The 72,089-nt window shown below is 35.3% G+C and overlaps 4 protein-coding genes across 9 annotated transcripts; 3 read left to right on the top strand and 1 right to left on the bottom strand.

Annotated features, from left to right (window-relative positions):
- The first annotated feature begins 29,603 nt into the window (after positions 1–29,603).
- LOC127125500 (probable inactive leucine-rich repeat receptor-like protein kinase At3g03770) lies at positions 29,604–33,433 on the top strand. Its single transcript, XM_051054289.1, has 7 exons — positions 29,604–29,919; positions 30,301–31,726; positions 31,827–31,963; positions 32,094–32,334; positions 32,428–32,641; positions 32,716–32,824; positions 32,927–33,433. Exons 2-7 carry the CDS (start codon positions 30,370–30,372, stop codon positions 33,200–33,202), a joined length of 2,334 nt encoding a protein of 777 aa, XP_050910246.1. The 5' UTR covers positions 29,604–29,919; positions 30,301–30,369; the 3' UTR covers positions 33,203–33,433.
- Positions 33,434–34,247: 814 nt separating this feature from the next.
- LOC127125490 (LOB domain-containing protein 20) lies at positions 34,248–35,983 on the top strand. The gene is made up of 2 exons (XM_051054279.1): positions 34,248–34,879; positions 35,369–35,983. Exons 1-2 carry the CDS (start codon positions 34,505–34,507, stop codon positions 35,666–35,668), a joined length of 675 nt encoding a protein of 224 aa, XP_050910236.1. The 5' UTR covers positions 34,248–34,504; the 3' UTR covers positions 35,669–35,983.
- Positions 35,885–38,661, bottom strand: LOC127125476 (histone-lysine N-methyltransferase SUVR3). Of its 2 annotated transcripts, none has more exons than XM_051054263.1 (2): positions 37,856–38,661; positions 35,885–36,641 (listed from the first exon to the last, which is right to left on the bottom strand). In XM_051054263.1, exons 1-2 carry the CDS (start codon positions 38,526–38,528, stop codon positions 36,253–36,255), a joined length of 1,062 nt encoding a protein of 353 aa, XP_050910220.1. In that variant the 5' UTR covers positions 38,529–38,661; the 3' UTR covers positions 35,885–36,252. The 2 variants fall into 2 exon arrangements, with proteins under 2 accessions (XP_050910220.1, XP_050910226.1); XM_051054269.1 differs by having other exon boundaries at positions 36,454–36,959.
- Positions 38,662–48,537: 9,876 nt separating this feature from the next.
- LOC127125449 (cationic amino acid transporter 2, vacuolar) lies at positions 48,538–69,858 on the top strand. 5 transcript variants are annotated; one of them, XM_051054228.1, is made up of 15 exons: positions 48,538–49,242; positions 64,935–65,117; positions 65,572–65,773; positions 66,532–66,616; positions 66,835–66,975; positions 67,137–67,255; positions 67,332–67,428; positions 67,959–68,131; positions 68,230–68,296; positions 68,423–68,581; positions 68,670–68,916; positions 69,059–69,164; positions 69,280–69,392; positions 69,472–69,547; positions 69,697–69,858. In XM_051054228.1, the coding sequence occupies exons 2-15, from the start codon at positions 65,108–65,110 to the stop codon at positions 69,824–69,826; spliced, it is 1,725 nt and encodes a 574-aa protein (XP_050910185.1). In that variant the 5' UTR covers positions 48,538–49,242; positions 64,935–65,107; the 3' UTR covers positions 69,827–69,858. The 5 variants fall into 5 exon arrangements, with proteins under 5 accessions (XP_050910185.1, XP_050910192.1, XP_050910209.1 ...); XM_051054235.1 differs by lacking the exon at positions 64,935–65,117 and having other exon boundaries at positions 48,539–49,242; XM_051054219.1 differs by lacking the exon at positions 48,538–49,242 and having other exon boundaries at positions 64,597–65,117.
- The last annotated feature ends 2,231 nt before the right edge of the window (positions 69,859–72,089 follow it).

The raw sequence follows: 72,089 nt of genomic DNA, 5'->3' as shown, positions 1-72,089 counted from the left end.
CCGGAGAAAAGAGTTCATTATGCAGACTGAAACTGCCACAAATGCAACTCTACCGAGAAATCCAACTGAGGGAGATGAAGGAATCTGGTGATCCAACACCAAGTACCAAACTCACCAAGGAAATCACACCTGCTGAGGAGCAAAGATCACACAAGTAGAATCTACCACACAAACAACTCTACTGGGGATTAGATATGCCAGGAAACAGCAATATCTCCGCAGGGGATATCATCATCATAGATAAGATCCAACACCAACAACGCCGCTGGGGATCTATCTGAGGAAGATAACATCATCAGGCATAAGATCCAACACACCAACAACTCCGCTGGGGATCTATCTGAGGAAGATAACATCATCAGGGATAAGATTCAACACACCAACAACTCCGTTGGGGATGAACTATCACAAATAACAATCATCACACCAATAACTCTACTGGGGATGAACTATCCGAGGAAGTGAAGGACTACTGGGGATCAACCACCAAATACCGAACCTTCCAAAGAAAACACTTCTACTGAGGAGGGAAGACCACTGCTCTGCTGAAGAGAGGGGAGGTGAAAAAACCTCAACAAGCACTTTGATGGGGAGAAAACCCACAGCACAATATTCTGGAGAAAGAGGATACAGTCATGCCAAGAATATGAACAAATGTCTTACCCTGTTGGAAATCATGCCACCCTTGGGAGAGCACTGAGAATTCCTTAAGTATCCTTTCATCATTGTGAATGTTCACTTTGTTTAAAAACAATTTGTGAAAAATTTATTTGTTTAAAACAATGACATTTTATCAATTAAAACATGCAAAACATTTGTTGAAGAGAAACAAATAAGAGTGCAAATAATTGGATAAAAGCTCAAATTTATTTGATGGAATGGTAGCCTGCAAATGGCAAGACTCCATAGATCTTTTACAAATTTGAAATTGGTGATATATATTGGAAAAGGGCTACATTGAACATAATGACCATTTCTCCACCAATTCCGAGTTCGATGTATTCGAAGCTTCAGTTGACGACGAATGAACAAGAATCTCTGATGAAATGACAGTTGTAGAACACAGCCTTGTCGGGATGCATTTACTTGCCAAATCCCTAATTTTTCCCTAGATTGCCCCAGGATGAGGTACTCAATCTAGCGGGATGCAAATCATCATTTTTTTTTCATGTCTCTAACTTTTACCTGGATCGTCCTTTCAAGTTTTCAATCCACCGAGACGCTCATTTTTGCCTAAGCTGCCCTTTCGGGTTTTCAACTTAGCAAGTTATTCTGTTTTTATTTTTAGGCGAAGTATTTCTTGACTGCATCTGAATTCACAGGACGAGTGAAATCCTCCCCATCCATAGTTGTAAGCATCAAAGCACCGCCTGAAAAGGCTCTCTTAACAGCATATGGACCTTCATAGTTTGGAGTCCACTTGCCCCTGGAATCGGGCGCGAAAGACAAGACTTTCTTGAGCACAAGGTCACCTTCTCGGAACACACGAGGCTTAACCTTCTTATCAAAAGCTTTCTTCATTCTCTGCTGATATAACTAACCATGGCACATGGCAGTCAATCTCTTCTCTTCAATTAAATTCAGCTGGTCATAACGACTCTGAATCCATTCAGCATCAGTCAACTTGGCCTCCATCAAGACTCTCATTGATGGGATCTCCACCTCTACTGGGAGTACGGCCTCCATGCCATAAACAAGAGAGAAAGGGGTTGCCCCTGTTGAAGTGCGGACAGATGTACGATATCCATGCAAAGCAAATGGCAGCATCTCATGCCAATCTTTGTACGTGACAACCATCTTCTAGATAATCTTCTTGATATTCTTATTAGCAGCTTCAACGGCCCCATTCATCTTGGGTCTGTAAGGAGAAGAATTATGGTGTGCAATCTTGAACTCATTACACAGCTCTTCCATCATCTTATTATTCAGATTAGATCCATTATCAGTAATGATCTTATCTGGCACACCATAACGGCATATGAGTTGATTCTTGATAAACTTCACAACCACCTGCCTGGTCACGCTTGCATATGACGCGGCTTCAACCCACTTGGTGAAGTAATCAATTGCTACGAGAATAAACCTGTGTCCATTGGACGCTTTCGGCTCAATCATGCCAATCATATCAATTCCCCACATGGAGAAAGGCCATGGTGATGAAATCACATTCAGAAGTGTCAGAGGAATATGAATCTTATCCGCATAAATCTGACACTTATGGCATTTCTTCACATATTTGCAGCAGTCAGACTCCATTGTCAGCCAATAGTAGCCTGCTCTCAACATCTTTCTAGCCATGGCATGTCCATTGGAATGAGTACCAAATGAACCCTCATGGACCTCAGTCATCAACAGGTCTGCTTCGTGTCTATCCACGCATCTGAGCAGAACCATGTCAAAATTTCTCTTGTAAAGCACTTCGCCATTGAGGTATAAACTACCTGACAACCTCCTCAAAGTCCTCTTATCTTTCACAGATGCCCCAGGCGGGTAAACCTGGTTCTGGAGGAAACACTTGATGTCATAATACCACGGCTTATCATCTTTCGCTTCTTCAACTGCAAATACATGAGCTGGTCTATCCAAGCGCATCACAGTGATATTGGGAACTTCATTCCAATATTTAACCACAATCATCGAGGCAAGTGTAGCAAGAGCATCCGCCATCCGATTATCTTCTCGAGGAATATGGTGGAAGTCAACTTCAGTAAAGAACGTTGAAATCCTCCTCGCATAATCTCTATATGGAATGAGACCAGGCTGATTCGTTTCCCGTTCACCCTTGATCTGATTGACAACGAGGGCCGAATCACCATAAACATCAAGATGCTTGATCCTTAGATCAATGCATTCTTCCAATCTCATAATACAGGCCTCATACTCAGCCATATTATTCGTGCATTTGAAAGTTAGCCTTGCTGTAAAAGGAATATGTGTGCCCTGAGGAGTAATAATCACTGCCCCAATACCATTTCCATACTGATTTACAGCGCCATCAAATACCATACTCCATCTGGAACCAGGCTCTGGCCCTTCATCGAGTGTAGGCTCATCACAATCTTTCATTTTCAAATACAGAATCTCCTCATCTGGGAAGTCGTACTGAACTGACTGATGATCCTCAATAGGCTGATGTGCCAAATGGTCAGCCAAGATACTACCTTTAATAGCCTTCTGAGCTCGATACTCAATATCATACTCAGATAACAACATCTGCCAACGGGCAATCCTCCCGGTTAAAGCATGCTTCTCAAAGATGTACTTGATTGGATCCATTCTGGATATCAACCAAGTTGTATGATTTATCATATACTGGCGTAAACGCTTAGCAGCCCAAGCCAAAGCACAGCATGTCTTCTCAAGCATTGAGTATCGAGACTCACAATCAGTGAACTTCTTACTCAGGTAGTAAATAGCATATTCTTTCTTTCCTGATTCGTCTTGCTGACCAAGGACACAACCCATCGAGTCTTCAAGAACTGTCAGATACATGATCAAAGGTCTTCCTTCTACAGGCGGAGACAGAATCGGAGGTTCAGACAGATACTCCTTGATATTATCGAACGCTTTCTGGCAATCCTCGGTCCAATCATGAGATTGATCTTTCCGGAGGAGCTTGAATATCGGCACACATGTGGCAGTCATGTGGGATATGAATCTGGAAATATAATTCAAGCGGCCAAGAAAACCTCGGACTTGCTTCTCAGTTTTGGGCGCAGGCATCTCTTGTATTACTTTGACCTTTGCAGGATCAACCTCAATACCTCTTTCGCTGACAATAAAGCCCAATAACTTGCCAGAACGGACTCCAAATGTACACTTGTTGGGATTCAGACGAAGCCTAAAACTTCCTCAGACGCTGAAAAAGCTTCACCAAGTGCTCTACATGTTCAACTTCCGTTCTTGACTTAGCAATCATATCATCAACATAGACCTCTATCTCCTTGTGCATCATATCATGAAACAAGGTAGTCATAGCTCGTTGATATGTGGCTCCGGCGTTCTTCAAACCGAAGGGCATCACTCGATAACAGAATGTTCCCCAAGGTGTGATGAATGTTGTCTTCTCCACATCCTCGGGTGCCATCTTAATCTGGTTATATCCGGAAAATCCGTCCATAAACGAGAAGAATTTGAATTTAGTTGTATTTTCTACCAACATATCAATATGTGGTAGAGGGAAATCATCTTTCGGACTAGCTTTATTCAAATCTCTATAATCCACACACATACAGACTTTTCCGTCTTTCATAGGCACGGGCACAATATTGGCCACCCATTGAGGATATGTAGAAGTCACCAGAAACCCCGCATCAATTTGCTTCTGAACTTCCTCTTTGATCTTCACTGCCATATCAGGATGAGTTCTTCTGAGCTTCTGCTTCACAGGCACGCACTCAGGCTTTAAGGGCAGGAAATGTTGCACAATATCTGTATCTAGACCCGGCATGTCTTCATATAACCAAGCAAAGATATCAACATATTCTCGTAGCAATTCGATCAACCCCTTCTTAACTGATTCTTCCAGGAGTGCCCCGAGCTTCACCTCACGAACACAATCCTCAGACCCCAAGTTGACTGTTTCCAGATTCTCAAGATGCGGCTGAATGATCTTCTTTTCATGCTCAAGTAGACGGGTAATCTCATCAGGAATCCCTTCAACATCATCTTCCTCTGCCCTAAATACAGGGAACTCAAAATTGGGAGATGGCGTTGGATCATTATGTTCAATGGGTTTAGAAATCAACCTGCATAATGATTTTGGATATAAAAGCTTTTAGAAATCAAACAAGGCAAGTCATTATGCAGATGAAAAGATTGATTTTATTCTTTTTTAGGGTTTTTTGTGATCACCAATTTCATCAAAAAATGAAAAGGGAAAACAATCGGAAAAACAAACATTTAACATGAATTTATTGAATGAAAATATCATTGTATTTATGTTGCCAACAATGTCATCACTTCTCCTTTTGGCATGGGAGAAGGGTTTTTAAACAAAGCGATTATTACTTTGACTTGTGGACAACTGTAGGAACATCCACAGCGACCCAATTGTTGCAGATCCCTCCAGGGATGATAAAATTGTCAGAATCCTCTGCATCCTCTTCCAAGACAGCAACAGCTTCTTCCTCCTGACCAGTGTGGATGAAACCTCCACTCTTGAACAGCCCTTTCTCATTGAAGACCCCAGAGGAAAAGCCTATGCCAGCCCGGGACTTGTTGTCTTCCAGCTCAATCATCTTTCCTAGTCCAGCAATTGCACCATATTCAATGGCCAATTTCGTATCTCTATAGGAAGCAAATGAAGGAGTTCTCTTCTCAACAGGCTCAGCTATAGATAAAGCTTGGAAAGGAGTTCCAACTTCATCCTTAGCATCTATGTATGAGAAGGAAGACAAGTGGCTAACCAGGAGAGCCTTTTCTCCCCTACCACTACCAGTTTCTTATTCTTCACAAATTTCAGCTTCTGGTGTAGGGTGGATGTCACGGCACCTGCCTCGTGAATCCATGGTCTGCCTAAGAGACAGCTATATGATGCGTGAATGTCCATAACCTGGAAGGTAATCTGGAAATCACTTGGTCCAATCTTGATAGGGAGATCAACTTCCCCAATCACAGTCTTACACGACCCATCAAAAGCTTTCACAACAACTCCACTATGCCTCATGGGAGGCCCTTGACAAGACAGTCTGGAAAGAGTGGATTTTGGCAATACGTTCAGGGATGACCCAGTGTCCACCAGCACATTGGACATGGCGTCGTCTTTTCAATTCATGGAAATGTGTAAAGCCAAGTTGTGGTCTCTTCCCTCCTCAGGGAGATCAGAGTCACAGAAACTCAAATTGTTACAAGCAGTAATGTTTGCAACAATGCTATCAAACTGTTCTATAGTGACATCGTGATCGACATATGCCACATCCAAAACTTTCTGCAGAACTTCTCTATGCGGTTCTGAATTCAGAAGTAAAGATAGCACGGATATCTTGGATAGCGTTTGTAGAAGCTGGTCTACAACATTGTACTCACTCTTCTTGATGAGCTTCAGCATCTCATCACAGTCTTCATTCACATGGGAGGTCACAACATGTGCCTCTCCATCTTTCTTCTTTGCAAACGCCCCATATCGTTTGGCAGAAGAGCCTTCTTCTTTGGTCAGACGTCCTTCTCTAACCCCCTCTTCTAGACGCATCCCCATATTCACCATCTCGGTGAAGTCAGAAGGAGCGCTAGCAATCATCCGCTCATAATAGAATGAACTCAAGGTCTTCAAAAAGATCTTGGTCATTTCCTTCTCTTCTAGCAGAGGCACAATCTGTGTTGCCAACTCTCGCCACCTCTAGGCGTACTCTTTGAACGTTTCCTTGTCCTTCTGGGACATGGCCCTTAGCTGATCTCTATCGGGAGCCATATCCACGTTGTACTTGTATTGCTTGACAAAGGCCTCGCCAAGGTCATTGAAGGAACGAATGTTCGCACTATCAAATCCCATATACCAACGCAAAGTTGCACCGGACAAACTGTCCTGAAAGTAGTGGATGAGCAACTGGTCATTATCAGTCTGTGTTGACATCTTCCTGGCGTACATGACCAGGTGGCTGAGAGGACAAGTATTCCCTTTGTATTTCTCAAAGTCAGGGACTTTGAATTTCACCGGAATCTTCACATTGGGAACCAAGCATAATTCGGCAGCAGACTTGCCAAACAGATCCTTTCCTCTAAGAGTTTTCAATTCCTTGCGCAGCTCAAGAAATTGATCATTCATAGCGTCCATCTTCTCATGAACATCTAGGCCCTCAGACGGCTCAGAATGATAGATGGTGTCGTCTACCCTAGGCACGGTATGCACGACAGGAGGAGGAACAACAAGGATCGGGCTAGATGTCGGCATAGAAGCAAAAGTTGGAGCAGGGCCCTCAGGCATGAAGTTGGGAGGCATCCCCCACGGAGACCCGGCTGGCATAGCTGTCGGAGCAAAATGTGCACTGGCTGCAGGCACAGTTGAGGAAACAATCTCAGAAATGACTGTCCTCTGGGGAGGAGTTGAAGGTGTTGGAGAAGACTGATTCTGAGTAGCCAGGAATGATTCCATCAAAGCACTCAGTCTGGCGACTTCCTCCTTGAGTTCACGGTTCTCTTGCTCTAGATGATCCATCAATCTGGAAGAGTTGGCTCTGGTGTAGTACCGGTGAGTCAGCTTATCTTCAAAATAAATGAAGAGCACAGAGTTAAACCACAGGACCAGAGGCTGAGAACAGAACCTGCTTATGCATATGATGCATGCAATGCTTGTGCATATGATTTATTTTTTATTTCGAAGGAACTCTAGGGTTTTATTTGCAAATTTTGGAAATATTAAGCATTTTGTCGCATATGGAAATATCTCATCATATATCATCAGGAAAAAGAAGTACAGCATTGTCAATCATATACAAGAGAAAAGGAAAATAATCATCCTATGGATCCCTAGAAGCTCGGGACACAGGAAGAACAGATGCGCGAAGCCTCTTCACCTCTCTCTCGTATGCTGCCTCCATATCTGCCTTTTCCTTGGCGAGTCGGTCATACCTCCTTTTCCAAAACTTGGAAGACTGAGGAAGTAGAGAAGTCCATGCATCATTAGGATCATCAATGACCTGATGCTCGAGGAACTCTATCAGAGCATCCTTCTCCTTAATCTGCTGAAGCAACTCTTCCCTTTCACGGATCCAGGCACGTGATAGGTCTTCGTCTCTCAACTCCTCTACTCCTTGGTTAGGGAGGGTTGAAGGCCCAGCCACAACCAAAGGTGTAGGTCTCGGATAATCGTAAGGCATGAGATACTCAGACGCTCTCTTCCTTACCCAATCAGTGTAAGGCTCCAAGGCAATGTAATTCTTAGGACCCAACTCACTCCTTCCTTTCTTATGCACCTTGCGCCAAGCGCGAACCATTCTGGCTTTCAAGCCTTGGGGATCTTTACCCTCCTGAAAGAACACACCCTCTAACAGAATGTTATTAGGTTTATCCTTTAGGGGGAACCCAAGCTGACGACGTGCTAACACAGGGTTGTAGTTAATCCCACCACATGTACCAAGAAGAGGCACATTGGAGAATTCACCACAAGAATCGATAATCTGCACACCATCATATACACGGTTTATACCAAGAAATATCATCATTAATGAGAGACATAAGTCTCGTAGACCACCGTAGACATCCTTTGTTCTCCTTGAAGGCGACCGTCTGAGGTAAGTGAGAAATAAACCACTTATACAACAGAGGCAAACAGCACACAATAGCGCCACCACCCTTTGCATTCCTCAGATGCAAAGAGAAATAGGTATCACACAACAAAGTCGGAACGGGATTAAGAGCATAGAAGATCCTAATAGCGTTCACATCCACAAACTTGTCGATGTCGGGGAACAATACCAACCCATAGATGAGAAGTACAAATATGGCTTCAAAGGCATCCTCACTCATGGCTTTCCCATAAACAGTAGCTTGAGCGATGAGGAACTCGGAAGGGAGACCTTGAATTCCACCTTTGGTAGTCATATGAGCACCAATCAGGGATTCATCTATTTGCAACATGTCAGCTATCTCTTAAGAAGTAGGAATACTCTCCAAGCCACTGAACGGCAACTGATCCAGAATAGGTATACCCACCAGATAAGCATACTCCTCAAGGGTAGGCAAAAGCTGAAAGTCCGGAAACATGAAGCAACGGTACAGAGGATCATAAAACTGCACCAACACGCTCATCAACCCTTCATCCACCTGAGTAGTCAGAAGAGGAAGAAGCTTCCCAAAACGAGCCTTGAAACCCAAGGGATCTAATACATAGGATGTCAGATTCCTTAACTCTTTCAAGTCTGGCTGTCTGAAGCTGTACTTCTTTGTATTCCTTCTTTGTCTTTCCATGTCTGAAAATTTTGCAAATAAACCCCTTAAGTTCCTTGAAAATTTTCTTTTTATCTGATGATATGGATGCAGATGAATGCATGAATGCATGAATGCAACAATCACACTCAAGGATCAAGCAAAGCACACCAGACAAAGGTCATGGGATGGATCATATTATCCTTAATATCAATCATCCATTTTGGTGGATTATGGTTTACACCTTATCAACACCCAAGTTCCATTGATACTAAGGATGTATGAACGGATCAACCATGAATCAAGGGTTTGTTGCGAGTCACGAGCATGGAGTCTCGGTTAAGAACCACCCAAAGGGAGTGTACTAGGGTTTAAACTTGTCGATCATGTTCTACAAGAGGTTCCCATAGTCATCATCCCATCTTTCGGATATTATCGGAGAAACGAATACTCGTATTCCAAAAATATTCTCAAGAGAGACTCTTATGAGTGTAGTATCGCGTAACAATCGTATCAAATCTTACATTTGAACGACTTCCGCACTACGTCCTAAAAATAGGCCAAGATGGGTTTGGTAAACTAAGGTCCTTGGCTTTTAAGGTCTATATTGGAAAGAGTAATGTCGAACCACAACTTACTTGTGTGACATTATTGATCCCAACATGACCTCCACCAAGTGAATGGACTCGCAAGTCAACTTGCTAAGGAATAACTCCACACAAGTCGACGAGACTATGCCATTCTCCTATCCTAAGTGCACTCGAGTTCGGGTATAGAACTCATCTCACAAAGATCACCAAGCACACAAGCAATTGATATATCAAGCAATTCAATCATTACAAACAATACAGTAATCCCAAATTGCACAAAAATATGTCATAAACAATATAATACAACAAGTGTGAAAAGTTGGCAATACCCACCAGGGAGATTTGTCCCCAGCAGAGTCGCCACTTTTCTGTAGCGGTGTATTCGTTACCATTGGAAATATTGACTAAATCTAAGGTAAATCATACAAAGTCGAGTCGCCACCGCACTTCTATTTATCCAAAGGAAAGGTTAGAAAGCGAACAAAAACCTAAAAGTTTTACAAACAAAACTAGTAAAAGAAACAGATATCTGGGTAAGGGGGTTGGTTATGCAATGGGAAGGTGTTAGGCACCCAAAACATCCTAGGTACTCCTAGGGAGCCCTTTTCACGCTTGTTGCAAAGGTTATTGTTTATGAAAATTTATTTGTGCAAACATGATTGAAGAGATGAGAAAAGAATATACAAGTTATTTACATTTTGTGTTTGGATGGATGAACCCATTGCCTACGTACCCTCTTATAAAAAGATTAGGATCAAAACCTCGTAGTTCGGGTAAAAAAAATTCAAAATAAATGAGTGGATTGATTGGTCCAAAAGCCTTAAGGTATTTGGTTATCAAAGGGAGAAAACTCAACCTGAAAAACCACAAGTCCACCATGTGAGGATAGCTTCAACATGCTAGTGAGGGGTTAACCCTATAATAAGCATGGAAGACTCATTGTCCATCACTAAGGACAAAGGTGAGTATTACATCTACCACAAAGATAACTCAAACCTAATAGCTCAAGGTTATGAAAAATTTGATTAAGAAGTGATCATTGAAACCACAAAAGAAGCACATTTGAATGGGTTACATTTACCAATTAGAAGTATGTACAAAACGGTCAAAGTTGACTTAAAGATTCAATTCAAAATGAGTATTATGAAAAGAAAGTTTGAAAATCAAAAGCCTAAGGCTTAGGTTTCTAATGTTGAAAACAAGTCAAATATTTGCACAAATAGTTTTTGGTTTGGGTTAGGATGGAGAGATGAGAAAAACAAGGGTGATGGTTAAGGAAATAAAACCACACTAGGAGTTCCTCTCTTGAGATCATAGAGATGATCCAAGTAAGTTCCTTTGGAATAAGCAAGCACAAAGCAAAAGCAATCACAAGTCTCAGAAGAGATCCTCAAATGAAAGGAAACAAGCTGCCAATATATGGACTTACACCCAACTCCTAACAACAAAACGGAAATAGAATGCCAATATATGGACTTATATCCGACTCCTAACAGCAAAATGGAAACAGAATGCCAATACATGGACTTATATCCGACTCCAAACAACAAAACGGAAACAGAATGCCAATACATGGACTTATATCCGACTCCTGAAACCAACATGCATCAAAAGCAAACATGCAAAAGCAAACACATCAAAGTTTCACAAGCAAATAATCATCACACACTATATACATACAAGAGGCTCAAACAAATGGGTGGGCTTTAGTCAAGAGGGGTCACATCAACCTCGACAAACAAGCCAAACTGTACAAGGGTAGTTTGTAGCTCTTAACCACTAACATTGAGAGTTAGGGTGAAGCTGATCAAAATGGAGATGAGGATGAGACCTCATGCTCTTAACCCTGGCCTGGGTGAGCTCATGATAAAGAAAGCGTGGGGATCCAGAAAGTGGGATCCTATTCCACTTGACAGACACTGGACAAAGATCTTGGGTACATGTTCAAGAGCATCAGCACGTAGTGCGAGCATAATGAACGACTCACTGAATAACGGGGGATTGGCTACTAATCCCTTCTATATGTCAATTGCCTCTTCACTTAGGAGGACTTATCAAGTAGCACATGCCTCATCTTGGAGGTCTTTGGCACAAATGTAAGCAAACACAAACAGAGCCTCTTAAGGAGGACTTGCCAGCAAAATGCCTGCCAAAAAGGTGACAGGACTTCCAGACTACATGGAGTAAGAGGATAACTACCTAAGTGGTGTATCAACCACAATCCAAAGCTCAAGCAAGAGCTAAAAGCAAGCAACTAATGTACCTGTACAAAAGCTAAACAGTTAATATTTCAGACAACCAATCAGAAAACCAACAGACAAACATCCAACTGTTACACAATTCAATGAGTAATGGTCAAGCAATCAAATGAAGCAATGAGCTCAACTCATCAACTTAAATCCCTACAAAACACAAAGAAGTCAGAACACAATCCAATTTGCATCTCAAAAGGTGAGCAACTCAACCATTAATGCTAAGTGTCCAAACCTGAAACACAAGACAAGGTTAGTTCATGTACAAAACACTAGTACAAAGACCTAGTTCAAAATCAAACCAAATGATCAAAACAGAAGTCAATTTTTCGCATAATGCACATTCAAACATTCAATAAAGTGTCCTCAAAAGGACCAACATCAATTCACAAGGCAAGGGCATCAAATTATCAATGTAAAGCAAAGGCAAGCAAATGAGCACAAAATGGACATCCAAATTAGAAAATCCAAATCAAAACAGAAAAGGAAGCAATGGCTATGAAATGTTTTATGCAAGTTTCTAATGTCATGAATAAATATGCAAAAAAATCAGATGCAGAAGAGTTCAAATGATAGGTGAACAAAAATGCATAAATGCAATGTCCAAAATGTGACACAAATTGTCACATACATCTTCATGTGTCAAAAACAATGATAGCATATGAGAAAAAATTCAAACCAGTGCTCAAAAATTCATATCACATGTGATCAACACTCACACAAAAAATCAGATCAATTGGATCAACACATAGCATTTCACAAAGCATTTATCATAACATGTCAAATTAACACAAGGTTCAATCAAAAATATCCACATAAAAATCCAGCAGGCAACAAATCCTGAAAATAATATAAAAAAAAAACTAGACATTAAAACAAGACTATGAAAAAAAAATTGGAGTCAATTTGGACTATTTTTCAATTTTTAATGATTTTTTAAAGATGAACAAAGTAATATGAAATATTAAAAAGAAAAGGAGGGAAAATAATATGAAATATTAAAAAGAAAAGGAGGGAAAATAATATTCAAATTAAATCAGAATTAATCAGGACCATTGGATAAGGCGCGAAAAACATATCTAAGGCTCATATTCAAACATCCAAAATGCACAGCATCATTAATGCGTTGGCATACACATCAGTAGGTCAAAGCAACACACATGGCAGTCAAAGCAACCAGAACCACTAGAAATGCTACGCTAGCGCACACATGGCAACAACTCAGCATCAATTGAAATGATGTGTTTCATTAAAGCTAATCAGCACCACATCACCAGTCAAATGCACACGCAATCAAGTCAAACAATCCATGGCCAATGGTTCATACACGCAAGGCAAACGTGGCAGCACACGTAGGACAAAAACCCTAGCAAGTTGCAGACGGCGGAGCTATTCTCCGATCGTCTTTTTCGGTCACATCCACGGCGGAGCTCAACAGAAATTTTCCAGAAATACACGTATCATACACCATTCGAACCAGCATTCAACAAGGATCTCAAATATCATAATCATTTCATCTAATTCATCCTATAATTTCTGGATCGAAACAAAACATTTTTGACATCAAAACTGAAAGTTCACATAACATGCTCAATATTCATCCATTTTCAATTCTAAACATATCAGCATACTCCAGGCAATGAGATCTACACAATTATATACATAAAACAGCAAAATGAGAGGATCGAATTCAACCTACTTGAAATTGCAGTTCTCTGATTTCGCGCTCTCAAGCTCTCAAAATCTCCAGATATTCTTCTTTAACCTCCTGTTGAAGCTTTGTGCAAGAATAATCAACTGAAACCGCTCGAATCTAGCTCAATTTCCAAAATCCATTTCCACGAGATTGCACTTGAACAGCTTGAATATGGACTGAATTGCTTCAATTGGATGATAAATCTTGCTTAGAATTGCACCAGGATCAACAATATGCAAAGAGATTTGGTGTTTGTGTGAAGAAAAAAGACAATCAAAGAGAGAGAAAAATGGAGGGAATTTGAAAATTTGGATCTAAAATTCTGTTTTTTTTATTATGGTTAGGGTTTGGCTTATATATGGTGTGTTAATGACACTAAAATCCCAATTAGGCAATGGTAATCATGACTAGGGAAATGTGAAGTGATTTGCAAAAATGCAAAAGTGAGCTTATGTGGCCATGCTACACGTGAACAGTGCCCATGCAAGCTTGGAATTCACTTAAAGCCAACCAATAATCAAGATTTGAATGGTATTTCGCTTGTATCATAAGCCAATTTTGAATTATAGAAATTCCCTCCATTTTGCACATGTGTGAACTAGTGAGCATACAAGCTTCTCTCATGCATGGCAAAGCTTGATTTGAGAAGTATTGGTCATAAGGAGCATTTTGCAAAAAGAATGGACCAAATTGGAGTTTTGTATCAAAAGTTATGTCACTTTGAACTTCCATGCACACCTTGTGATCATTTGGCCATAACTTCTCAACCAATCATCATATGAACATGAAATAGGACTTTTTGGAAATGGGAGACAAAGATATACAACTTTCATGTTCACCAAAAATCCATTTGAAGCTTCTTTGATGTTGAAAATTCAAGTTAAATATGGACCAGAAACTTGCCATTTTTGGAAATTTGAAATTACATGTCACTTTCCATTTTTGGAAACCTTTTGCCATGGCTTCAAAATCTTCAAGATAGATGTTTGCAATTACAAACGGACTTTGTTTGAACATGAATGAGGTGTTTAAATTCATCTCCCCAACCTCAAAGCCATCAGTTGACTGCACAGTTGGTTTTTTGGTCTTCAGTTGAGCCTGAAATGCTTTGATGAATTTGGGCCTTTATCTCTGGATGGAATGGCTCCAAAATGAAACCTTAGCTCATGTAAGCTCTTTGTAATGATCATATGGTCCTTATACCAAGTAAAATATCTCAGCTCTTGCACAAAGGATGCTCTTGAAGTGCTTGACCTGTGCTTGCTTGATGCTACAAAACAAAAAGGTTAATAACATATTTTTGTGCTTTTGGTTAGTGAACAAAATGATAAAAGCAATGATATACAATACAAGCATGCCTGGTGATCTCACACCACTCACAAGGAGGTCCCACCCAAAGGGAAAGGAAGCCAAGATGCTCACTGATCCTTGAGGCTATGCAATGCAATGCTATGATGCCATGAGGGATCTTAGGGACAAAATTGGGGTCTTACACGTAGGAACTTGTGTATTGACTTTACCTAGTGATTTAAAAATTCAGTTAGAGAACTATTATTATGTACCTGCAATTAGCAGGAATATTGTTTTCGCTTCTTGTTTGGACAAGTTTGTTTTTCATTCATAATAAAGAACAATTGTTGCTCCATTTATTTGAATGATATATTATATGCTACTGCGCAAATGAACAATGGACTATATGTCCTTGATATTGAAATGCCAATTTATAACATTAATACTAAAAGGATGAAACCTAATGAGTTAAATCCAATTTACCTTTGGCGTTGTCGATTAGGCCACATAAATGAGAAACGCATTTTCAAACTCCATAAAGATGGACTCTTGGACTCTTTTGATTATGAATCATATGAGACATGCAGATCTTGTTTAATTGGAAAGATGACAAAGTCTCCATAGGAAAAGGGGAAAGAGTTAATGATCTTTTGGCCCTCATACATACTGATGTATGTGGACCACTGAACATACCAGTCATATGAGGTTTTTAGTACTTCATCATATTTACTGATGATTTCAGTAGATATGGTTATTTGTATTTAATGAAACATAAATCGGAGTCCTTTGAAAAGTTCAAGGAATTCAAGAAAGAAGTACAAAACCAACTAGGTAAGAATATTAAAACTCTTTCATCAGATCGAGGTGGTGAATATTTAAGCCTCGAGTTCGATGACCATCTGAAAGAGTGTGGGATTCTATCCCAACTTACTCATCCTAGAACACCCCAATAGAACGGTGTATCTGAGAGAATAAATTGAACCTTGTTAGACATGGTTCGATCCATGATGAGTCACGCCGATCTTTTAAACTCCTTTTGGGGACATGCACTATTGACATCAGCTTACACACTTAATTGTGTTTCATCCAAAAAGGTTGAGAAGACACCATATGAGATATGGAATGGTAAGAAACCACATATGTCATACATTAAGATTTGGGGTTGCGAAGTTTATATGAAACGACAAATTTCAACTAAGCTTAAGCCCAAATCTGACAAATGCTTATTTGTGGGGTATCCTAAAGAAACCAGAGGGTATTACTTCTACAATCCTTCTAAGGGAAAAATGTTTATCGCTCGAACTGGAGTTTTCTTAGAAACGGATTTTATTTCCAAAGGAATCAGTGGGAGGAAAGTAGAGCTTGAAAAAATTCAAGAATCACAAAGCATTGATACACCTAAGGAGAAATTAGAGCAGGAAACACAAGTAGTTGTGGAAGAGCAATCTGCTCAAGTTGAACAAGATCGGCGTGGGTCAAGCAGGATATATCACCTACCTGAGAGATATGGATATCTCATAACTGATCAAGGTGATGTATTACTCGTGGATCAAGATGATCTTGTGACCTACCAAGAGGCCATAATTGGTCCTAAGTCTGAGAAGTGGCTAGAAGCCATGAAATCTGAAATGGATTCCATGTACACAAACCAAGTTTGGACCTTGGTAGAGCCTCATGTAGGAGTTAACCCTATAGGATGCAAGTGAGTCTTCAAAAAGAAGACTGACATGGATGGTAAGGTACATACCTATAAGGCAAGACTGGTTGCAAAAGGATATAAACAAATTCATGGGGTTGACTATGATGAAACCTTTTCACCATTTGCAATGCTTAAATCTGTTTGGATTTTACTTGCTATCATTGTATATCATGATTATGAAATATGGCATATGGATGTCAAAACTGCTTTCCTTAATGGGCATCTTCTTAAGGATGTGTACATGACACAACCTGAAGGGTTTTACATACCAGAAGAAGCCCAAAAGATATGCAAGTTACAGAGATCAATCTATGGATTGAAGTAAGCTTCCAGAAGTTGGAATCTTTATTTTGATGAAATAATAAAACAATATGGATTCATCAAGAATGAAGATGAGCCTTTTGTCTACAAGAAGGTTAGTGGGAGAATGATCATCTTCCTGGTATTATATGTATATAACATATTACTTATTGGAAATGATGTCCCTACCCTACGACAAGTAAAGACTTGGATGGGGAAATTATTTTCTATGAAGGACCTAGGTGAAGGAACCTATATATTAGGAATCAAGATCTATAGATATAGATCATAAAAACTGCTTGGCCTAAGTCAGAGTACATACACAGACAAAGTGCTGAGACGTTTTAATATGCATGATTCAAAGAAAGGATTCATACCTATGCAACATGGCATGTGTCTATCAAAAACACAATCCCCTTAAACTAAGGAAGAAAGGGATTGCATGAATAAGATTCCATATGCATCTGCAATAGTATCTATCATGTATGACATGTTATGTACTCGACCAGATGTCGTGTATGCTTTAAGAGCAACGAGTAGGTACCAATCTGATCCCGGTGATGCTCATTGGGTAGCTGTCAAGAATATCCTTAAATATTTGAGAAGGAGATGTGGAAATATGCAGAGTACCAACACTTGACAATATTGCTGACCCACTGACAAAGCCTCTTGCACAGCAGAAACATGATGGTCATACTAGATCTATGGGTATTAGGGGTATGCCTGATTGACCTAGTGCTACTGGGATATTGTTGGTGTAAGCCCTATAGGTCAATACTTTTGGTACTTGTATCGAATTATTTATTAATAATAAAAGGGTTTTCTTTATTATGTTTGTTTAATAAAGTCCCTATAATAGCTAGTCTATTTAATGTATCAAGTGTGACTTAATCATGAGATCCCATTAAACATAAGGACATTATTCTCAAAGTATCCATAGTCGAGCTTTGTTGTGAAGTGGGATAACACTAAAGCATTAAGACTATCATGTATATAGACTGATGATCACATCTCATAGATCATGGATAAGGAGTTATCAAGTCTTAAACATAGGTATGAATATTAGGAGTAATATTTATACTAGATTGACCCGCTATGAGAATACTACATAGAATGTTATGCAAAGTGTCAAAAGTTATTCTCATGGTGATAGTGGTGTATACCATCCTTCGACCTGAACCACTATGGGCCCTAGATGTAGAGTTGAATGCATTATTGTTGATCAAACATTGTTTGTAACTGAATGACCATAAGGACAGTTGATGGGTACTCCACGAAGCATGGTGAGGGACATGAGTGACCTAGATGGAATTTGCCCATCCCGCATAATAGGATAAATGTCTAAGGGTCCAATATTGAACTAGACAAGGATGACACGACCTATGTCTTGTATTCAATATAGACATAAGGGCACAAGGGTGATTGTACACACAAGTATTATCATAAAAAGGATTTGTCAGATCACATGACATTTTCGTGTCTTAGGTAGCAGCGATGTGTTGCTAGATACCGCTCACTGTTTATTATGTTAAATACGTGACTTAATATAATTGACAATGTCATAAAAACCTATAGGGTCACACACAAAAGGACAGATTAATGAGATGACGAGTAAATAAGGAACACCGTAAGGTACGGTGCACTTAAGTGAATTGTAGAACATCGTAAGATACAATGCACTTAAGTAGAATATGAAATATGGTAAGGTACCACGCGCTTAAGTGATTTTTGGTATACCATAAGATATGGGCCACATACACTTAAGTGGGTTTTTTACCTTGCAGCCCACACAAGTGGTTCTATAAATAGAACCCTTGTGCATAAGCATTTGACTTAATGAAATTTCGTTTCTCTCTCTCTCTCTCTCTCTCTCTATATATATATATATATATATATATATATATATATATATATATATATATATATCTCACTCTCTCACTCTCACTCAAAGCCTTCATTCGTAGCAGCTAGCACTAAGACTGAAGGAATTCGTACGTGTGGACTGAGTAGAGGCGTAGTCACCATTCAACGCTTGTGATCACTCCTTAGATCTGCATCAAAGGTTTCAATCACCACAAGAGATAATAGTATCTATCACTGATCATGCCCATTCGTAAGGATCACTAGAGTAATAATTTTAATTTTCGATGCGCTTTGGATCATGATTTTCCTTCAAAGACTCCTTCTCTTTTTGAAAAAATTTCAAATCATCCCTCACTGTAACCTCTTCGATGGAGAGTGGACTTAGTTTCAGGCGATAAGAATTGAACGTAGAGTAGAAATGAGGTCAAGACCAATACTTTAGAAATATATCCTTGCAGAAGCAAGAGAACTCAACCGGATCGGAGTAGAAATCAAGATGAGCCTCCGAAGTAAGCGGCTTCGCCGGTATGAAGTGCCTCAGGAAATCACCTTAGTCATTCGTAAATGAGTTGAACCAAGCATAATCCGGGTGAAATGCAATAGCCCCTGATCATGAACTTCATTCTGGGAGGTGTGCACGATGAAGAACAAGTCAAAGAATAACCAGAGAGAAGGCTTCTAAGACATATGGATGGCCCAAAACTAGAACACCTTCATATAGGTCCAGGATCCCAAGTGAGTCAGAGAGGGGGAAACATTCAAGTGTTACAGGACAACCACCTCAAATTTAGATAAAGGTAGCCACACTCATATCCTAGTGAATAGGAATTCGTAAAATGGAACCGAGCACCCATCAAAAGAGTTGCATTTTTATTTCTCTTAGTCCAGAGTGAGAACCGACCAATCTGAGGGATCCCCGACCATGATGTTGGTCGTATCTATGGTCATCTCAATACTCGAAATAGTCGGGGTCCCCACCACTTTTACAACCACCCAATTATACTTACTCATGTTGGTCGACTCCACCAATGTCACCCCTTTCCGGGATAGATCATCAACTTTAAAATGTTCATCAGGCTTAGGCCAAGAGGCTACAATTGGTCTACCCATATGCTTCATGTGGGTCTTGATTTCAGAGTCACTAGGGTCACGATTGTAGGTTTTACGATAAATTTGAATGAAATCCCCAACACATTCTCTGATCAACTTAGCGGACTGCATTTTTTAAGCAGACAAGATAGGATAGGGCATGGAAACAGTCATATGATCCTCCTCAGTGTCATCATCCGATAAGAACGCATCAAAAGAATCCATAGAGGAAGTCATATCATCATGAGAGTTCCCAGATACCCTTTCTGAATCAGAATCATCGGTTAAAGATATAACTTCATGGCTCATGTGATCATGGACAAGAGGAGATAAGTTTAAGTCAGGAGATACTCCCGCTCTCTCACAGAAGAAGAGGCATCACTCTCAGAATCGCTAGCTATATGAATAAGGCTATCACTCATCTTTTCCAAAGAATAGAAAGTTTTGAAGGTAAAAGTTTGAGGTGAGAATGGTACTTGGTAAAGCGAAGTTGGTGAAGCAAATGGAGTAGAGAAAAAGAAGCTTTAAGCGAAGAGATACAACTCTTATGGGAAATACTTTAAGGAGGGAAGAGAGGAAGACACTTGCTAATAAGAAATGTTTATGAAGGAAAACTGACTTGTAAAGATTGCGAAAATTTTCCTCTACACTCAATAACCCATATATATAAATATATAGGTGAAGCTTAGTAATTAGTCAGATCAGCTGCAAAGGGAAGTTACAAAATCAATGACTAAATTTCTCCTTAAAACGTGAGTAAACTCAAGTGCACTCGAGTACACTATACAAAACACCATGCCCTAACTAATCACAGCAATCCATGAGTTAGAAAGAAGCAGCGAAATGTTTCAATGATGGAAGGAATTTAATGCACATGTTATCCATCACTTTTTAAACTGACTATAAGTGTTTCCCCTTCTAACTCGAAATGAAGGATAATCTCTGAGGTCGGCCATGACCGTTAAAGACTTCCTCAACTCAACAACGCCCAGCAAGCCTCAGGAGCAATTGTTCTAGGACGGCCAAAGGTTCAAAGGGACAAGCCCCAAATTTATGCCAATTCACTCTAGATGACCCAACGTATAAAGTCATTTCACACGAGATGCAAGTGACACTTTATGATCTCCAATTTTCACTACACTCATCTTGAATCTTGAATTGACTTGAGTGTTGGAGCGCTAACCTTGCAGACCCATCCCTGCGCCGTCGTGTTAGAGATCGACACCACCGATTCAAAATTTCTAAACATTATATATATATATATATATATATATATATATATATATATATATATGTGTGTGTGTGTGTGTGTGTGTGTGTGTGTGTGTGTGTGTGTGTGTGTGTGTGTGTGTGTGTGTGTGTGTGTGTGTGGTCATGATCAAATGATACCAAGGTGTCAAACGTAGTAACATGACACCTCTGATAACTCTTTATCCTATATTTGTATAACAAAATTCATCATTGGATTGAAAACTATTATCATATAGATCACGTTTATAAAATTTCACATCAATCAAAAATCATTTGATATGTTAAAGAGAATTGATAACACTTACTAACGATTTTCATCAAGTTTTGTAAGACGTTAGTTTTTATGCATTTCATTGACATGTCAAATAATTTTCGACTAATATTAAATTTTATAGACATGATCTATATGATAATAGTTTTCAATCCAACAGTAAATTTTATTATACAAATATACGTTAAAGAATTATCGAATGTGTAATGTTATTAAATTTGACACATTGATGTCATTATCTTCGGCTGTTTCATTCAAATTTAATAAATAGAACTTACGAGATAAAAAAATTTATAAAAATATTTAATATATCGGACGTGAGTTTAAATTCGCTATAATTTAATTACCTTGTGTTTGTGTTTTTTTTTCTTACGTTCTTTACAAGTAAAAAGTATATATAGTATAACAAAACAATTAAATTAATTTGAATGTGATGAATGTTTATAAATTCAGAGGTTATTGTTTATATTTGTATTAAACCATGCTTTTGAAGTTAAATTTTGGGACCACCTAAAAAGTAAAGGTTTGTTCCCTTGTATGGCTTTATCTATCTTTTCTTGGGTCCATAAAATAAAATAATACAATATATCATTAATGTTCATGCTTCAATTCATTTAAGATTCAACAATTATGATGAGTTGAACTTATAAAGTTCCTCGGAAAATTATTCTACTATGAAAACGAAAGGTGGGAAATAGAAGAAAAAGTTTGTAGTGAGTGAAACCAAGTGGAGTTTCCACTCCCATCTTTCATATGATCCATGCCACTTCTTCTTTTTTTAATATAACATGAGTTTTCTTAATTTAATTTATAATTTTATGTTAGGCTCTTAATTAAAAAAATATAATATAATTATTTGATTTCTCAAAAACATTTTCGACATACCAATAAAAATCATTTTCAACCGCATTGATTGCACTTAAATTAATCATTGACTTATATAACAATTTTTTTTAATCTATTGAAACATAAACTCTCTCCAAAATAATACCACTTCTTTGTTATTTTTGATGTTTAACTAAAGAATAATATATAGGAGTATTTTATAAGATGTCTGTCTTTCTCCTTCTTATTCTTCAACTGGTTTTATTGAAGGTATGAATTATATATTTAAGAGGATGATTAGATTTACGATTCTTAGGTTTAATTTGGAATGTTTGAGTTTAGATTCTCAATAACACCTCTTGTAAGTGTTAATAAGACTCGCCCAATATTATAGGGTCAATCAAGAATAATCACATTTTAGATCGACGAATATGTGAATTCTCACTACGAGATTTTATGCTGGTGTTAAGTCATAAGCTCGTCTTAATCTGTTAGATCCAATTCAATGATTTTCTTCAGTCCATGTCGCGCTTATCGAAAGCGGCTTCAACTGTCAACCATATATAAACTTAGTTGCATGTCATAACAAGTATATTTTCATTCACTCTTTCAAGTTACACATCTCTGACATCACTGACTTAGGCGTTCGAGTGTTAATCTTGTTGGTACACCCATATTTGAGTTGATTAGCCTAGTTTTTGGAACAACGGTCATATTTGAGGTTGGTTCAAGTTATGTGGAAAGTGAAATCTCAAACTATTTTGAAAAACTTGAAAATTGATATTTATTGTGTGTGACTCGAGTCATTCACAATCTATGATCCGAATCAAATGAAACAGAGACTTTCAGAAGTTTTTGATGTTGTCATGACTCGAGTCACACTGTTCATGATTCGAATCACATTATTCGTGACTCAAATCACATTGTTCCTATTTATAATCATGAATTATTCATGATTCGAATCACACTCTTCCTGATTCAAATCATGAAGTTTGCAGTCCCATGTTTTGGCTTCTGACTTGTTTAATTCAAATCACATTATTCATGATTCAAATATGGTTGAAATGGGTCTCTCATAAGTGTAGATCTTGTTACAAATTACTTTTCCTCTTAACTCAAAACATACATGTGCTTATGACTCGAATCAAACATCATTTTCACTCATTTTTATGCATAATCTCAAGCACATATATAAATCATGTTCCTCTCTCATTATCATTTTTCATTTCTCACCATAATAATGAGAATGATTATTGTGATGATAATCATATCTTTGAGAGTCTTTCTAAAAACTTAAAAACCCACTTTCAAATAATTTTTTTCACATCTATCTTTTGCATCTGAATTCATCGTCAATCTCTAACAAGATCAACATCATTATTACTTCTCAATTCTAGAGAATGTGAGATCTATTATAAAGGAGGTTCATTCATGTTGATGCTTATGAAGTTCTTGATTTGCAGATCAAGATTGATATTGTGTGGTGGTGCTAGAGTTTGAAAATCCAACAAGAAAAAGAAGAAGTTATTTCTCCAGGATTACTTCGGTAGAGGTGTGTGGAATCCTACGTATGAAGTTGGATTTTCTGTGTTGTTCTTCAGACAAATCAATTTTCAAGGGACTGGTAGGACCAAGTAAAGGTGTCTGGAGAGCGAAGGCTTGACATAATTATTGATTTTGGAAGAGTTAAGTCGATATCAGGTGGATCTTGTAAGATCGGCGAAGCAAACACTGTATGCAACAAGAGAGAATCAAGATAAGAAGACTAGCTATTTTTAGGAGTATCTTGTATCAAGTGGTTGTATAATTTCTATAAAATAATTGCCATACTATCATTATAGTGAAAGAAATAAATTTCCAATGAGAAACCATTGAAGAGTGGATTAAGCTCATGGGAGGACAATAGAATTGAACGATTATATATCCAATGTACTATTCTCTCTCTCTCTCTCTCTCTCTCTCTCTCTCTCTCTCTCTCTCTCTCTCTCTCTCTCTCTCTCTCTCTCTCTCTCTCTCTCTCTCTCTCTCTCTCTCTCTCTCTCTCTCTCTCTCTCTCTCTCTCTATATATATATATATATATATATATATATATATATATATATATATATATATATATATATATATATATATATATATATATATATATATATATATATATATATATATATATATATATATATATATATATATATATATATATATATATATATATAACTTTATGCATAGTTTTCTATGCTTAGGTTTGTATCGCTTTTATAGAATAATATATATATATATATATATATATATATATATATATATATATATATATATATATATATATATATATATATATATATATATATATAACTTTATGCATAGTTTTCTATGCTTAGGTTTGTATCGCTTTTATAGAATAATATGTTATTAGGATTTATCTGTTTATAGTGATTTCTTGATCAAAGTTGAGGTATGTAATAGATCTAGTCATTTAAATAGTATCTCTAGCGATTATTATTGTATGAACTCTTATTGTTAGATTGATCATTCGATTAATCAAATTCAATTTGAGATTTGTTTGAAAATTGAATTATGATCATTGTTGAGTTGCTTGCTTAAGCAACTTCATCTTTCTGGATTGTTTTAATTGCTTATAACCTGAGTTAACTATAATGTCCATTTAATCGTACGTTTTATAAGACTGCCGCTATCTTTTGCTTTCGTTTATTATTTGTTCTCACTGTATCCAACAATTGACCTCAAAGCATGTAATATGCGCATTTGTTTGTAAAACTCTGATTTCGTAAAAGGAAATGTTTTTTAAAATGGTTTTCAAGGAAATTGTCTATTCACCCCTCCCTCCCCCTAGACCGTTTCGATTCCTATATCCTCTACCAACAATACCAGAGTGCTTTTATTGCGGCTTTCATTAACACACGACCAATCTTCTATTCCACCTTCTATTCCACACCACAGTAATAAAGATTTCCTCTTCTCATTCTTCAACAACCCTAAAAGTTCCCATTTTTTTCAATTTTGAACAAGTTTTTTTTTTAGATTTCTTGTTATGGATTAGATATTGGAGAAGAAAATTAAATTTATATGATTATTATGTTAAATTTTGGATTTTTGGGTTTTTTTTTAATTGTCTATCTTTGATTTTTTTTTTCTTGCTAATGTTAAATGTCAAGTCAATTCTAAGTCAATGAAAATACTCTTAATATTGTTGAGTTATTTAATGTTTTAAAACTAGCAGAAATGTCAATGTCAAGTCAATACTAAATCAAAGAGAGACTCTTAATATTACTAAATATTAAAATACTAACATATGACTAATGGGAGTAACACAAATTAATTATGAGACCAATAAAAATTAATAATTAAGATAAGAGATTACAAATTTTATTAAGTCTTTTTATATATCGAAAGAGTACTAAATTTAAGGAGAACTTAGTTGCTTCACTTCTTGATTTTAAGGACTTTTATTTTATTTAGTATGAAACCATTTTTTTAACAATTTAAATTAAGTATTATTCTTTTATAATAGTCATACCTTAAAGTTATGAGAAAGAGTGATTGAACGAAGACTACGAAAAGAGACTCAAGTCACTAAGAATCAATATGGTTTTATGCTTAAAAGATCGATCATGAATGCGATCCATCTACTACGATGGATGATGGAGCAGTATCGGATGGACCAATAAGACTTGCACTTAATTTTTATTGACTTGGATAAGGTGTATGATGAAATGTCTAGATATATTTTATGGGAAGCCTTAGAGAAGAAAAGGGTTAAGATTACATATATTCGATTTATCCAATATGGGTATCGACTAGTGTATGGACACAAGATGGATACATGGACGATTTCCCCATTAAAATAGGCTTGTATCAAGGTTCAACCCTAAGTCTCTACCATTTTACTTTAATTTTGGATGTACTCAAGGAGCACATCCTAGAGATAGCATCGAGATGCATGCTTTTTTGCATATGAGATAGTCATACTTGGAGAGTCGAATGAGGATTTAAATGAGAGGTTGGAGACTTAGAGACAAGCTTTAAAAACACATGGTTTTCTCCCAAGCAGAAGTAAGACAAAATATATGAAATATAAGTTCAGCAAAATGAGAAACATTTTTAACTTGGAGGTGAAAGTTGAAGACCATAACATCTCATGAATCATACGGTTTAAATATCTTGGATCTATAATAAAAAATGATGGATAAATAGAACGGGATGTAAACCACTGAATTCAAGTTGGATGGTTGAAATAGAATAGGGATTCAGGGATTTTATGTGACAGAAAGGTATCGCTCAAGTTGAAGAGAATATTTTATCAGATTACGGTAAGACATACGATATTGTATGGGACAGAATGTTGGGCGTTTAAGAATCAACACGAGAATAAAGTTGGTGCAGTAGAGATGAGTATGTTGCATTGGATGTGTGGTAAGACTAGACATGATAAGATAAGAAACGTCAATATTAGAGAGAGTGTTGGGGTAGCACATATAGTAGAAAAATAATAGATAAAAGACTTTGGTGGTTTGGACATGTAGAGAGAAGACTTATAGATTATGTGGTAAGGAGAGTATATCAGACGGAGATAAGCCAAAGAGTTAGAGGTAGAGGACGACTTAGAAAAAATATAAGAGAAGTTATTAAGAAGTATCTTGAGATTAACAAGTTGGATAAAAAAATGGTCCTGGATAGAACATTATAAAGGAAGTTAATCCATATAGCCGATTCCACTTAATTGTTGATGTTGTATTACTTATTTTGCATAAAACAAATTATGACGGTATTTATAACTAGGGTTAATAAAATTGAACATTAAATCCCTTCCAATATGTTCATGTTTAAGGATGTTTAATGGATAAAAAGTGAAATTCTTTTTCCATTTCTTAAAATTTTCCCTAATTTGTTTTTGATTTTGATAAAAATATTTTATAGATTCTAAAATTTGGAGTGTATTTTTATATTTCCAAAGTTTGAGAATTCAAAATTATTGAATTAATGAGCAAACATAGTTGACCAAGTGACTTTATATATAAGAGGGGGTGAATAGATTTATTTATATTTTGAAAAAAAAATCACAAAAAGATTAATTTTAAATTTGGTCAATTTTAAAAAGTGAAAAGAAGTTGAGCACTATGAGCGGAAGATAAATTGCACAAATACAAAAAAAAGATAGATAGATCACACCATAAATTATATTGATTTGACCCTAAGTCATGTAGCATAATCTAAACCCTAAGAGTTTCTCCTGGAGATTTTAAGTAACAACTTTGAGCTTTTACACAAAGTTCATCCCACAACCTCCTTACACCAAACTTTAGATAGATTCAACTTAAAGTCTTTATATACCTTACAATGTTACAAGAGAACTAAGTTTTTTATTACAATTACAACATAATCTAATTAGAGCAACGTAATTATACAACTCTACTTTAAACCTTTCGTTCTCTCAACACTAAGATAATGACAAGTGTATAAAAATAATTTATATAAAGAAAGTGAGTAAGAAAGAAGAGTAGTAAATCATATTTTCACGTTTTGGAAGAGATGACAGGGTTCTTTTATTTAGGAGAAAAAAATTGGTTCAAAAAAGAAATAATCCATAGATTTTGGCCACTCTCTAATCGGTTAGATTGTGGTGCTAAACAACTAAACCTAACAAATATGAAAACAATTTAGCCAAGTACGCTTCCTAATCGATTAAAAGGGTTCTCAATAGATTTTGTGGAGATTTATCTCCTTAATATATTAGATACAATTTCTAATAGGTTATGACATTTCCTAATCAATTAGATAGTTGCCGAAGCAATTTTTACAAAGATTGTGAAATAGATGAAGTTTTGTAAAACTTGTGCGTCACACACACAACCTTGAGAACTACTATTGCTTAATTACATAATATTTTATCAAAAATAGCTAAATAAAATTTAAATCACAAGATCAGGCGAGTTTTTACAACTTCAGTTTCTTTTGTTGTTGATCTTTGCGTTTGATTATTTTTTCTCTCAACACTACAACCTTCTTAGCTTCGCTTTTTGATAACTTCTATATTTTTCTCCATTAATGATGCTCATGATTCTTCTATATTTGTTCTTTTATCATATTACATATGGTTGCATCAAACCTGCAAAGTACTTAGAACCATTAACAAATTGAACATAAACACTATTAAATGAGATAAAATTCAAAAATATTTCACATGTCAAACATCAACAATGAGTTGTGAATAATCAAATACAAACAAGATTATAAATTGGACAAAATACTTACTTCTTCATTCGTCAAAGTCAAGTTTGTACAAATAACACAAACAGATCTGATTAAAATAGTATTTAACTCAATAAACTTCTTTCTATAATACTAATCAAATATCAAGAACATGATAATCACCTTCATTTTAAAGTTTCATGTTGTTGAACTAAACACATTCATCACCGTCGATTGACGTACGCTGATGCTCAACACTAACCACACTTCTTGTATTGCGGTGGTTGAAAGTGTGAATAATTTAATTTATTTAGGACTTCATATGGGATTGTGTAAAATCGACATTAATATTGGACAAATAAAGGAAGAGCTTCTTTATTGTAGTAAATTGCATTTAGGTTCGAGTTAATTTTGTCTGGATATACATAAGAATAATTGATTTGTTTCTTCTAATATGAACTACAAATGAATCAAACACGTCATTTTATATAAATTATGTGGATTATAATCAATAGAGAGTGTTGATGCAATCTAAATCATACAATAAAATCCTTCTGATGTGTATCATATATTAATTTCAAAAGTTTGACTCCTCTTAATCTTAACCTAACCCTAGAGTTGCTCATTATATCATTATGAACAGCTTGTGGAATCATGTAAAATAAGTGTGCTCTTTTTTACTTCTGCTAGTTCCTTTCCTAACAAAAGAAAAGCTCCAAAAAGCAACGGATACATATAAAAAAAAAGGGGAGACATCCAAAAAAGTTGAAATAATATAATAAAGCCAAAACATACCTGTCCAACAAAGTGAAAGCTGAAGTCACAATATTCTCAGTTTAAAGCCATATTTAATAAACATCACCTCAAAATTATAAAAATTTAATCTTTTATTCTCTTCAAATATACAATCTTTTACTTTTAATCATTGTCATATCTTTTTATTTTTAATTCCAATTAATATTTTAAAAAAATTGTTTCTGTCCATTCGCTTTTTATGTTTTTTTAATGTAAAATTTGTTCATATTAATTTGACGCATATAATATTTATTTTTAAAATAAAATAAAATATTTGACATATTACAAAAAAAATAACTTTAATATTAATAAATTTTATTATAGTTAAAAAAAAAAATCTTTTGAAATTCTGAGTTCGAACTCAGTTCTAGACATACAGTAATATTAAATTTATTTAAGATAAGATTATCGTCTATTATAGTCTTCTATGATTTGAGATATTAATTGTGCGCGGAAGAAATTAACTTTCATATTTCTATTGAAAAAACACACAAACAGAAACAAAACATGTTGTGTTTTTTTTAACAAAATCTATTGGACTTCACATGATAACATGTTCTAGAATTAATAATGAAAGAATAAAGAGTAGTCACTCATCTTCTCTTTCAAGAATCTTTCTTTTTCTTTTCCTTATCAAGTTACTATGGCTTCCTTTAAGACCTTTCAAAGAAAAAGTGAAGAAAAATGGTTTGTACATTCATTCATTTAATACTAAGTGACAATAATGAAGTGTCCTTATGTCTGAATCTTGGTCCTTTCACTTGTCTCTTTTTCAATCTGTGACACCAATTTGTCTTCATGTGTTCAGAGAAAAAAATAATCACACATAAGAAAAATTTGTTGTTGATGAGTTTCTGAATGTTTTGTGGCAACAAAAAAAATTGATTTTGATCAATTAGGTTGATTTTGCAAGTGGCTACAAACTCTTAAGGTATTTGAACTTTCATTGTTTTTTTATTAAGTGCTTCTATACATTCTATGATTTTGTCATAAAATTATGAATTTTCTATGAACTTTGAAGAAATGTAGCTTTTGATTAAACTCAAAATATTTAGCTTCATCCATATTATCAATCATGGTTCAAAACTGCAGTCGCAGACGCATTTATTCTCCGAATTTTAATATTACAGATAAATACAACTGATACGGCCGCATCTGCAATTTAGAATCATGATTTAAAAATTTGATATTGCGGTTAAATGCAACCGATGTGGCTACGATTTTGTTGCGAGACCTCTCAAACCTTTACATTACAACCGTAATTTAGAACTATGCTATGGATGATTAAATTTTCACTCCTTGAAATTTTCAGGATTATGGAGAAGAACCAAGCTTCAATGATCTAAATTTCTCTCATCTATTGCATGCTTTTAGCTCACCAATGGAAAATAAGCATTATTCAAAAGTGCTTCTAGTTTTAGTTACAATTTTTGTTTCAACTTCTTACACAAACCAACTTCATCTTCAATCCTCACATACTCACACTCTTCTAAGACTCAAACGCCTATTAAACTTCCCTTCAATTTTAAGCACATGGAATTCAAACACAGATTTTTGTAACACAGATTCAAAAGCTTCTCTAACTGTTGTATGCTATGAAGAAACCATAACTCAGCTTCACATAGTCGGCGAAACAACAACAAAACTTCTTCCAAAAAACTTCTCACTGGATTCATTTTTCGCAACACTATCGCGAATTCCGTCTCTAAAAGTCCTCACACTAGTTTCCTTAGGGTTATGGGGTCCGCTTCCCGGAAAAATCGCGAGTTTATCATCTTTGGAGATTGTTAACATGAGTTCAAATTTTCTATCTGGAACTATCCCTCAAGAGCTTCCATTGCTTTCGAATCTTCAAGCACTCGTTCTCGATAACAACATGTTCGATGGACATTTGCCTGATTGGTTGGATTCGTTTCCGTCGTTAACCGTTTTGAATTTGAAACAAAACTTATTCAACGGTTCGCTTCCTGATTCGTTGAGTAGCTTGACGAATATGCGAGTTCTTTTGCTTTCTGGTAACCGTTTCAACGGATCCGTACCGGATTTGAGCCGGTTGGTTAATCTTCAAGTATTGGAATTGGATGATAATGGTTTTGGACCTAACTTTCCTAGAATTTGTAACAAGTTGGTTACTTGCGTTCTAAGAAACAACAAGTTTAGGTCTAGTTTACCTGATAACATGAGTTCGTATTATCAACTCGAGAGATTCGACATCTCGGGAAACGCGTTCGTTGGACCGATTCAGTTGGAATTGTTTTCGCTTCCTTCGATAACTTATCTCAACATTTCGAGAAACAAATTGTCAGGAATGCTTTTTGAGAATCTGTCATGTAATTCGGTTCTAGAAGAAGTTGATCTGTCTTCGAATCTCTTGAGTGGAAAATTACCGAAATGTTTAGTATCGAATTCCAATGATAGGAATTTCTTGTATGGTGGAAATTGTTTAGAGGAAACAAATCAAAATCAAAATCAACATGAACAATCTTTCTGTCACACTGAAGCTATAGCTGTTGGAATAGTTCCTAATGAGAGAAAGAAACATAAAAGAGTTTCTAAAACAGTTCTTTCTTTCGGGATAGTTGGTGGAATTTTCGGAGGATTTGCACTCGTTGCATTGATTTTTAGTATCATTAGACGAAAAAACGGTAAAAACATGATGATGATGAAGAATTCTCAAACAAAATTGATATCAGAAAATGCAGCTTCTGGATACACTTCTAAGTTAATCACTGATGCAGGTAAGTAATTCTCTCACCCTATGATTTATCAGAATCTTAATTCTTTGTATTCTTTCGTGTTAAAGATAGATGCTAATTATTTGTTTGCCTTCTACTTTAGGGTATGTATCTAAAACAATGAACTTTGGAAGTGTTGGTCTTCCACCTTATAGAGCTTTTTCCCTAGAAGAGATTATGGCAGCTACTAACAACTTTGATGCTACTTCTTTCATGGGTGCTGAAGGTTCTCAAGGACAGGTATGCAACTTATTTTAAGCTAATCTGTAAATTTAAGCTCGACTTAACTCAACCCTACAGAACCGGAATCAGCTTATAAAGTTATTATACGAATAATTCAACTTAACTTTCATCACTTTTTATGGTTTAGATGAATAGAGGCCAACTAAAAGAAGGTTCACTAGTTGCTATTAGAAGTGTAAAATTGACCAAAAGCTACAAGACTAAAGATTTCATGCAGCACATAGAAATGATATCGAAATTCCGGCATCATCATTTAGTTAGTGTTCTTGGACATTGCTTTGAACATTACTTAGACGACTCAAATGTCAGACGCGTATTTATCGTCTTTGAGTATGTACCAAATGGATCACTCAAGAGCTGGATCTCAGGTAATTCATCCATTTCGACCGCATCAGTTTCATTTTGCCACGTATAGGTTCGTAGCGTAACTGCTACCACGATGCTTGTGATTTTGTGTGCAGATAGGCATTATAGGAAGTCGCTTACTTGGACTCAACGCGTCGCTGCTGCAACGGGAGTAGCGAAAGGGATTCAATTTTTGCATACGGAGATTGTTCCTGGCATATACTCGAACAATCTCAAAATCACAGATGTTTTATTGGATCAGAACTTTGTCGCCAAAATCAGTAGTTATAACATGCCATTGTTATCGAAAAGTCCTAGCTTTAGCAAAAGGTTTGTGATAGAATTTGAATTTAGTTTTGAGTAAAATGTACACAACTTTATGGAATGATGTTGTTTTTTTGCAGTGTAAAAAGTGAAGATAAGTCTGATATATATGACTTTGGTGTGATACTAATGGAACTCATTCTAGGAAGGACTATAAAGTCGAGAAATGTCGAAACTTTGAAGGACTTGGTAATAATATAGAGGGTTCTTTTTTATTCGATATTCCGAATGATTGTTTTGCAAGTTTATGACATTGTTTTCATATTTGTGATCATGATCATGATGATGCAGTTGCAAGCAAGTATAATATCAGATGATGAAGCTAGAAGAAGCATTATAGATTCGTCGATTCGTAACGCGTGTTTGGATCAATCATTGAAGACAATGATGGAGATTTGTGTGAGGTGTTTGGTTAAAGAGATGGAAGAAAGGCCTTCTATAGAAGATGTTTTGTGGAATTTGCAATTTGCTTCTCAAGTTCAAGATGCATGGAGAGGAGGAGAGTCTCTAAGTAGTGATAGCTCTCCCCTTTCGCCTTTACCGTCTCGTCGAATGAACTTCCATTAGTATCGGTCTTGCAGTTGAAATTGCATTTTCAAACTCACTTCAGTGCCCGATTGAAGTTGCATTTTCAAACTCACTTTAATCCATGTTTGGATTGACGATGATTTTGGCGGAAAAAATAGATATCAAGCTTATTTTTTTCAGTTTGGAAGAAAAAAAATCAAATAGGTTAAATTTATCATATGCCACTTAAAATATATTTGAGTTTATATGCTATATTTTATCATTTATACATGTGATACTTTGAGAAGAAAACTATTTAGTTAATTCTAGTTGTGAAGATCTTGATTTGAATCAGAAAAATTGAAACTTTTAAGTAGATAAAGAAGGTGTATTATATAGTTTTAAGCTAAAAATTAGAGATCAAGTTTTAAAAATTGAAACTTTTAAGTAGAGAAAGAAGGTGTATTATATAGTTTTAAGCTGAAATTTAGATATCAATTTTTAAGCTAAAAAAAAAGATGGTGATCAAATTTTAAAATTTGATTTTTTTTTTTTTAAAGTAGAGAAAGAAAGTGTATTATACAGCTTGATGCTAAAAATTAAAGAACAAATTTTAAGCTAATAAAAGTTGATCAAGATTTAAAAATTGAGCAAGGCATCATTAAACTTAATCGAAATTTAGACAATATCAATTTATTGTTTGAGTTGATGTCTAGTTCTATTCAATTTTTACAGCATTGGTATTTTTTGTTTTATAAGTTTTTCTGCTCTGATCATGGTGAACCTCCAAAACTTAAACTTAACTCGCCCAAATACGTTCAACTAGTGACTCTCTAGTTCATCATGACCCTTTGACCTTCCTGAGTATATTTTCAATCAGGTTTTTAAGACATTGTTAAAGTCTCTAAAGTATAGTTAAGTGTATTTTATATTTTTATAAAAGAAAAGAAAAGGAAAAAAAAAAGTAATCTTTGATGAATGCATACATAGCCATGATGAAAACCACACACGTCTTTGGTTTTTCCATTCTACACGGTAAGAGAGACAAAGACTACGCAGTTCTTGTGCTCTCCACAAAGACAACCTTTTCACACAAACCATCATTTTCTCATCCTAGTTAATATTTTATTCACACAATCTAACAAACACGCCAATAACCTTACCACGTGCTATTCACACACACACATACTCCTTCACCAACCTTAAACTCTTTCTTTTTTCCTCATAAATAAACATCATTCACATGACCAACGTTCACTCCCCTCACTAAACATCACATATAAACATCCACCCAATAATGTTCTAAATTGCAATCTGCAACCATTCATCGCTTGTCGCATTTGTCTCTGATTTTCTATTACTATGGCTGAATCACAGAGTCGTGATGGTGGTCCCGGAACTAGGCGTAGTAAAGGCGCCAATGCTGCAAAGCGAGCCATTGCAGGAGCGACGACGCAAGATGTATCGGTTGTAGCGCCTTGTGGGGCGTGTAAGTTCTTGAGGAGGAAGTGTAGTGGTGGATGCATTTTTGCACCTTACTTTGGTACAGATCAAGGTGCGGCTAGGTTTGCGGCTGTGCACAAGGTGTTTGGTGCTAGCAATGTGTCGAAGCTTTTGGCCAATATTCCGACTGAACACCGCCAAGAAGCAGCGGCGACTATATCCTATGAGGCTCAGGCTAGGCTATCGGATCCGGTTTATGGTTGTGTGTCCACTATTCTTGCTTTGCAGCAACAGGTTGAGTAGAATACTAATCTCTCTATAGTTTTGCAGCATCGATTCACTTTTAATAAACCATTTACAAAATCCTATGAAGCACGAACACGGACACGAGACACAACAAGATACTGCCAAGTCGATGCCGGTAATAATTTGGAAAAATAAATCAATTGTACGTAATCACAAATGTTGGTATCGTATCGCTGTCGGATACCGACACATCTTTTATCAAAAATGCCGTGCTACAAAGACATAAACACTACATATTCCATAATACAAGAGTGCTAACACAATTTTTTTTCTGCTCAAAATGTTGGAATCACCTACTAATTTCCTCATAAAAAATTGGAATATCTTACTTTACACTTCAAAGCGAATATTCGCTTTCGATGAAACAAATCAAGAAATTTGCATGTCAAGATTAAATTAAACCTTCTTTTAGTTTCTTTTCAACAAATTTTCAGCATACAACAGAATAACGAAAAACTTACCTTATGGCTAATCCAGGTGGCAGCAATGCAAGCAGAGGTTTCTATGATGCAATCTCAACTGATGAATAGCAGATACGCATATGCGAGTACTCTTCAAACCACGCACCAGCAGCAGCATCAAATACTACAGCAACCAACCTTCAATGTATCTGTGCAACCGGCATATTCCAACAACTCATCTGCTTCGACCAACAACCTCGTGAACATGAACAATTTCAACCATGGTTTTGATCTCACAATGGAGACAGCACCTTCATCTCAGAGCTTAGAGCCTTTTCATAACTCAAGGTTGTCCCATTATGAGGATGATGATTAAGAAAGAAAGCATGATTCATCAATATTACTTCACTGTCATCACTGAGTTTCCATTTTTTGTTTCTTTTGTTACATCCTTATACCCGGAACATTTTCTCAAAAATCTAGCTTATACCATATCCTAAATCCTAGCTAGCATCAAGCTATTGAATCAAATTGAATAAATCTTATATGAGCAAACATAAGATAGTAAATTTCATCACTAATGAAGAATGCCTCAGTTGGAATCACTGGAAGATAATTATATACATGCAACTATGGCTCAACATAAAGTTATCAATAATTAAATAACACTTCCGCAACTGTTACGAAGATATCCAGGAGATTCTCGTTCTAAGAAATGCAGACATTGAACACGACACTGACACAAACACGGATAATAATTGGAGAAAATAGAAGAGATTCAATGTAGCCACAAGTTTTGGTATTGATTGTATGTTGGAAACCGACACCTTCCATATGAAGTGTTGTTGTTGCTACAATGCATGTTGTGAACTAATGTCAAATTCATGAAAACTACCCTTTTCCTAATTCACACAATCTCAACCCCCAAAATAAAATAAAAATTCCTACATGTTTCAACTTTCAAGTGTCTTCTGACGGCAATGTTCCAAGGCAAGAAGGGCTGTTGCAGTAACACGGTAATCCGTTGGACCTTTTCCTGATTTCTCCATAGCTAAAAGTAAGTTCTTCATCTTTTTGGATATCTTTCAAAGCAAAGAAGCAAAGGCGTGGGAACAAAGCTCCTGTACTTCTAATTAGCTTTGTGCTTAAATTACCGCCATCACATGAATGATTTACAAACCGTGCAACGTTTCCTATTCTTGTGGCGTCTATGTTCAATCTCAAACATGCATTTCCAGATGGCAAGTGTTCCCTTACAACTAAAAGTGCAGAAAAGAAACGACCACGCGATGACAATTCATCGTAATATTGTTGTCTCCTTTGTGCTTCCTTGGTTGTCAATAGTTCACCTTTTCACAAAGAAAGTCACAAATTAACTTTACAAAGCATCCATGTGGGAAATAAAAGGGGGGAAAGGCAATGCATAAAAATTAAAAACACGACTAAAAGAATCGAGAAACTATCAGAGACAGACACATTAACATTAGCCAGTGCTGTCGATGGCAGATGGTGGTCCATGGCGGAGAGCCAAAATACCACCATACCGGCTGCTTTGCGGTGTTTCCTAAATTCAAACCGTTTCACATTACTCTCCTTCACAAGAGAAGTTCTCAAATTATCTATTTCTTCCCTATGAAACACGGACACCTGGAATACGACACCGACACCTACACAGAAAAACCGGTAATAATTTGAAAAATGAATAAATTAAAGGTAATCACAAGTCTCGGTGTAGGTGTCAGTGCCTGACACAGACACGTCATTTTTCAAATGTGTCGGTGCTACAAAGCTTTTTCCTCAACAAAAGTCTCCGAGCAGTTTATATTTATGGACTTTAAATATATTCCCAATCAAAATCAATTTTCTTCACCTTAGACCTATTATGGAAGAAAAAAACTCCAAATTTCATCTTCAAGTTAGAATAAATTCTCAAGGAAAAATGAATTCTGCTCAGAAAATCAACAATAAAACACATCAGAATCAACTTAATGACTCTAGAATCAATCTTAACTTCCATTATGAAGGCACAGATTCAAAATGTCAGCTCCAAGTTAAAATCAATTTGGGAGGGAAAATCAATTCAACTTGAAAAAAGTAAAAACACATCAAAATCAACCAATTATAGCTTCAATCATGGTGAGGAAACCTCCAAATTCCAGCTTCAAGTTAGAATCAATTCCAATGGAAAATTCAACTAGAAAAAAGACAAAAACACATTGGAACCTACTCTACGATTCTAAAATCAATTATAACTTCTATTATAGATAGAAACAAAAAAAAAACTCTAAATTCCAGCTTCAGATTAAAATAAATTCCGATGAAAAACTCAATGCAACTTGAAAACACAAAAACACATCATAATCAACTCTACAATTCTAAAACCAATTCTAACCTATAGAAACAAAAAAAAAAACTCGAAATTTCAGCTTCAAAATAGAACCAATTCTTGTGAAAAAGTCATTTCGAATTGAAAACACTAAATCATACTATATCACAATCAACTGTATGATAACTCTATAATCAATCAAACAAGCACTTAAAAACAACAAAATTAAAAAATCACCTGCATAATGAAACAAGAACTGTCCTTTAGGAATAACCTGATCAGCAAACAAACCCCACCCTTTCTCTCCACACCTGACAATCTTAACCCTAACCGCAACCCCATTCTGACTCACCCTATTCCCACACCCCACTTCACAAAAACAACTCGGCCCACATTCCCTTCCCACATCATCATAAAACCCAAAACAAACACACCCATCACCACAAACCTCGCCGCAATCACAACCCACCACATCAACAAAACTCACCGATTCATCATGATCATTATCAATCGTTTTAGGGTTTGTTGAAGTTACAGAATTGCCGCCCCATGGTTGGTAACGAGGGATGTTAGTGGTGGAGAGAAGTGAAGGTGTGTAGAGAAAGTATGAGTAAGGGTGATTGACATTGTGATCGTTGTTGTTGTTGAGGAATGGGATTGGGAAATTCTCGAAGTTTCTAGAAGCATCGGAGATACGATTTAGGGTTAGGGTTTGAGTGAGTTTGTGGAGTGATTTGGAGGTTAAGGAAAGATTGGCGAGTTGTTGATGGGTTAGCCATGGGAGGATTAGGTCTGCGTTTTGAACTAGTAATGATTCTTCTGAGTTTCGATTACTCGTGTTCTTTGAAATCTTCATTTCTGTTTCTCTATCTTCGTTTCCGTAGCTAATGACATTGTTCGGAATGATCATTCTGGATCGTTTAAAACCTTGTCCGAATGGTTCCTTTTCGAAATAGGTAAATAGTGTTTCAAAACTAGCGGAGCGGAGAGAAATGGAATGGTGTGGAGGGAAATAGATAATCACATTTTATTTTTTAGATAATGGGATGCAATAAAAGATGATATTCCATCCTCTCATACTAAAAATTTATCATTTATTTTTTCTCTTACATATTTCATTTGTATACATCAAATCATATCATGTATGATCATTGTATTTGGTGATGGGAACAAACATGATTACTTTGTAGTTTGTATCTTAACAATAGGATTTCATCTTGATTTTACTTGTCAATTAACCATAACTTCAATAAGAGATGGTACTTGGTTGGTCTTGTTACTATTGTAGGTGATCATGCTCCAAATCAAGGCAAGACAAAGGTATTTTGGTCAAAGGAAATGCAAGTTTGCTTCATTTTGATTCAAAGGTGGTTCATCACTCAATCTCTAAGCTATTCTCAAGATCACTCAAGCCCTAATCAAGTTTTCATCAAGGGATGATTATTCTATCATCATTGTGGTTTGAAATGCAAGAAAATGTCAAGTTTGCACAAAGGGCTACAAGTTGGCTTGACCTAATTTGCAAGTATGTCATGCCTTTGGTCTAAACTCCATAACTCGTTCAATTTTTATCCAATTGTCAAGCTTCTTGAAGCCAAATTTGTCTTTTGATATCTTCTGCAACTTTGATTCAAGGGTCAAACACTAATTCAATCATTAAAGACCTCATTTGTGCAAATGACTAAGTTGCCAAAATGGATCAAAACCTTGTCATGGCCACCATTTTCCACCCTTGTCATTTTCACCTCAAATACTCTTTTGATCTCATTCCTTTTGCATGTTGTTAAGCTTATGTCAAAGATCATTTGTCCTAAATTTGGCTCAAAATGTACGAGGGAATCAAAAGTTTATGCCCTTTACTTAATGCATTTTACTTTTATATCTCATTAATCATCATCTCATTGCATACTCTATTCATATTTTCTTATTCATATGTTTCTTCTTATTTTGTTTGATTGATCTGCTTATTAATCTTAATGAACCAAAACATGATAAAGTGGCTTTGACTTGATCTTAAACCTATGATTGACTTGGAATATTGATGACCTCTTGGACTATGGACTTTGACTTAAATTTTAGGCCCCTTTGCTTGACTTGAAGTGACCTTGTACTCGTGGACCTTATGGACACTTTGAATTTCTCTGCTCTTATGAAATTTTAAGCTTATGGTTTTATTCATCTGCTTTATGTCCCTACTTATTGCATTCATCTACTTAGGCTTAACACACATTTACACGCACATGGTTTTCTCTTGGGCTACCTAACAATGAAACATGGGACAGTACACTTTGCACCCATATGGCTTTCTCTTGGGTTACCTAACAATGAGACCATAAGCTAGTTTTTGTATGATCATACATATTGTTTGTTCATCAATCCCACTCCTTTGATTTGACTTGATCAAATTCCACTTTGATCAACTAGATCCTTTCATCTGTTATACATTCCCTTTGTCTTTGTCAAGTGACCATAAGTCCCTTAGTCACTTGATGGGACTTGTCTCTATTACTTTGGAGCTTCATTTTATCAATAAGTACAAGACTCTCAGTGAACTATAGTTTCCTCAGCAGATCTTAGTCATCTGACTCCTCCTCACAAGCATCCTTGGGAACTTACTTCAACAACTTGTCAAACATTTACTAGGTTTGTATGCCATGAGCAATAGAGAATGATGAAAGGGAATCTTTCCTACACTTGTCTAGAATATATCTGAGTATTTGTCTATGTTCATAGACTTTAGTGCAATTCCAGTCAATTCACTAATAAGTCTGCAACTAGTCTTGTGGCTCATTTTATCTTTATTCTTGGTTTAAACACCACTACAGTCACTTTCCTTTTGGGTTGACACCTTCATGGTTATTCCCACTTTCCTTTTGGATTGACACCTTCATGGTTATTCCCACTTTCCTTTTAGGTTGACACCTTCATGGTTATTCTCATTTACCTTTTGGGTTGACACCTTCATGGTTATTCCCACTTTCCTTTTGGGTTGACACCTTCATGGTTATTCCCATTTTCCCTTTGGGTTGACACCTTCATGGTTATTCCCACTTTCCTTTTGGGTTGACACCTTCATGGTTATTCCCACTTATCTTTTGGGTTGACACCATCATGGTTATTCCCACTTACCTTTTGGGTTGACACCTTCATGGTTAATCCCATTTCTTAGTTATGACACCACAATTCAGGGACACACCTTCGTGGTTAACCCCTTTCTTGGTTTTGACACCACTTCTATCTTTCCTTTTGGTTTAAACACCACTCTCAATCATATCTTTTCTCAGTTTTTGTTCTCCGAATAACGGATCTATGACTTATTTATTGCACCATAAGGATATGTAAGGACGGGGATGCGAATCATTGGCGAGCACTTTCTCCACTTTATTTTCTTTCTCCCTTTTCTTTCTCTAGTTCCACGAACTACGAGGTTCTGAATTTCTTATTGTACTATGAGAATACGTAGGCATCGGTGCCCCAATACTCCTCGAGCACTCTCTCTCTCTAACTCATTTTCTATTTTGCAGGTACATGAAGATAACAACTCCCACCCAAGCAAGAGCATTCAAAACGGTTCTCATGGAGTACCATGGATGTGAGGGGTGCTAATATTTTCCCCTTGTATAACCGACTTCCTTACCCGTCTTTCTGTTTTCCCCTTGGGTTTTATCGATATTTTCCCTTCCCTCTTTTGGGATAAATAAAGATCGGTGACGACTATGTTGTATGTTCAATCATGTGATGTGTTCGAGTATATTTCGCATAGTTTCACGCCCAAATCAAATGGAACAAAAATGAGGGTAATTAATTAAATTGGATGAAATGCATTTCATCATGTTCCGTTTCATTTCATCCTCTATTTACCAATTCAAACGATGGAATATAATATTATTCTATTTTATTCTGCTTCATTTTGTCGCATTCTGTCAATTCAAACATAGACTTATGTGTAACTACTATAGACATGGTGAACCAAGATACTCTTGGTTCAGATGCTAATGTACCATAGGTCGATGAATAAGGTGTTCCTAAACTCGATGTTGCTCAAGCTGATGTTGAGAACTATTTTATCACTAGACAGACGTACATTTACTTTACATGATTATATGCTTATATAAGTCAGCATAACAATATCTAAATTAGATTTCGGTGTTGTTATCTAGAGGTTTGATTCTAATTTGAGTAGAAGTCAAGTTTATCTAGAGGTTTAATTTTGACTCATGCGAATACTATACCGCATCAAATGTTTGGAAATTTAATATGTTGTGTGGTATACATAATTATGAATTGGATTGCAAGTTAGCATGTTATTCGATTATCGGTCGTTTAAATTTGAAGAGAATAAAATTGTTTCTGAGATGACTAAGAATATGATTATTCCCTGAAATATAATCATAACTTTAAAAATAAAAAGATTTGATAATGTAACGAATATTAAGTAAGTTTATAATGTTCGACACAAAAATAACAAGGTAATAAAGGGTTTAGAACTAAAATGTAGTAGTTACTAAAACTGTTGGATGAACATTCATTTTGCATCTTATAGCGCCGAGTCTGGAAAAAAGGGTTGAGGAGAGGTAATTAGAGGTGATCTAATATTTTAAATGAAAATTGAAATAAAGGCAATAGAGATGTGACTTCCAACAGTTTATTGAGTGCAATGAGGGGTGTTTATTTTGAATGTGGACAGAAAATGTCGACATGTTTGAGACCTGCATAGTCTGATTGTAATTAGGTGAAACGGATGGTTCGTCTCAGGTGGCAAGTTAACAAGTTGCAAAAATAAGGTTTATTCGGATTCATTTGGTCAATTGCGGATGTGAAAATTTAACTCGTATATGTGCTAGTCTGTGGTTTTTGACACTGCATTAAGTTTGATTTGGAAGAGTCTCAGGAACAGATCCACAAGATTAGGATCACTCTCTCTTCAAAACATGTCCAGAATGTTGAACAAGTTTGAACAAATCAGCACTTCGACATGGAAATATTATGTAGAAGTGTCGAGTTCGACGCATCTATCAGATGTTAGGGACTTAGTGTGTTTTTGAGTCCAAAGGTCAGTTGAACTAAGAATGCTTCGACGACAACTATAGAGTCAACTGGAGATTCTTGATAAAGGCAGTTTGGAGATTTAAAGGTGGTAATCAACATAAGTGATGGTATGAAACAGTTCAAATGGTGAAGACGCGTGGAAGTCATGTACACGTACTTGTGAACGTGTTGAGTGTTGAGAAATTAACTGTTGTCGACGGTTATTTTTCACTTGTATATAAGTCAAATTTCTGCACTATAACCAGGGTTTGCAAATTTCATTAAGTTCTCTATAGAATCCAATATCCAACTTACAGTGATTCAAATATTCAATGAGAAATGTATAATCATGCACATCATTTTATGTTAATGCGAACACTTTAATTTTAGTTTGTTTCATTATCCTCATTGTTTTAATTGCATTCTTATTGCTTTTCATTCTAAGCCATCGTACTTTTCTGCACATTTCCATTTTCTTCACGCTATACTTGAGTTTTTCACGAACTCAAACAAAATCACCATTTCAAACACAGAAACTTTTCGCAAAATATCCACGCATAAATCTGTCTTCAAAAAATTTCGAGCTTAATCTTTTGTGTGAACCAAATTCATGATTGTTTATTAAAAATACGAATAAACAAATCGGCACATCTAATGAGATCTTTTTTGTTCATTTTAATTCAAGGTTTTTTTGCAAAAAACTATGTGTATTTTTCATTTTTTTTGTTTTGTTTTTCATATAAATATTTGTTCTTCGCATTAACTTTTTTTTATAAAATTGTTTATTTAATAAAAATATGAGTTGTGTTCTAACAAATACTTTATTACATTAGTATTTAAAAAATAAAATGTAACAATAATGTGATAGTCATGCTATTTCTGGCTAGATTGAATTATAATGTAAATTATATTTATAGAAACGTGAGTATTTGCATGTTTGTACAAAATTATTATAATAGTAGTAATAAATATTATTACTAGTACAACTTAAATTTAATAATTAAATAAATTGGCAAGTCCCATGTTAGGAATTTACATCATAAATTCACATTCATCTATAAATCAAAATTTAACTGACAAAAATCAATATAATAAGATTGAGTGTCAACGTGTGATTTCAATTAAGCAAACATTGCTTAAATTGTTGATATCTTCCCTTTCTAAATAAACATTAAGAAAATGATTCAATTTGTATACATAATTATTTGTTTCAAAAAAATTATGAAAACACTCTTCCATCTCAACTTTTAAAGTTAAATAAATTTTTTTGACATATTATATGGACTCGTAAAAAATATTTACTCTATAGTATATAAAATTTATTTTCTTACAAAAAAAATAGTATTTTAACTTTTAAATATACAAACATCATATCTAATTGTTTTTCTAAAATATGTTTACTGAGTGATAAAAATTATTAAAAGTATTTTAAAAGGCCATCGGTTGGTTCTGAACTTCTACTTCAAAGTTACTCCCTTCGTTTTACAATGAATGACTTATTTTAAATAAAAGAGCCTCCTAAAATAAATGATACATTTTAATTTTTAATGTATTTTTTTTATTTTACCCTCTAATTAATATTAGTTTCATCATTCTCAATCCATGATAAAAGTATTTTAGCAAAAATATCACTATCTCTTTCATTTATTCATTTTTCTTAATATATGTAAAATGGTTAACTTAGTCACTCATTGTGAGACAGAGGAGTAAAAAGCAATTGAAGATTTAAAATAAAAAAGGCACACACATAAAAAGAGAAGACGCACCCGCAATATAAAAGAAGATAAATCTATTTGTCTTCTTTAGGTTTAGTACGCCCCGCTTAAAGAACAATCAACTTTAAGAAAAACCATTTTAAGACTACCTTCGCTAGCAAAGATAGAAACGGTTTTTAAAATTTCAGGATTTACCCAAACAACAGAAATATATTCCTTCACTTGTTTACACATGGTGGGTACCGCTTCTATTAGTCAAGAAGAATGGCAGTATGTTGCAAAAAGAACGTGGATGATGAAAGAGAAAGGATAATGATCAAAGAAATCGTGTGACTATTCTGATACCTCAATGAAGGAAAGGAAATAGGCATTATCAACAATCCAAATTTCCTCACAAAATACTCGAGTACTCTAGTTCTCAAAGGTCGTCATGATAAAGCATGTGAAAAGATATATAGAGTATGGGGCACATTTAATACGCGAAATTTTCCATGACAATGAAGTCACATCATGATTTTTCGCTCAAGCCGAGCAATGGCTGACAGAAGAGGACAAACCCAACAAAGCCTTCACCCAACAGAGCAGAATTAAGAGCTTGGGGGATAACTATTCTAGGCCAGCCAAAGGATCCAATAATTATGGCCAAGAGAACTCAACGATCCACCGCGTCACATGTCGAGCAAATATGTTATCAAGAATGGAAGTGATCTCAATCCAAGATCAATTAGATGGATCTCTACATATCATGACGATATATCATCAAGTTGTTATAACCACTCTACTATATAAGAGGAGAACATGCTATTTCTCAAGTAATCGGAATTTAAATCTCATTTGCCTCATCTTACTCTCATACTCGCGTGAGTGTTAAAGTGATAATCTTGCAAGATAGTCTCTCTTCCACCATATCTGAAAGCTCAAGTCCACCGTTGAAATCCACATCCATTTATCATCGATTTCTGATTCCATATATATATATGTGTGTGTGTGTGTGTGTGTGCGTGTGTGTGTGTGTGTGTGTGTGTGTGTGTGTGTGTGTGTGTGTGTGTTAAGCATTGTGTTATTTGTATATGATATAATAAAGTTGTAGTGTTATATTTTAAAGGACCTCCCGAATGTTAGGAATAATTCAACTCTGTATAGACTTGTATTAGCTGTCCAATGTTATATTGCCAAGCGTCTTGTAGCTTTTACATATATAAGCTTGTTCTGCTATTACTGTAAGCACATGAGATTATTCATAGAAATATAATACATAGCATTTCACTCATATCTTCTTAACAATCATCACTCTATTCATCACCATTATTGTGTTAATACTCTAACAACTGGTATCCAGAGCTCGGTTTGATTAGAAGCCTTGCAATACACACACAATGGTGCAAACCGGTCAACATTCACAACAAATATCCCTGTTCTCACTGGAAAGAATTGGGATAGATGGAGAGTGCAAATGAAGGTGATAATGGGGTACCAAGAAGTCATAGAAATTGTAGAAGATGTCTACCCATCACTCCCTACAAATCCCACAGACACACAAAAGGCGTTTTACAGAGAGAACAAAAAGAAGGATTGCAAAGCAACATTCTTGATTCATCAGTGTGTTGATGAAACACACTTTGAGAAGATTGTAGGAGCTGCAAATTCGCGGGAAGCATGAGAGGTCTTGGAAAAGTGCAACGATGGCACGAAGAAGTTAAATAAATTGCAATTACAGATGATGAGGCATCAATATAAGTTGATGCAAATGGAGGAAAATGAGAAGATAGATGAATTCTTCAATCAAATTATTACCCACAGGAATGCTATGAAGAATTATGGTGAGACAATTTTAGATAAACCGATTGTTGAAAATATTCTATGAACCCTAACCCCCAAATTTGATGACATTGTGATGGCCATAGAAGAATCCAAGAATATAGAAGAAATGAAGGTCGAAGAACTACAAGGTTCTCTCTAAGCATACAAGCAAAGAATCAATGAGATGAGTACAAAGAAGTCTAGTGACAATCAAGCTTTGCAAGCATACGTACAAGAAAATGTGGATTCAATTCTAAATCAGTGTTGAGAGGTAGGGATTGTGGAAGAGATTCCCAAAGCACACATAGGAGAAATTATCATAACCAAGAACAAGAGAAGATTGAGCAAGACCACTTTTCAAATCAAAAAGGAGGATCAATAAATTAGCGAGGGGGGGGGGGAATAATCGATAGAAAGAGACTCGAATGTTTCAACTACAATCGCATCAGACATTTTTCATCATAATGTACAACCTCATAAAGTTAGCAAGAACACCAAGCTCATATAGCCAAAGAAGAAGATGAAACGGGTTTTGAAGAACAACAATTACTGTTGATTACGTGGCATGACAGGTTAGCAAGCTGAGTCAACTTATATATTAAAAAAATAGTATTTCTTTTAAATTGTACTTACAGGTTTTATTTTAGGAAGTTAAAAACTCCCCACAAAATGTTAATAATGTATAAAAAAAATATCCAACACTTTTATAAATGAATAATGTATAGATCAAATGTAATAAATCTATGTAAGTTTTGATCACTTAAATCTATTATTTTGTACATCATTCAATATCAAAATTTATCTTACAATAAATATCATTGAGTAAGATTAGCTACAAGTAAACTCAAATTGAATATCTTTACACGTTTAGTTTTAGATTGAATGTAAACAATGCTCCAATAGATAAATCGAACATGGATGTACGCAACAAGATCTTGATTTTTTCTTTTGCTATATATATATATATATATATATATATATATATATATATATATATATATATATATATATATATATATATATATATATATATATATATATATATATATATATATATATATATATATATATATATATATATATAATCATACATACTTCAATCATGCTCACATGCAAGAGATGAGCATGTCTGACTTAATATACGCACGACTATTCTTTGCAACTCTAACCAACTTATTCAATGTTGTTGCCACCAAGCATCTAGTGAGATAAACAAAGTAAATTAAATCAATAAACTTATACAAAACTAGAAATACGCCAATACATATTTAATCGATACATGAAGCATAGTAAAATTTACCTGGTTCAAGACATGTTCTTGTGCTAATTTCCATTTCGGTTCCAAAATCATCTTGTATAGAATTATAATGAGTAATCTGGAAATAACATCATTATGAACGATGTAGAATCAATTCAGTTAAAAACATAGTATGTTAAACATTATAAACAATAATGTTTGATCATTGTCATACCCCAATTTTGTCCGGGCATATTCAAATTTTTGTAAAATCGATTTCATTTTTAATTTGCATCATATGCACAGCATGACATGCATTCCATCATGAATAAAAACTAAAATATCAGTCAGAATAAATTTATTGAAAATACAGACAAATCGGTTGAATCATTTCCTCATATACGAACAAAATGAGCGGATAAAAAGTTTCGAAATTAAAATTGCAGACGCCAATATTATTAATCTACGGTTCATGTAGTTTAACCTGGTGTGCTCGTTGTATTTTCCAGCAGCTGTTTCAGTTGCGTTTTGACCCGCCTGAGCCTTTTAACCGATGCAAACTTATTTCAGAATTTGAAGAAATGTTGTATTTTTTCAATAAGTATATTTTGCACTGATCATTTTTATGCATCCGATTTAATTTTTTGAGCAAATTTTTTCCCGACTTTTATTCATTTTTAGTCGTTTTAATTTTGTTCTTTCGTCAAAATAGTCAGATTGAATAAATAAAATTTTCCATGTTATTATTTTACTTTTATCATGATTATTTAAAAAGTTATGAATTTTATTTGATTCAATTGATTTAAATTATTTTAAAACGATTAAATCATATAAAAACAACATTATAAGAATTTTAATTTATTTAAAAAGATGTGTTTCTTTGTGTGTTTCTTTGATTCAATCCAAGCCATCGGTTCAAATTAATCAGTGACCATTATTAGCAATCCATATTTATCCCATTTATCCAATCAAAATTAGGCTTTAATTAATATTATTATTTAAGAAAATTTGAAAATAAGTAAAAAAATTCTCTCTCTCCAATGTATAGCTTCCAACGGTAAGATGGAAAAGAGAAAAAAAAAAGCTTCCAACGGTAACATGGAAAAGAAATAAATAAAAGGACACGTTATCCCTCTCTCTTAGCTACTAGACTCTCTCTCCATTCAGTACCTCACCCTCTCATCTGTCAAAGCAGAAACAAAAAAAGAGAAAGAAAAAAAGCTTATTCTCATCTTCCTCGCGAACAAACTCTTCACACTTCCACCCTCACTCATCTTCTTCCTTTAACCAACACTATTCACATTTTCCACAAAGGAGGACAACCAATACTCCCTTTCCGACATCATCTCCCTCTGTCCGTCTCCACCGGCGAAACCCACACACCCACTGTCTTCGCTTCTTCTTCACCACCTACCATCCGCCCATATCCATCGTTGGATACACCACACCAACATACACACCGCCTCACTCGTACTCTCTCCGTCGCTCGCCGGCAGCCCCAAACTTTGTTCTCCTCTATCGGTGGCGGATTCGAACCCTCGCCTTTAACCTTCCACCGGATTCAACCCCGTAACCGCTGCAGAAACCGTCTCCATCGTTACCAAACACAACAAGACGTCAATATTGAAAATCTTGGAGAAGCACAAACTTTTCAACTTGGTCTCTCAAGGATGACGACCATGTTGTAGATACAACTTTAATGGTTGCTGCTAGTTACGATTCAGATTGTGAAGTTTTTAAGGCTCATCAAGCACATAACGTATGAAAGGAAACCACTTCCACAAACAAAATCAAACATCACTCCTAGAGAAGACATACAGCAGTAGCGAGTTCAACACGACACGGTAACGAATCGAAATTTACTATATTGTTCAATGTTCAGATTTTTTTTAGAAATAATTAGATTATATTGTTCATTCACTGTGTATTTCGGTACTGGCTTAATGGTGAAGTTGCTGCGATTATTTTCTATCAAGATTGTTGCCGACTATCTTTTAGATATGTTATTGTTGCCGACTATCTTTTAGATATGTTGTTATCGGAAAATGTTGTTATTTGGTCTTAATTTGCATTGCATCTCCGTTTTTGCGTATTGGTTTCTCGTCTTAAATATCGATTTGGGTTCATTACATTATGGTTAGATTTCAAAATCATGTGGTAAAAGTTGTTAATGATGCAGCATATTTTGAGTTACTGCTAGTTGCATTTGTGATATCGAAACCGGATATTTTGTAATGAAGATTCGAAATCGTCAATTTCGATATATTTAACTTTGTATATTGATGTTGTGTTTATTTTTAAGAAAATAAATGAAAATAAGTATGTTGAGGTTGCACCATGAATGTCATATGTTGTTGTGGTTGGCATCGCGCATAACAGTTTATGTCATGTTTTCCTGGATGTTATGTTGTTTGTTACAGCCATAGTTTTGGTTTTGATTCGGTTGCAGTAATCTATGCTGATGGATATGTTGTAATATTCTTTTCCGGGGTATTTTCGATGTGATCGTGTTGTTGTTGTTGTGTGCTTAAGTTGTCGCGTTTAAAATCGAATATCATTTGCAACTTTGACGTGTAAATGTTTCGATTATATTTCTGTTTCAATTGCATATTTACTTCCTTTCCGATTGGGTTATACCGTTTTGGTATTCGATATTATAATGTTGAAAATACTGTTATAAACAGGAACTTGTATCATATTTTGGTTCTGTTCTAGCTGTTGAATCATGCTTATAGCTCTAATATTTGTTTCGGTTTCAATATGGTTGCATTACATGTCGGTTTTATTGCATAAATTTCAATGCCGTATGTTCTGCGATGGAGTGTGTTTCGGGATGAATAACCTTGTAAATATTCATAAGATGTTTTTTTTATTATGCTACATTATTATACTAGTTTCTATAACATTGATTCAGTGGAAGATTCTTATAAGGTTCAAGGTATATCATGTACTGTTTTTTTCTATAGGCTTTTTTTTTGTTAATTTTGATTTGTTTACATTGTTATGGTGTTTGTTTTGTATAAAAGCATTTGTGAGTATCCTGTATATTGGGCATTTGGGGATTGTGTAGATGTTGTTTGTGGTAGCTCTAGGAGAAAAGTGTTTAGTGTCATTTTAAAAGGTGTTTTACTTCAGTTCCTGTTGCTATCACTTTTAATTAGTAATGCTTATTTATTTTTCTTCCTTTTAATCACTGTTTTGTTAATTCATATCATGTGAATGTCTTTATGTTTGTTAATAGCATATTAGGTATAGTAAATGGGAATGAGAGACACAGAGTTATATCATTTATACTACCATCATTCTAATTTTTTTTAACGTTTTTATTTGACCTCAATTGGTTTTATTATAATCTTGTTTTATTACTAGATCGACGAGAACCGGGAATTAGTATTTGGTATATAGCTAGTATAGGAAGAAAATACTTTCTAACTCTTTAAAAAAAAGTTATTTACTCATTAAGTAACAAATTATATTTAAATGATTACCTAAATAATTTAATTATTATAGATAACATTTTGTAAATAACTCCATTTTCTTAATTTTAGATATATATTAATTTGATTCATATTTTGATAAATGGATTTTCTTTAGTTGATTATTTTTTTAGATAATTAATTATTTTTCTAATCATTGAGCAAATTATTTAATTAATCGTTTAATCAATCTCATGTGTTTAATTGATTATTTAGATGATTCATGTTTACATCCTCACATGTAAATAACTTTACTAACATTCTGTACCATTCAAACCACAAACACAAATCATACAATTCTTGATTTAAAATCAAGCCCCCTCTCAAAACAAACCCTTTGTAAGTCGGTCGCTTTTAAAGCATCGCCATCAATCTCACATGGCTTACTCTTGGGCCTTCTTACAATGAGACCTATTCGATTTTAATTAATCGATTAGATGAACTATTCACTAAATAAATTCAATCCATTCACAAAATACAAATTTTAAACCTCGATCCGACATCGAGTATTCTTTATTAAAATTAAATTAAAATACTTAATCATAGTTAAATACTATTTCATTATGAAATAAAAAGAGAGATGGTTTTGAGTTTTCAACTCCTCTCCTCGATTATTTGAATACGAGTTCTCTTATTCAGTTAGTCAAATAGTCGTCATTTCTATTAACCTAAGCACAAACAAATCAAATCCTTTTCTTAACAAATTGTACGAAAAGGGAGATGACTTTGAGTCTTCAATTTCTCTCCTCGATTATTTGAATACAAGTTCTCTTACTTGGTTAGTCAAGCAATTGTCGTTCTTCCACAAACTTCCAAACCCCGATTAAGTCAAAATATCTTCGCAGTAAACTAAATGAAAAGGGAGTTGACTTTGAGTTTTCAACTTCACTCCTCAATTGGTCGAATACGAGTTCTCTTACTCGGTCAGTCGAACAATTGTCATTTTTTCACAAACATACAACTTAACCAAATCATTTTCTTAACAAATTGTACGAAAAGGGAGATGGTCTTGAGTTTTCAATTCCTCTTCTCAAATGCTTGGATATGAGTTATCTTACTTAGCCATTCAAGTACTTGTCGTCTATTCTAAAAATACATCAACCATACGTAAACTTATTTTCATAACCACTCAGATGAAAAAGAAAGCGGTCTAGAGTCTTCTATTCCCTTTTTCGATTATTAGGATACGAGTTGTCTTACTCGACTGTCCGAGTAATCTTCGTCGATTTAAAATACCTTAACTATTATCAAACTTATTTTACAATTAAGGATGAAAAAGAAAGTGGTCTAGAGTCTTCTATTCCCTTACCCGATTATTGGGATACGAGTTGTCTTACTCGGATATCCGAGTAATCGTCATTCATTCAAAACACCTTAATTATTATCAACTTCTTTCTATAATTAAGGATGAAAAAGAAAGTGGTATAGAGTCTTCTATTCCCTTTCCCGACTGTTAGAATACGAGTTATTTTACTCGAACATCCGAGTAATCGTCATCCAACAAAATGTCTCAACACATCAAATATATATATCTTCCGCACCCCCGTGCGATCAAAACATCTTAACCAATCAAAACATCCAACATATTAATCCAGCTTGTCACCCTCGTGTGATCAAAACTCTTTTTAGAAAGAACACTGTTTAATCCTTTCTAATGCGCACAACAAACTAGTGCTTAAGCCTCCGCCGAGAGTAGACAAGCCAACGTTTAGCCTTTAGAACGCATTCTAAATAGTTATTCGGTAAAAAACACCAACCAATCGTAGTCCCCGAACTACGAATGCTCTGATTTCCTTATTACATCATAAGGATACGTAGGCAGGAGTTTGTTGTATCTTCGCGAACACACTAATAAAAAACCTCCCCTTTCCCTTTCTGAGGTTCTCATCCATTTCTATTTTTAATAATTTTATAACCCAAAGATAACAAACAAACATAAATTAACACCCAAAATGCAAAGTAGAACTAAAAGGTTCCCGTTGAGTACAACAGACGTAAGGGGTGCTAATACCTTCCCCTTACGTAATCCACTCCCGAATCCGAATATGGTTGCGACTGCCATTATTCCATTTCCTAAAGGTTTTATCGATATTTTCCTATTCCTTCATTGGGATAAATAAAGTTCGGTGGCGACTCTGTTCGAACGTAATTTTTTTTCCGCGACCATCGCGAGGAGTCGTATTTTTCGAGATGCGACAATCATATTTTAAAATTGTTTTAAAAATATTAAGATCCCACTTTATAAGTGTTGAATATTAGCACAAAATCAAAACAGATTCTATCGTACAACTCATTATGGCTGGATTTAAATTGTAATTAAATAGTAATTAACCCGTATTATTTTATTCTTACCTTATTTAGGATTAGCATTTATAAGAAGAATAATTACCCTTATTTCCTAGTGTAATTCATATTCTATAAATAACTCTTATATACTGTGTTATAGGATATACAAAATAGAAAAACATATTTCTATATGGTATCAGAGTAAAAAAAGAATTCATTAGGGTTTTTTGTTTTTGCTTCCGCTATGTCTGCCCTTTTTTTCCATCCCACACAATGTCTGATACCAAGTCCTCATTTTCACCCAAACATTCCTCACCCTAACCTAAAACACCTAAATTAGCCTGAACGTACCATGAAAACCACATTGTTCAGATCACAAATATTCAGTTGAACGGTGCTAATTATCTTCGATGGTCGCAATTCATTAGTATGTATCTCAAGGGGAAAGGAAATACTGGCTACATCACTAGCGACAAAAAACAACCAGACAAGGCAGGTGCAGATTATGATACATGGGATGCTGAAAACTCCATGGTCATTACATGGTTAGTCAACTCCATAGATGAAGAGATAGGTGCAAATTATCTCTGTTATGATACTGCAAAAGAACTTTGGGAAGGTGTCACCCAAATGTACTCTGATTTGGAAAATCAATCCCAAATCTATGAATTAACTCTCAAACTAGGAGAAATTCGGCAAGGCGAAGATTCAGTCACCAAATACTTCAATTGTCTCAAACGTATTTGGCAAGATTTGGACCTTTTCAATGAGTATGAGTGGATATCACCTGCCGATAGCAAACATTACAAGAAGATGGTGGATGTTAGTCGTGTTTTCAAGTTCCTTGCAGGTCTAAATGTTGATTTTGATGAGGTTCGTGGCTAAATTCTAGGCAGAAATCCTATCCCTCCAATTGGTGAAGTCTTTTCAGAAGTACGTCCCGAAGAGAGTCTTCGGCAAGTGATGCTTGGCAAAAATACAACAGTTGTCCCTCCACCAGTTGAAGGATCTGCTTTGGCAATTCCCCGTGTCAATCGTAAACCACTTCCTAATCAATGAGGTGGAGACAAGACTCATTTATTTTGTGACTATTGTGGGCGCAATCTCCACACTCAGGAAACTTACTATAAACTACATGAACGACCAAACCATGGCAAGGCTGGCAAGTTTGGTAACCGTCCTATGCCTATGGCCAATGAGGTTGATTCGTCTCCATGTATGAAGGAGCAAATGGATAACCTTCTTAAGTTTCTAAAGTTCAATTCATCTCTTAATATTCCTACTGGAACTGTGGCACAAACAGGTAAGAATTCTTGGGCACTACCTGCCCACAACCACTCTAATACTTGGATAATAGATTCAGGGGCATCTGAACACATGACTAATTGCTCTCATCTATTCAATTCCTATTTTCCTAGTTCAGGTTTTGAAAAAGTTAGGATAACTGATGGTAGTTATTCAAGTATTGCAGGCAAAGGCAACATAAAAATTTCAGAGCAAATCACTTTGCAATCTGTTTTACATGTTCCTAAATTCGCTTGTAATCTTCTATTGTTCATAAATTGTCTAAGGACACTAATTATTTTGTTCTTTTTCGTCCCTCTACTTGTGTTTTTCAGGACCAGAACTCGGGGAAGACGATTGGAACTGATAGAGAGATGAATGGACTATACTACCTTGATGGGATTCAGTTTGGCAATACAACGTTTTTCGGTTCAAAGAGTACAAACTCATCTCCTGTTTCATATCAAGTTATGTTATGGCATAAAAGATTAGGCCACCCTAGTTTTTCATATCTTAAGCATTTATTTCCTGGTTTTTCCAAAGAAATAAATTACTCACAATTTCATTGTGAAGCTTGTCACTTAGCTAAAGATCGCCATGTGTCTTTTAAATCAAAAGCTTATTCTGCTTCCAAACCTTTTTATTTAATTCACAGTGATGTTTGGGGTTCTTCAAAAATTAAAACTATGTTTGGAAAAAATGGTTTGTGATATTTATTGATCATCATACACGGTTGTGTTGGGTTTATCTCATGGAAAAGAAATCAGAAGTTGAACAAAGATTTCAAGATTTTTTTAATATGATTAACAATCAATTTCAAACCAATATTGGCATTCTAAGGTCTGACAATGGCACTGAATATTTCAACAAATACTTAAGTACATTCCTTGTAACTAAGGGGATAATTCATCAATCCACTTATCGCGATACTCCACAACAAAACGGTATTGCTGAAAGAAAAAATAGACATCTCCTCGAAGTTACTAGAGCTATTATGTTTTCTATGAATGTACCTAAGTATCTTTGGGGAAATGCTTTATTAACTGCTTGTCACCTCATCAATCGAATGCCATCTCGGGTGTTACAATATGAAAGTCCTGTACAAGTGTTACAAAACAATTTTCCTACATCCCGTATTATTACGGATCTTGCCCTTAAAGTTTTTGGTTGTCTCTATTATGTTTACATCCCCAATGTTTTTCGTTCTAAGTTGGATCCTAAAGCCGAAAAATGTGTTTTTCTTGGCTATGCATCCAATAAAAAGGGATACAAATGTTTTAACCCAGTTACAAAGAAATTTTTTGAAAGCATGGATGTTCACTTTGTTGAAAATCAACCTTTTTTTAAAATTCTCTTCAGGGGGAGAGTTAATGTAATAATAAAGAAGATAATTTTTGGGAAACTTTGCCTGCTCTAGATGATATTGTAACTACAAATCATCCAAGTGCCAAGATAATAGAATCTGAAACAGGGGGAGAAACATTGATTAAGGATGATAATCCTGAACTTAAAGTGTATGTTCGGAAAAAAAATCCACAAAGGTGGTGCAAACCCTATTGTCTCTCCAGTAGAAATCCAATCTGATTTACCAAGTGAAGGTCCTATAGATAATCTGTCTTATAGTTCTTCATCTAGTAATTCTTCTTACTCATCCAATGATTTATCTGATTTTTCTATCACACACCCACAAGGCATATGTATCTAGGATTTCTAATTTGTTTGTGCCCGGAACTATTCAGGAAGCATTAAGTGATCCGAATTGGAAATTAGCGGTGAAAGAAGAGATGGATGCTCTAAACAGAAATAACACTTGGAGTATCACTGATCTACCATAAGATAAAAAGGCAGTAAGGTGTAAGTGGGTCTTTACAGTGAAATGCAAGGCTGATAGAAGTGTGGAAAGATACAAAGCGAGATTAGTAGCAAAAGGATTACTCAAACTCATGGTATTGGTTACCAAGAGACTTTTGCCCCGATTGCTAAGATCAATTCTATCGCAATTCTTCTTTCTCTTGCAGTAAATTTCAACTGGACACTATATCAATATGATGTTAAAAATGCCTTCTTAAATGAAGAATTACATGAAGAAGTATATATGAGTTTACTTCCTGGATTTGAAAAAAATCTTGGAAGAAACAAAGTATGCAGATTGAGAAAATCCTTATATGGATTGAAACAATCGCCAAGGCCCTGGTTTGAGAGATTTGGAAGTGTTGTTAAGAGACATGGTTTCACCCAAAGTCAAGCAGATCACACTATGTTCTTTAAACACTCATGTGAAGGTAAGATTGCTATCTTAACAGTGTATGTTGATGACGTTATTATTATAGGAGATGGCGTCAAAGCAATTAGTGATCATAAGAGAAGACTTGAGGCTGAGTTCGATATCAAGGACCTTGGAAAGTTAAAATACTTTCTTGGGATGGAGTTCGCAAGATCTAAAGAAGGAATTTTTCTCAACCAGCGCAAGTATTTACTCGATTTACTCGCATAAATAGGGATGGCAGGGTGTAAAGAAGTAGAAACACCAATGGATCCCAATGTGAAACTAAAGTCAGTTGCTGAAGATGAAATAGTAGATAGAGAATGTTATCAATGATTGGATGGAAGACTAATTTATCTGTCACATACAAGGCCATATGTAGCCTTTCTGTTGTACCCCTAAATTTGCCCTCCCCTTTTCACTTTTTATTCGACTTATAACTTAAGACTCGTCTATACCCATTCATACCTCATACATGTGCATCATGCATTCACACATGTGTCCTAAAGATTATGCTTCACTAAACCCTAATCAAGGGAAGGTATGGGAAACCTCTCAGAGGCTCATAACCCTAAGCTCAGATGATCTTTCACTCAGTGTATGTTCCTCTTAGCCTCCTATGCTTGGTCCGCCCATTTTGCCCCCTTGGTGCTCGAGTCTTTTGGCCATGTTCATGTTTTAAGTCAAGTCATTTTCATTCAATTGGCCAATTTCTTTCATTTTTATCCCTAAAATATTCATTACATGCAAAAAGGGTGCAAAAAAAAGGGTGTATTACATTGGAAAAACTCATTTTTGGAAGTTTTAACCCTGTGAGTCGACTCATGATTCGACGCAAAACCTTCGGGTCCGAACAAGTCGACTCACAGGTCAACCTAATGCTGGAAAATCCGGTTGAGTCGACTCATTCAATCCATGCGTCGACTCGTCTCTTGGTTTCATTTGAACCAGGTTGCTTCGGGTCCGAACAGGTCGACTCCCAGGTCAACTCAATTCTGGAAAATCCTAGTTGAGTCGACTCATTCACTCCTTGCGTCGACTCATTTCCAATTTTCCTTTGAATCATTTCGCCGCGGGTCCGAACAAGTCGACTCCCAGGTCGACTCAACCATGAGAAAAACTCTGTTTGAGTCGACTCATTCCCTATTTGAGTCGACTCATAGCTTGTTTTGCATGAATTTTTACACTGCTGTGAGAATGAAACTTTTGGGATTGACACTTGGACTCTCATTACGGAAGATATCCAAAGCTTGCGATCCAAGACCAATGCATACCTGCATAAACACTGGAAAAACCGTGAGAACTCGACAACACTCCAAGGTTCGGTATTTCATCAAACTTCAACAAGCACATTTGAAACACAGTAAATCTGCAGCATTTTAATTACCTTGAATTCTAATTTTTCTTTGTGTTGGTAATTTTACTAATTGTCTTGTTAGCATTTTAATTAGGTCTAATTAGGCTTTAGACTTTAATTATAACTAGTTGGAGTTTTGTATAGTTTTCTAATTAGACTTTGATTAAGTTTGTGTTCATAATTGGATACTTTTCGTCAAAAGACCATTTTACCCTTTAGGGGTAACTTTGGACATTTCACCAATATAATCACATGCTCATCTAGAATTAGAATTTAACTTAGAAATTTAATCAACTCTTAACATTAACATGATCCTTTAGGGTAGCTTGATTAATTTCTAACCATTAGATTAGGTTTCTAACCTAAAGTCCCAAATCATTTCAAACCCTCCGATTTAAATTGATCAAAAACAATTTTGATTAATTAAATCCTTTGAACTTGTGTAATCCCACAGTATAATTTTAGTGACCAAAAGACCATTGGTCACTTAATAAGACTTTTCTTCTAAGCTGTGGAGCTCGAAGCCTCAAGTCAAGATCTTCAATTAAGGCATCCTCAATCACACCAAACAACGGATTATACAAGACAAATCAAGGTCAATATTTGGTAAGCACGATCCCATTTGCACGAAACGAGCCTTAAGTAGTAAGGAATGATGAGAGGGAGTCTCTCATATCCTCGTCTAGAGCGACTTTGCGTATGCCCCAAATATTCAAAGCGTTCACCCTTGTCCATAGACTTTAGTGCAATACGAATCGATTAAACTACCAAGTCTTCTTCATACAAGATCAACATCAATACAAGGATCAACAATGAAGATTCTTCGCCAACAACTTATCAGTTAAGAGAAGTATCATACAAAAAGAACCTTAAGTAGTAAGGAATGATGAGATTGAGTCTCTCCTATCCTCGTCTAGAGCGACTTTGCGTATGGGGAGTATGCCCCAAATATTCAAAGCGTTCGCCCTTATTCATAGACTTTAATGTGATTCTTATCAATTGAATGTCAAGTCTCTCAATTCATCTATCCATTCTATTCACTTCTATTCAATCATTCTTTTGCCTCCAATCATTCTTACTTTCAGCCCTAGTAGGCTGAACTACGAAATCTATGATTTCCTCATTGCACAATGAGGGTACGTAGGCAGGAGAATTCAGATTCTTCGCTAGCTATCTTATTTATCAATCTATTATATTTATCGATCAATCTTTCAACACCCCAATAGTGGAGCATATTTTGCTATTGGAAATTTGTGGTTGTACACCCTCTTCCAATCAATTCTTTATCTTGTAAGGTGTTAAACCTTGGCACCATTCTTTTTCTTGTGAGGTGTTAAACCTTGGCTCTTCGATTTTGATCTTCTCCTTGAGAGTCGTAGACTCTGGCATATCTAACTTTCTTTTCCTTGTAAGGTGTTAAACCTTGACCCTTCGATTTTGATCTTCGCCTTGAGAGTCATAGACTCTGACATCTAACTCTCTTTGCCTTGTAAGGTGTTAAACCTTGGCTTTCTAATCCGGATCTTCGCCTTGAGATTCGTAGACTCTGGCACTTGACATTCTTCGCCTTATGGGGTGTTGAACCTTGGCTTTTCGATTTGGTCTCCGCCTTGAGAGTCGCGGACTCTGGCATATCTATCCTCTGTTACCTTATGAGGTGTTAAACCTTGGTTATTCAATCTAATTCTCAGCCCTGAGAATCATAGACTATGGCACTTGATTCTCTTCGTCCTGTAAGGTGATAAAGCTTGGCAATTCAATTCTTTGACATCATTAGTTATAAACTTTGGTATTGATACCTCACCTTGAAGGTCGTGAACCTTGACACTCCTTTTCAGCCTTGATGGGTATTGAACCCTGGAAAATCAATCTATCAATCTCCTCTTGCCTCATCCTTCTTTGCTTTCAGCCGTAGTAGGATGAACTACGATTGCTCTGATTTTCTCATTGCACAATGAGAATACGTAGCCACGAGGGTTCGAATCCTCCGCGAGTATACTTATTTATTCCTTCTGCCTTAGGGAATTCTTCTATTCATCTCCATTATACATTTATTATTATTCTTTCCTTCACTCAATGTGATATACCTATTCTTTGAGCCAACTACATTATCTCTTTGTGCTCCATCTTGTACCTCCTTGTGAATCAAGAGTTGTTTGGCTCATATCCCAAACACTTAATTCCTCTCTTTTTTCGGTTGTTCCAATATAATGATACTGCATTATAAGCCCTCACTTATTGGTTCTCACCATTTTACTCTTGGGTTAACGTTTTCACCCCTTGTTGGAGTTCAAATCACATTATCCTTTGGTTTAGACCATACTTGTTATCACACTTCTTTTCATCTCTTACCACTAGTTCTTTGAACTACGGAGCTCTGAATTCCTCATTGCACTATGAGGATACGTAGGCATGGGGGCCCCAATCCTCACTGAGCACTTTATCTATTTCTTTCCCTTTCCCCCCATTCTTTTGTAAGTAATCTTTAGATATAACACCTATTCGAGCGAGAATAATCAAAACGGTTCCCATGGAGTACCATGGATGTTTGGGGTGATAATACCTTCCCCTTGTATAACCGACTTCCTTACCCAACATATCTCTTTCCCCCGGGTTTTATCGAGTTTTCTCTTTTCTTCAGGAACAAATAAAGTTCGATGGCGACTCTGTTGTATGTTCGAGCGTGCGATACGTTCAGGTATATTTCTGCTAGCTTCACTTTGCAGTGAGTGTAATAAGCCAATTTATGCATGCACCAGGGGCAGCTCACTTTGAAGCTATTTTCAGAATATTAAGATATTTGAAAGATACTCCAGGAAAGGGGCTGATATTCAGAAATAGAGGATATATAAAGGTTGAAGCCTATATAGATGCTGATTGGGCATGTAATATAAATGATAGAAGGTCTACCTCAGGATACTGTACTTTTGTAGGTGGAAATCTAGTTACATGGAGGAGCAAAAAACAAAATGTTGTAGCTAGGAGCGGTGCAGAAGCTGAATTCCGATCTGTGGCCCATGGTTTTTGTGAAGTATTATGGATCAAAAAATTCATGGAAGAATTAAAGTTTTTTGGCCCAACTCCAATTAAAGTTTACTGCGATAATAAGGTTGTTATTTCTATTGCCTATAATCCTGTCCTACATGACAGGACGAAGCATGTTGAAGTGGACAATCATTTCATCAAAGAAAAAATTGACAACGGTGAGATTTGTATGTCCTACATACCCATCAAAAGTCAAGTAGAAGATGTTCTCACAAAGAGTCTTCCAAAGAGACTGTTTGATAACATGGTGTACAAGCTTGCTATGAACGATATATTTATGCCAGCTTGAGGGGGAGTGTTGAATATTAGCACAAAATCAAAATAGATTATGTCGTACAACTCACTATGGCTGGATTTAAATTGTAATTAAATAGTAATTAACTGTATTGTCATACGGTGAACTGACTTTATGTGTTTTTGCTTTGGAAAGCAAATGTCGCGGATAGCAAGAGTCGCCACCGACTTTTCTTTTATCCAATAAGGAAAGGTGGAAAAGAACAGGAAAGACCTTAATTAGATTTTGGGTTCGGGAGGTACATTATACAAAGGGAAGGTGTTAGCACCCTTTGTATCCATGGTTATCCATGGGCTCTTAATTACTGGATCACTTATGTTTGTCTGAAAAAAGTGTTTGTGAATTGCTTAAAAATGTTTTGAAAAGAGAGTTTAACTTTGTAATGATTCTTGTACGAATGTATACAAAGTATTTATCTCGTTTAATTTTGAAATCGGTTTAGAAAAATATAACTTGGCAATGATTCTAGTACGAATGTATACCAAGTGGTGATTTTCTAGTATTTGCAAAGTGTGAGGTATGAAAAATATTTTAGGTGAGCCAGCAATTAAGAGTTATACCACCCAAGGTCTTTATGGGCATTTCCTATCCTTATGAGGGTAAAACTGTCCTTACTATTGAGAAGTAAGTAGTCTTATCCCTTTGGATGTAAAGGGACATCGTAGGGTCATCGTTTGGTCATTGAAGGCAACATTTGTAAGGATACCTTAGCATTCGAGGGGACGATCATCATTTAACCGTAGGCTACAACGAAGGGTCATCGAGGGACAAAATCATATATTCGCAGGCAACATCCGAGGGACTATGATTTATTTTATAGGGACATGATGATTTAACCGAAGGGTCTTTGCTAAGTGTATCCCCCCATTCGCGGGACATGACCATAATACCGTAATATCGTAAGGCAACAAAGAGAGGTCCAAGATCACATATTCAAAGGCAATATTTTACAATCAATTAAGTAGTTGTAATCAATTAGGTAATTAGGTCCACGTTAAAATTAATTAGGTAATTAGGATGGATCTCCACATTAAAAAATCAATTAAGTACTTAGGATGAATCTCCACAAGGGTATCCCACAAATAAAGTGGAATACCTAACAAGCTACCTTCCCCGGGAGTGTATGAACCCTTACAAAACTCAGCAAACATGTCAGAATACCAAATCAGGGTGCAATCGAGAATTACACCATAAAAGAAACACAACAGTAGGAATGTCAGGCAAAATAACGCATGATTAAAATAGAACAGATCAGATAAGCATAGAACAGAACAACCAAAATATTAGCGACTGCCACGTTCGCCTTTGCCTCGCTTAGCGAAGGCCTAGCGAATACTCGCTACATGCTCGCTTAGCGATGTGCTAGCGAGCGGCTGCGGGTTTTGAATTTCAGAACAGTACGATCTCAGCATGCTGCACGCCCTATGGTATCCAATACAGAAATTACATGGTTCAGCATTCACGATATTCAGACACACTTAAATTCACATGCAAAACCTCAAATATGTTTATGAATTCAATTATAATATCACATGCAAACTAAGAACATAAAGCAATAATAGTTATGCAAACCTGTTTGCAACCTTCAATTGGCAAGTCGGATTGAGTTGGGCGGAGGTAACTTTGATGCAGATGAATTTCCTTCAGGGTTTCCTTTAGGGTTGCTCTGAATTCTCTGGGTTAGCCTCCAGGGTTTGCTGTGCCTTCTCTCTATCTCCCGTCTTCGTTCCGTTTTCGTCCTCCGTTTTCCCGACTGAAGTTGTGGTATTTATAATGCTCTTTTTATGACCTAATGGGCTCAGAATGAAGCCCAAAATTTTCTGGTATTCGCAAGCTTCGTTAGGCGAGTGGCGTAGCGAAGGGTTCGCTAGGCGAAGGAATTGCTCGCCTAGCGAGCAAACCAGTTTAGGCCATTTTCTGGATTTTGTCATCCGTGTGCTGGGTCCTTGTTCTTTTAAGGTCAATGCCTTGAAAAATAAGTTGGAGTGCCTTAGAAATGCCTTGTAATATTAGCGGGCAAATTTTGGGGTATGACATGTATTATTCTATTCTTACCTTATTTAGAATTAGCATTTATAGGGAGAATAATTACCCCTATTTCCTAGTGTAATTCATATTCTATAAATACCTCATATGTACTGTGTTACGAGATATACAAAATAGAAAAATATATTTCTATAATAAGACAATTACAACAACTGATCTGCAAGTTGTCATTCACATGCTTATCAAAATCTAATGCACACAATTTGGGGAGGGAACCTATTGCATCTGATATGAATTTTCCTATTTTGTTGTCTGGCGTGACTCGTCCTTCCATGCCTTCTAAGTCAGAGGGAATTTTGTCATAAATGGTTGGCTTTAGGATATCATCCGCCATAACAAGAAATCAACTTCAATCATTAAAATTAAAAGTAATTTTACTATTCTAAAACATTAATTTGAAATAAAAAATACTCATTTTAATTAAAATCTAAGTCTTTTTCAAGTTCATATACAGAGAGAAAGACAAACTTCAGATTTGATGTTACTTCATCGTCGCCACAAAAAATTGGGGGAAAAACAACAAAAAAATAAAAAGGGGATTGTAGATCTAAACCTCAAATGACATGCATATCAACTTTTTCAAATTCAAATGAAAAAATAATGAACATAGTCCAAGAATAACAATTAGAAGAAACAAGAGAAAAAACAACAAAGAATTTAATAAACGAAGGATGCAGAGATATCAATGGTTACCCATTGTTATAAGAAGGTGCTTTGATTTGAGTGTTGTTGTTGTTGCGTTTTGAAGATGAAAATAGTTAAGATTTATACGCATTCTTGAGGCTGTATTTGTGTGAAGAGAGAAAAATGATGTGACATCTAAAGTTCTAATGAACCATATGAATATTGAATATTTATAATATAAAAAGGTAAAAAAAAAAATCACCTGTCACATAAAAAATTAAAATTTTTTTACTGAAAATTTAACAGAAGAGATTAAGTTGCTAACAAAAACTATTTAAAGGAATATCACGTTTTTTAATTAAGAAAAAAAAACAATAAATTAAGTTAATGAATAAAAAATGAATGAAACCGATTTTTTTTTAATAATTTATAAATTTTTGGGTTCCATAAATAGTATCGTCCATGTTATTATAAATTATTCATATCAGAAAAAACTGTGATTATAAATACAAGTACATACACTTTCAAGAAGTGAAGAAATCAAAGGGAAAGTGAGAAAAAGACAGAAAACGAAAGCATCATGTTGATAATAACGGACCACTCATAGAGAGAGTGCAATTTCTCACATACACAAACTAATCCAAACATTTCACTATTACTACTAATAATAAATTTGAAATGATTCTCTGGTTTTCACACCAATATTATATTCATCATTGCTATGTTTATCTCTATTGCTTACTCCACTCTCAATTCTGAATCCATTTCTTGCACTTAACCTGTTTGATATATTGCTTCTTTACTAACAACAATAAAAACTAAGGTTTTTTAAATGGGCTTTGCTGGTTTTGATTCACAAGAGGGTAATGGTAGTAGTAGTAGTAGTACTACTACTAATCATGGAGGACAACATGGTTCATCGTGTTCATGGAGGTTTCTAACAAGGAGGAAGAAGGTTAATTCTCATGTTGAGGACAACCACAACAATTCTCATGGAGTACAACTTGCTAAGGAGTTAACTATTCCTCATCTCATGGCAGTTGGTAATTCAATCATGTTTTTCATAAGGGTGTTGATTGGATCTCATCGATTTCAGTTCCAACTTTTGTTTTCACTTTTCATAATTCAGATTTTGTTGTTGTGCTTTTTATACTTTTAATGCTAGTTTTTTGTAATTATTTTGAAGAGTTTAATTTTGATATAATGTTAGCGTGTAAAAATTCACACTCTCAACAGATCAGAATCAATCACATGTGTGACTTTAACAAAGTTACGATAAAAGTCCAACATTTTTTTTATGGTGTTGTTTAACTAGTTTAAGGTTCCTGTCTTTTATGGTATTGTTTAACTAGTTTAAGGTTCCTGTCTTGTCTTGAATTTTGGTTTTTGAGACCCCCAGAAAAAGGAAGTTACCCTTTGACTTGAATTTTATATTTTGTATCATATTAGATTTCAACTATGTTGATGAGTTGTTAATTATTAATTTATATGATTCAGGGGTAGGTGCAACAATTGGTGCTGGTGTGTATGTTCTAGTTGGAACGGTAGCTAGGGAGCATGCTGGACCTGCTTTACCACTTTCATTTATGATTGCTGGACTAGCAGCTGCTCTTTCAGCTCTTTGCTATGCCGAGTTGGCTAGTCGCTTTCCTTCTGCTGGAAGTGCTTATCACTATGCTTACATATGTCTTGGTGAAGGGTATATTTACTCACCTTCTTTACATTCTTAATTTCTGAGCAATCAGGAATCGTCGGCATTCACACAGTCAGGACCTATGTAGCACGGACACCTCTGAAAAACAGCGTGTCTGGATCGCACACTTGTACCGACACTTGTGATTACGTTTAATTAATTTGTTTTTTTAAAGTATTACCGGTGTCGCCGTGTCAGTGTCGGGGTCGTGTTTGGGGTGGACATCAGTGTCCATTCGATCAAAGATAGAAGGGTCTAAATTTATATTTGATATTTTGAATTATAAGAAAAATTAAGATCTGTGTTTGTTTGGACTAACTGATCTTGATCTCACTACCGAAGTCTCAAATGCGTTAATTCAGAATCCTCTGATGACAGGGAATCCGAATTCACCGTTTTTTTTTCTTCTTTTCATCAGAAACCATGTTATTAGTGAGGATCATTCACCGGCTTTGCCAAATGATTAACCTCTGCTAAGGAACATAACTGACCACCTTTGGTTGATACATTCGATAGTGATTTTATAGTTGTTATCTCTTTCTTAGTGTTTGAAAGTTTTTTTTCAGTCCATGCTTTGGTTGACTTTTTGAACCAGGTTTTAAATTGCGATTGGAGTTATCTCTAAAACTTTAATGTTGATGATTGAAATTCTAGTTATGATGTTGAGTTTGGTTTATTGAATGATTGAAATTCTTGTGTAGGCTACATAGCTTATTATTATATATCAATTGAGATTTGAAATATTTTATGTACTATGCTTGTAGGGTTGCTTGGTTGATTGGTTGGTCCTTAATTCTGGAATACGGGATTGGTGGAGCTGCTGTTGCTCGTAGCATAACTCCTAATTTGGTATAATGTTATTTTACTTATTTTATTTAGTTTTTATTTGAAATGCATCTATGAAGCATAGACACCGACAATGGACACAACAGTAACACTGTCGTTGATACGTAAACACATGTGTCTGTTTTCGATTTTGTCTTCCTCAGTAAATTGGCTTGATTGAATTTAAAGTAAAGATTATCTGATGCAAAGTGTTGATACGAGATAGACATTTATGTGATTAGGCGGCACTTATTGGCGGCGTTGACAACTTGCCAGCATTTTTATCCTATCAACATATTCCTGGGATTGATATTGTTGTAGACCCACTTGCAGCAATTATGGTATTCATAGTTACTTGGGTCCTCTGTACTGGGATCAAAGAGGTAAATCTTTTTAACGTTTTTTGTTTTGTTTATGTATGATTCTCAACTTAGCTTAGTTTTGTACTTTAATCTATCATTTGTATAAAAGGATTGTGCGACTAATCCACTAAAATATATTTTCTTATTTCATTTTGATTTGAATTGTTATTACTTGTATGCAGAGTACAATGGTACAAAGTATAGTCACATCAGTGAATATATGTGCTTTGATGTTTGTCATAGTAGTTGGCGGTTATTTAGGATTCAAATCTGGATGGGTTGGATATGGTCTCCCAACCGGGTAACTTACATCTTTCTTTTTTACTATCCTTATTCCATCTGTATATGTTTGTCTCTTATTTTACTTTTAATAATAGGTATTTTCCATTTGGGATAGATGGAATGGTTGCTGGTTCTGCAACAGCTTTTTTTGCATACATAGGTTTTGATGCAGTTGCCAGCACTGCTGAAGAGGTATACATTATGATGATATATCATGTTTCATGTAACTTATCTTTTAAGTAAAATTGCAGTAAAAAAACGGCTGACGCGAAAATTTGCAATCATTTCAAATATCTTTCACCCCCATAATATTATTGCAGTTAAATACGGATCAATGTTTTCAAAACCGACTGGAGATTGAGCTGGTGAGATCTCTAGGTCATGGTTCAGTTGGTTGAATCACGGTTAAACCGGATGACTAATAAATAAATAATATTAAAAAAACGAAGCGGTTGAAACAACGGTGGTTCAACCAAGTTTGATCTGGTTCTAAGAGACTAAGAACTTAATGTGGTTGAACCAATAATTGGCCTGTTCTTGGTTCAACCGGCTGTATCAGCCAGAACGGTTTTAAAAACACTGATACAAATTATGCATTCATGAAGCAATTGAGGACACATCCAAAACCTTGACGTCCCGACCACAATCACAATTGCATTATTTTAAAACATCGAGAGTAACTTCAAACAAACTTTCTAATATTGTTTTACTTTGATAAACAGGTGAAAAACCCTCAAAGAGATTTACCACTAGGAATTGCTGCTTCGTTGTCTCTATGTTGTGGACTCTATATGATAGTATCCATTGTTGTTGTTGGTTTAGTACCTTACTATGATATCAATCCTAACACCCCTATATCCTCTGCATTTGCTGACAATGGATTGCAATGGGCAGCGTAAGTTGTATAGATTTGCAACTCAATTCTGATTTTTCAAACAGCCAAACAAGTATGCAATAGTTTTCAAATTTCATTTTTCTTGATTGTGATTGCAGATACATTATAAATGCTGGGGCTATTACAGCACTGTGTTCATCATTGCTTGGTGGAATGTTGCCTCAGGTAAAACTAATTAGAACTCTCTGCCCTCTTTTTGTATTACTTATCTTTCCTTTTTTTTTTGTTTTCTTACAAATCAAAGCAAAAAAAAGCTAAATTTTGATGTGTTTTTTGCTTAATGTCTCCCAGCCAAGAATTTTGATGGCTATGGGAAGGGATGGACTGCTTCCACCATTTTTTTCCGACATAAATAAGCACAGCTATGTTCCTGTAAAGAGTACCGTAGTTACTGGCCTTGTTTCTGCAGCCTTGGCGTTTTTCATGGATGTCTCACAACTTGCTGGGATGGTAAGTCTAAATCTATATTTGCAATTTTTAGAAGGGTTGTTGTGTTAGATTTGTCAACTCAATTCAAGTCCTACTTTGTATTCTACAGGTTAGTGTAGGTACTCTTCTTGCATTCACCATATCAGCAATAACTGTGTTGATAGTAAGATATATCCCACCAATTGAGGTTCCATTGCCCCTTTCTCTACAAGAACCAATTGATGCAGAGTCAACCGAGTATGATTGGAGCCATTTGGAAACATTAGAAAAAGATGCAAAAAAGAAAACCTTAGTTGTTCAAGAGGATGTATCAGTTGATTATTCCCTTATTCCCAAAAATCATGCAATAGACACATGTGAGTTATGCTTTTCCTTTTCTATTCAAATAAAAGGTGCGTCTGATATCCGATATCCGGCAATGTCAGACATCAACATGATAAGTATGGTTACATTTAATTATACCATTTTCTCCTTACTCCTATTTGTTTATGGATGCAGTTGTACATAATGGAAATAGGAAAGAAACTGTGGGGTGTGTAATAGCATTCATATGCTTAGGTGTATTTATCCTTACATTTGCAGCTTCTTCTACACACTTTCTCAGGTTGGTTTAATGGCAGATTTTTCATTTTTCAACTTGCAAAAACATTGATCATTTATATATTTTTTGATGTTGCAAAAACATAGGAGTATTTCTTAATGTTTGTTATTAACAACAGTTCAGTTAGATTTACATCATGTGGAGTTGGTGGCATTCTTGTTTTGTCTGGTCTTGTCTTTCTAACATGTATAGATCAAGATGATGCAAGGCACAAGTTTGGAAACTCTAGAGGTATAATTTATGGTTTACAATTATTTATGCTAAAATGAGGTTTGAAATTTAAAAATAATTCTTATTAATTTGTTTTCAGGTTTCACATGTCCTTTGGTGCCACTGCTACCTATAATTTCTATTCTTATAAACTCTTATTTACTTATTAGTCTTGGGTAAGTATCCATTTTCAATTTTCAAAGTTTATTACTTTCTTTTCAATTTTTTTTATATTTATTCAATAATCAATATATCTCAGATTGCAAAGTATCCTTTAATTGCAAAAATTCATTATCTAATTTATGTTTTTGTATATTTTTTGAAGGGGTTCTACATGGTTGAGAGTTTCTGTATGGCTAGCATTAGGAATTATTATTTATGTTTTCTATGGTCGAAACCATAGCTCTCTCAAACTTGATGATGCCAATTATACCCCTTCAACCTTTTTTGCTTAATTATACATGTCTAAGAAAATATTTCCACTTCATTTCATTAATGGTACATCTAATTATTGTACAGAAAATGAAAAATCCGTGGTTCATATAGGTTATAGTCATAGTCTTTTTTTTCTCTTGGAGATGAAGAAATTGATCATGTGAAAGTATTTTATAAGAAAAGTGTACAAAACTTTAGCTGTTGATATTTCAATCAACAATTTAAAATTGTTAATATATATCTATAATTATAATTATAATTATAATTATAATTGTAATTGTAATTGAAGATTTAAAAACTTCTCACATTGGATTTTTCTTAATGATATGTGTTATCGAAAAGATGCACTCTATAACACATATCATTAAGATAACACATATCATTAAGAAAAGATGCACTCGATAACACAAATTGCCAACTCATCATATCATAAAATTTAGCTCGGTTAACTTTCATTGCAAAGAATCTTTCTCTTCTTCCTCTCAGTCTATTCATACTATGAATCGTTTCATGAACAACCATAATATTTTATTGTATGCTGCTATCTGGAATAAAACTTATTTGATAGGGAGACATTATACTATCTATATAATTCTTGAGTCTATTCAAGATACTTTGTTCAAAATTTTATATATTGAATTACAGAGTTATGGACCTAAACTGATTCACAAATTGGAGGTTTGGAAGTTTAGGAATCAAACATAAGTCTGTATACTTTACCTCAGTTAAATTAGATGGATTGTTCCACAAGTTTTGGATATAGCTGCAGACATTGTTCTCTACAATACTCCAAGAGTTTTGATAGAATCCATCCGGGCATGGGGATTTCCAGGGTGCCATGTCATAGATAGCCTTTTTTTTATTTCCTCTTTTTTCAACTCTTCATTCAATTAATCAACACACATTTCTTCTAACAAAGGAAAGTTGCCTTTGGTTTGTATCCAAGCTTTAGTCTCCACATATGGGGTAGAGAGCTTATGATAAATAACACACATTTCTTTACGAAGAGTCTCTCCTTGATCTTGGCTATCGAACAAAAAGATAAACACGCCAATGATAATAAAGGAAGATAAAGATGAAGACAATGTTTGATCAAAAGCATTTGGCAAATATCTTCAAAGTTTAGGTTAAACTCGTTGATCTTTAAAATATTATGATTCCTCTCTTATATCACTTAAAATCTCAAAAATTACCACTTAAACCTAAGCTAAAATATTTTCAAAGTTAAAAGATCGAAACCTATGAACTAGGCATTTTCAAATATGAATTTTCAATGAAAACAAGTTTGTAATCGATTACAGACTTTTGGTAATCTTACCATTGTCAAAATTTTAATATTTTTGAATGTTGGAAGCATATAATCGATTACAACATCATTGTAATCGATTACCACCTGAATCAATGCACTTTTTCATGAAAGAGCGACTTTGCAATGTTGTGTATTGGTTCACGGTTCCTCTCCAACATATTGCCTTGATTCATAGAGGTTTTTAAGTGTGTATAAATGATGGTTTATCATTGAAAATGAATTTACAACTTTCACATTCTCAATTACACAATTCAAAGATCATTTTCAAATATCATTCGTTTTCAAAAATGGTTTGAAACTTTCTAAACTCTCATAAACCAGAAAAAGTTTCAAAACCAAAACAAAATCAGAGCATTTAAGTGATATACATTTGAATTGTGATATTGATAAGAATCAACAATCATAGCGTGAATCAGATTATTGTATAAATAATATAAATTCTTCATTTCATTACAAAATTAGTGTGACTTGTTTCACTATAGTGTTTGGTAAAGATCGCCAAAGTGTTTAGTGATTGTGAAAAGGATTCTTTGAGTCAGGGTGCTTCAAAATCCCCTATAGATTTTGGTGTTTTTTTGTAAACAAGGAAATTTGTCCTTCTTGGTTGGGTGATAGGTGTTTTTTAGAGTGCTTGTGTGAGTCATGTAAAGAGCATTTCGACCATAGTGGAAAATCCTATAAGGAGATAGTGAACTATATGTAGCCTTAAGTTGATAAGGAAAACTAATATAAATCCTTATGCATTATTTACTTTGTTCACTTTAAATTCTGCATTTTACCTTCTTCATACTTAACATAAACCATTAACGCTTCTGAATTTTTTTAACAAGTTAACGAACTTAGCACAAAAATAGGAAAAATCTAGCAAACCTAATTCACCCTCTTTTAGGTTGCATCTCATAGTTACAATTGGCATCAGAGAAAGAGTTGAGTAAATTGCTCCTAGATCTTGGAAAATGGTTTCCACTAAACTA

This window comes from Lathyrus oleraceus, chromosome 1 (genome assembly GCF_024323335.1).
Source record: "Lathyrus oleraceus cultivar Zhongwan6 chromosome 1, CAAS_Psat_ZW6_1.0, whole genome shotgun sequence".
Classification (NCBI taxonomy): Eukaryota; Viridiplantae; Streptophyta; class Magnoliopsida; order Fabales; family Fabaceae; genus Lathyrus; species Lathyrus oleraceus.
The sequence above is the reverse complement of the archived record's forward strand: the minus strand, read 5'-3'. Positions and strand labels throughout refer to the sequence as shown.

Bases quoted from the DNA above. Each gene is read 5' to 3' on its own strand.
- LOC127125449 (XM_051054219.1), top strand. From the start codon at position 64,907: ATGGGCTTTGCTGGTTTTGATTCACAAGAGGGTAATGGTAGTAGTAGT. The intron at 68,917-69,058 runs GTGAGTTATGCT...TTATGGATGCAG, and splicing joins AAATCATGCAATAGACACAT to TTGTACATAATGGAAATAGG. The intron at 69,548-69,696 runs GTAAGTATCCAT...TATTTTTTGAAG, and splicing joins TATTTACTTATTAGTCTTGG to GGGTTCTACATGGTTGAGAG.
- LOC127125490 (XM_051054279.1), top strand. From the start codon at position 34,505: ATGGCTGAATCACAGAGTCGTGATGGTGGTCCCGGAACTAGGCGTAGT. The intron at 34,880-35,368 runs GTTGAGTAGAAT...TGGCTAATCCAG, and splicing joins TTCTTGCTTTGCAGCAACAG to GTGGCAGCAATGCAAGCAGA.
- LOC127125476 (XM_051054263.1), bottom strand. From the start codon at position 38,528: ATGATCATTCCGAACAATGTCATTAGCTACGGAAACGAAGATAGAGAA. The intron at 36,642-37,855 runs GTGATTTTTTAA...CTTTGTGAAAAG, and splicing joins GTTCTTGTTTCATTATGCAG to GTGAACTATTGACAACCAAG.
- LOC127125500 (XM_051054289.1), top strand. From the start codon at position 30,370: ATGGAAAATAAGCATTATTCAAAAGTGCTTCTAGTTTTAGTTACAATT. The intron at 32,335-32,427 runs GTAATTCATCCA...TTTTGTGTGCAG, and splicing joins ACTCAAGAGCTGGATCTCAG to ATAGGCATTATAGGAAGTCG. The intron at 32,642-32,715 runs GTTTGTGATAGA...GTTTTTTTGCAG, and splicing joins AGTCCTAGCTTTAGCAAAAG to TGTAAAAAGTGAAGATAAGT.